Genomic DNA, 72,089 nt, shown 5'->3' on the forward strand with positions numbered 1-72,089 from the left:
TTCTATGTCTCAATTAATCGGTTTATTTAATTTAGCGGAATATCTCCCAAACACCAATAATTATACTGCTAATAGTTTTAATACTAAAAATACTAACGGATAATACCTATTCACCCCCTGCCAATAGGGCGTGTTTTGGATTCGCCCCCTAATAGATTTTTTTTAAAGATTCCCACCTTATCACTCTCAGATTCCAATTTCGTACAGCTTGTCGTAGAAGGGTCTCATGTGACCAAATTTTCTATAATTGTGACATTTGAGAATCTGATGTTTACCTCTGATGCAAGCTCCCTCATGGTTTCTAGGATGTTCCAACTTTTTTCCTGGCATTAATTTGATAGAATTTATCATGTTTTCAAGCTTAGATGTTAGTAGCAAAACTTTTTTCTGAAGGTCAGACACTTTGGTAAAATGTTCATTTTTTTCACCCAGTTTTTTTTATAGTCTTGCATCTTTCTGAAAAAGGCCTTGACATTCCTGGTAGATTCGTTTTCTAAATTCTCTTCTTACCAAGAGTCAAATATACCTTTTTGTTATTTCTTGAGGTAAGTTGGACATTTTGTTCTAATGTGTCCAAATCCTTTATGTTGCACCCCAAAATTTGCCCATCCTAATTTACATTTATCTGGCTTAGGCTTCGCATTTCATCTGCATACCTCTCCCCTAAGTCATCTAACACATCATGCATTTATTCATTAAAAATAATATTTGTTCATTAAATCAGTGATGATTGATTGAAGGCTTCAATTTGATCAGGGTTTGTTTTCACATCATTTAACCAAGAATATTTTTCTTATGGAGTTTGGATACAATTATGTGGAGCACTGCTAGAATTATTTTGTGGTACGATAATTGGTGAATTCATTTAGTTATTGGTACATGTTGATGAGAGAAGACTTTTTGAAATCTATTTGCAATGACTTTGTCAATCATGAGGTTGACTTTTGACTAAGGTCATATTGACCCCATATCTTTGGTTATCATTCTAAGTGAGTTTTCGTCATTCAAGATCGCATATTGAAAAAGGAAGTTTTGGATTTTTAAAGATAAAAAGAAGTTCAGATTGTTAATTACAAGTTCAAAGATAACACCACAGTGCCATTACAAACCAATATCCTTACATCTAGTACATCCCATATCAATTCGAAAACAGAGTTTGAAAAAAGAAAAAAATGCAGAGCTGCTGCCATATACCGTTCAGCCTACACAAATCAGCTCCACACTCAATATGACCCTGCTGCACCAGCCTTCAAGACTCACATCGGTTCCGAACCGGTTCGAGATCCTTCAACAAACCCGCGGCCACTTTCCTCATATCCATTTGTTAATACCCTGCAGCATACACACACACACACACATCAGCCCTGCAAAACCAGAAAAATGCAAACAAATCAAGTTCAGCCCCATACGCATTCTTTACCAAAACTGCCATAATATAAAGCCAACCATTAACAGAACTTTCAACTATTCCTAACAGCATAATAACAGAAACAGTTACATAACTACCCTGAAACATAATCGCAACTACCTAACCAACTTCAATCTACACCCTTCAATTCGTAACAGAATCCCTAGGATCTAAGGGCTCAGAGCTTATCACCTTCACCTATATATCTCAAGCTTCCCTCCATAATTGAGACTCTCCATCATTCTTCACACTCTTCAACCACCATTCTTCACTTTCTTCATCACTTCTCATTCCTCATCTTCCTCCTCCTTCCACTCTCTCTGAACCTCCTCCATAACCAAATCCACAAAAAGCTTCTTGAACCATCCTCTTCAGAGCATTGATCAAGCTCTGAAAGAGGTGAAGCATAGCCTCCTTCGACCTCCACCTTCTTCATCCACACTTCAGATTCAACTATTCTTCAAGCTCGCAACATCTTCATCATCAACACTTCAATCTTCACCGTGGCACAATCATCCTCATCTCTTCTCTGTAACAACATCACTGCAACAAAGAATTCGACATCATCATCACCTCCAACTGAGCAATAATGTTTGTGCAAATCGAAACAAGAAGAAGTAGAAGAAGATAGAACAACAATCCACAAAGTTAACAGAACTTCAGAAAAGAAGAATGAGCAGCAAGAAGAACAAGCAGTAAAGGAATTCGAAGCCGTACCTATTTGAAGCGCCGCTGGTATTTTCTTGTCCATTTGAGCGTCTTCAAGAATCGTCACCACCGGTAAGTTTTCCGATCGTTCGCTCTTGTGCATTATTTGCTTGATTCTTGACACCGCAATGCAAAGAACTTTGAATAGAAGAATAACCCTATCACTCTGAGTTACAATTCGTTGGTATCACTGTTTAATTTACGGCTATGGAGGTTAGGGTTCGTAGCGGTTCGATCAATTAGGGATGAATCAGTGAAAACAGAGGTTATATTAGGAGAGGAGAGATCGAGGGAGGTCGTTGGCAGTACGTTTTCGCGGCGGCGCTGCGAGTTTTGATCGGAAATGGCGAGGAAGCGTCGTCGCCGTTTCGTCCGCGCCGTCGTTCGCGAGCGTGCGACAGCTGGCGACTCTGCTGGGGATGTTGCTAGACCTATTGCGGGTCCATTCTTAGCGAGTCGATCCTAGCCTGCGTTTGTTTGTTTATTTACTGGGTGTTTACTTGTTTTATGTCTATACCTTGTATATATGTTTGCATGCTTATTCTTTGCCTGCATATCATGTTTATTTCTGTTTGCACATCATGCATATGGATTATATTTTGTGTTCCCTGGGGTCTTCTGTTCTGTTTTGCAGATGGGGGGTTTGTATGAGGTAAAAGGCCCACTACCCAGGCCAGTGACACACAGGATTAGCGTGGATGCTCATGTTGACTCCCGTAGCGCTTGCTATGATCGAGCTTGACATGGGGTACCACAACTGGGAGAGGTTCTTTCATGGAACATTGTGTCTGGCACGCTTGTTGCCTCAAACACTTTGTACCCCATGGGAACTGTAGACCCTAGTGACCATTAGGAACCACTTCTCTGTGTCTAGACTACATACCCGTGAGATTGGGATGGGACAGGAAACTTGACCTTCATCATACTCGGATTTCTGCTATTCAACAAAAGGCGTCGAACCTTTGATCCTGGGACATTTGACTTATACAGAAGTTCTGCATCAGTTATCTATCAGAATCAACGTCGAACCTCTGAATCTGGAAGGTTCGACCTTATTTGACTTATGCAAGGGTTATCTATCAGAATCAACGTCGAACCTCTGAATCTGGAGGGTTCGACCATCTTTGACTCATGCACAAGCTATTTATCCAGAAAGCAACGTCGAACCTCTGAATTTGGAGGATTCGACCATATCTTATTGACCATGAAAAGCTGTTATCCAAGAGGCCTTGATCCTTGATCCTTGATCCTGATTTATGATACATTTGCATCTTCATTAACATTTTTGCATTCATGCATGTGCATCCATGGTTACCAAGACTCTTACCACTCTTCCTCTCCATCAGATCAGTCAAGACGATTCCTCCACACCGATATCTGACAAAAGCTCACAGAAGAAGAATCATGGGGAATTACAAACAAAATCAAGCTACTATCTAAGGACCCCATGCCTCCTCATGAGGGTACCTTCCACCAAAGAAGCCTGAAGACTTTGTGTTTGTCAGAGAACATTTCATTTGCATCAGAATAAGGCCAATCTTGCCATTGTTTAGACTTCTCAAGCATTTTCAACTGTATTACTTTTGTTGTTATCAAGTACTTCTCAATGTAAGAAACTCATTCTGTTCGAATAAATAAAAATAATGCAATATACATGTTTTTCTCAAATCATTTCATCTTTGTCATTATGTTCATTGATACTTCACTCATTTGTCTTAAGCAACTAAAAAGGAGAATGATGAAAATCAAAAACACATGAATCACTAACTATATGCTTTTGGAACAAAAATCCTGCTGACGATGTACAGGCATTGTTTCAATTCCTAAACACCGGAGTTATAAGGGAGTGAAACCTTCGTTAACCCCTTTGAGCCTAAGGAGTAGTAGTTCTTTTCAAAAAATACAAAACCCTCAATCTTAACCAGGGGCAGGGTAGACTTCAGTTAGTGCGACCGAGCGCTCAACTTTCAGGTATTCCATCAGAGGATCAATCATATCTCAGATCTCACGACAAAAAAAGAAGAGCACAATCCACAATGGATGTCTCCCATTCACTGAGAAAAAGGCAGTCACAACCTTTTCATCAAGTCAATCACCAAAGTCATGCAACTTGTTCCCGAACGAGACAAAAAAAGAATGAAAAGAAAGTTATGAATCATGATCAAAAAAAAAAGAAAGAAACAATAGCCCGCTAAGTCAAAAGAAAAAAGAAAAGCTTTGAAGCAATTGACTTAGGCAAAAATTAGGGCATATCCCGCTGGACAACGAAAACCAAAATCAAAAAAAAAAAAAAACTTTCTGTCCAGGCAAAAGTTAGGGAAAGCAAAAGAAAATAACAAGAACAAAAATCCTCCAAGGGACAAGTTGTTATAATCATCAATGAAAGCACCGAAGGGTGACTGCCACCTCCATCAAAGCCATAAAAGATCCTCATCCATCACAATCCTTCCTGAAAGGCGAATGCTCGTGTCGAACTAGCTGAACGTAGGACTGGAGAACATCACGAAGAAGGGGTGGGTTAAGTAGAACTTGAGCCTTTATCCTTTGTTTCTTAAACCGTGAACCCGACCACGTTACAACCCTCGAAAGTCCTAATTGAAGTAGGGTTCGTTCCGAAAGCATACAAACTGTAAGATCATGTCAAATTGACTCCTTATGTTGCTGTGTCATTTGTGTTAGTATCAATACAACATTTTGACAAATAAAAACTTTTCTTTGAGAGTAACATGTGCATTGCATTTCTCATTATCTTTTCCAAAACAAAATTGTCTCCAATCTGAAAGCACGTACTTGATACCAAGGAATGTTCAACATTGAAATTCCATCGAGTAGTCTTACAAAGGCAAAGGTTGGTCATCTGCTGAGCAAATATCCAAAGAATCCATTAGGTGGAAGAGTTCCTTTCAATCTGGGGCATTCATTCCATGATCAACACTGGGGCAAACCATTGTAATCTCCATGATTCAAGCACGTCAAAGTTCTATCTCAAAGAGATCATGCAAGCTGGGGCAAGCTAGTAACAACTCCTTTTTTCATCTTCAATCGAGTGTCAGATATCGAAATAGGTGTTGAGGATTCAAACCAAACACCTTCACCAATTCCATCCCTCAAGCAATGACCTTTCCACAAAGGCAGACTCCATCCATCCCTTCATCCTGGAAATCATCATTCCATTCATCGTCATACATGCATCATGCATATCATTGCATTCTCATTATCATTTCTCCCACATTGATCTAATCATCAATAAACCAGGGGCATCCACCCCACCTTGATCCTCGAACAGAGTTTCAGAACTCCGCCTAATCTATTCCCCACAAAAGCAGAAACCCTGACCATCCCATCAGTACACTGCATATAGAATTCATTGCATTGCATCTCCAGAAGTGCACAAATAAATCAAACATTGCATGTGAAGCATAAGCCAAGTCACTCATCAGATGAGGTCCCTATAAGCAATCAGTTGATATTCCACTGGATCACTCAGAGTTACCATTCTGGTGTCATCTCCCAAAGTCAAGCATGTTCATCTTTCTTCAATCCAGAGTTGATGTTTTTGTGTTCAACCCAGAGTTGACTTTCCTTTCGTCTTTTAACCCCGAGTTAAGTATCCTTTCCCACTCAACCCAGAGTTGATGGTTATCTTTTATTCAACCCAGAGTTGATCCTTTCATTTCCCACTCAACCCAGAGTTGACGGTTATCTTTTATTCAACCCAGAGTTGATCCTTGTCTTTCTTTCCCACTCAACCCAGAGTTGACGGTTATCTTTTATTCAACCCAGAGTTGATCCTTATCTTTTTCCCACTCAACCCAGAGTTGACGGTTATCTTTTATTCAACCCAGAGTTGACGGTTATCTTTATTCAACCCAGAGTTGATCCTTCTCTTTTCCCGCTCGACCCAGAGTTGACGGTTATCTCTTGTCTTTTCCCTCTCAACCCAGAGTTGACGGATATTTCTTATCTTTTGTCTTTTCCCACTCACCCAGAGTTGACGATTATCTTTTGTCTTTTCCCACTCAACCCAGAGTTGACGGTTATTTTCTTCTTTCCCACTCAACCCAGAGTTGACGGTTGTCCCTTGTTCAATCCAGAATTGATTTCTCTTTCCCACTCAACCCAGAGTTGACGGTTATCTTTTCTTATTTTCCACTCAACCCAGAGTTGACGGTTATCTTTTACTCAACCCAGAGTTGATCTTTTTCCCACTCACCCAGAGTTGACGGTTATCTTTTGTCTTTTCCCACTCAACCCAGAGTTGACGGTTATTTTCTTCTTTCCCACTCAACCCAGAGTTGACGGTTGTCCCTTGTTCAATCCAGAATTGATTTCTCTTTCCCACTCAACCCAGAGTTGACGGTTATCTTTTCTTATTTTCCACTCAATCCAGAGTTGACGGTTATCTTTTATTCAATCCAGAATTGATTTCTTCTTTCCCCACTCAACCCAGAGTTGACGGTTATCTTTTATCCTTTTCCCACTCAACCCAGAGTTGACGGTTATCTTTTATCCAACCCAGAGTTGATTTTCCCTTTCATCTTTTAACCCCGAGTTAATTATATTTTCCCTCTCAACCCAGAGTTGACGGTTACTTTTGATTCAACCCAGAGTTGATGCCTATATCCCTTCCCTTTATTCTTCGACCCACAGTCGACCCAGTTTTATTCTTCAACCCAGAGTTGAGTTCTATTTCATTTCTAACCCAGAGTTAATTTGTTCAACCCAGAGTTGATACGATTTTCCTCAGTGGATTTGACACCATTCTTTTCTCCAGTGGATCCTATCTCATCAGGCAAATTTTCAGGTTCACTTAGTATTTAATCTTCTTCTACCTCGAATGCTCGAAAGGCTAGCGCCAATCTCACTTTCAGGTTTAAGACGATTAAATAGGGGCAGCTGTTGCACCCCAAAATTTTCCCATCCTAATTTACATTTATCTGGCTTAGGCTTCACATTTCATCTGCATACCTCTCCCCTAAGTCATCTAACACATCATGCATTTATTCATTAAAAATAATATTTGTTCATTAAATCAGTGATGATTGATTGAAGGCTTCAATTTGATCAGGGTTTGTTTTCACATCATTTAACCAAGAATATTTTTCTTATGGAGTTTGGATACAATTATGTGGAGCACTGCTAGAATTATTTTGTGGTACGATAATTGGTGAATTCATTTAGTTATTGGTACATGTTGATGAGAGAAGACTTTTTGAAATCTATTTGCAATGACTTTGTCAATCATGAGGTTGACTTTTGACTAAGGTCATATTGACCCCATATCTTTGGTTATCATTCTAAGTGAGTTTTCGTCATTCAAGATCGCATATTGAAAAAGGAAGTTTTGGATTTTTAAAGATAAAAAGAAGTTCAGATTGTTAATTACAAGTTCAAAGATAACACCACAGTGCCATTACAAACCAATATCCTTACATCTAGTACATCCCATATCAATTCGAAAACAGAGTTTGAAAAAAGAAAAAAATGCAGAGCTGCTGCCATATACCGTTCAGCCTACACAAATCAGCTCCACACTCAATATGACCCTGCTGCACCAGCCTTCAAGACTCACATCGGTTCCGAACCGGTTCGAGATCCTTCAACAAACCCGCGGCCACTTTCCTCATATCCATTTGTTAATACCCTGCAGCATACACACACACACACATCAGCCCTGCAAAACCAGAAAAATGCAAACAAATCAAGTTCAGCCCCATACACATTCTTTACCAAAACTGCCATAATATAAAGCCAACCATTAACAGAACTTTCAACTATTCCTAACAGCAAAATAACAGAAACAGTTACATAACTACCCTGAAACAGAATCGCAACTACCTAACCAACTTCAATCTACACCCTTCAATTCGTAACAGAATCCCTAGGATCTAAGGGCTCAGAGCTTATCACCTTCACCTATATATCTCAAGCTTCCCTCCATAATTGAGACTCTCCATCATTCTTCACACTCTTCAACCACCATTCTTCACTTTCTTCATCACTTCTCATTCCTCATCTTCCTCCTCCTTCCACTCTCTCTGAACCTCCTCCATAACCAAATCCACAAAAAGCTTCTTGAACCATCCTCTTCAGAGCATTGATCAAGCTCTGAAAGAGGTGAAGCATAGCCTCCTTCGACCTCCACCTTCTTCATCCACACTTCAGATTCAACTATTCTTCAAGCTCGCAACATCTTCATCATCAACACTTCAATCTTCACCGTGGCACAATCATCCTCATCTCTTCTCTGTAACAACATCACTGCAACAAAGAATTCGACATCATCATCACCTCCAACTGAGCAATAATGTTTGTGCAAATCGAAACAAGAAGAAGTAGAAGAAGATAGAACAACAATCCACAAAGTTAACAGAACTTCAGAAAAGAAGAATGAGCAGCAAGAAGAACAAGCAGTAAAGGAATTCGAAGCCGTACCTATTTGAAGCGCCGCTGGTATTTTCTTGTCCATTTGAGCGTCTTCAAGAATCGTCACCACCGGTAAGTTTTCCGATCGTTCGCTCTTGTGCATTATTTGCTTGATTCTTGACACCGCAATGCAAAGAACTTTGAATAGAAGAATAACCCTATCACTCTGAGTTACAATTCGTTGGTATCACTGTTTAATTTACGGCTATGGAGGTTAGGGTTCGTAGCGGTTCGATCAATTAGGGATGAATCAGTGAAAACAGAGGTTATATTAGGAGAGGAGAGATCGAGGGAGGTCGTTGGCAGTACGTTTTCGCGGCGGCGCTGCGAGTTTTGATCGGAAATGGCGAGGAAGCGCCGTCGCCGTTTCGTCCGCGCCGTCGTTCGCGAGCGTGCGACACTTTACATTCATTACATTGAGTTCTTTTGGTATTGTTATCATTTTTAGACTCATACTTGTTACCGATGTCAGATGAGATGTTTTTGACATCTGGTTTGCCTCTCATGCCTAATTTATTTAATACCTTATTGAATTGCTTTCCAAGTAGCACATGGTACTTGAAAGTCCCTCATTAGTATCCAGATTAGCTTGACCTTTTTCATCCTCAGTACGGGATATAAAAGTTATGCTCTTGTTATTTTTCACAAACTTGTTACTATTAGCCAATTAAAAAATTTGGAGATCCAACAAGTTCATCAACTCTCATAGTGCTGATGTTTTGAGCTTTTTCTATGATTGTCACCTTCATGTCAAATTTCCTAGGTAGAGGCCTAAGAATTTTTCTTACAAGTTTTTCTTATAACATCTTTTCTCCCAAGGCACTAGATGCATTTGCTATTTCAAAACCTTCATATGATATTGCTGGATAGTCTCATCATCATCCATCTTTAGATTCTCAAGTTTGGAAGTGAGAAGGTGAAGTCTAAACATCTTCACTTTGGATGTTTTTTCATGAGTTAGTGTGAGTATTTCTCAAGCAACCTTGGCTATAGTATATGTATTAATCAATCTGAAAACATTCTTGTCTACTCTATTAAATAGCGCATTCAAAGCTTTGGAGTTTCCAAAAGCTAGTCTATCATCCTCATCAGACCAATCTTCATCTGGCTTTAAGAACACATTCCCATCTTTATCCTTTACAATAGGATGATGCCATTCTTTCAGAATAGCCTTTCAAGCTTTGCTATCCATGGATCTCGAAAAGTCACCATTCTGACTTTCCACCAGTCATAATTCGAACCATCTAACAGACGTGGTATGTTGTTGTATCCTCCTTTTTTTATCTATAGTACCAGAAAATATTTCCCTAGAGCTCACCCAATAAACAGAACAGGGTGCCTGCTCTGATGCTAATTGAAATTCTGGCACCTACAAAACGAATGTCAAGACTAATGTCCTAACACCACACAATGTTAAGACAAATGTTATAACATCTGCTGACAGACAACACAAATATCAAAACTGAATTAAACTGCAGAATGATAAATATCACAATAAATTATTGACCTGGTTTTGTGCAACAACGCCTAATCTGGAGGCTACCAAGCCAGGAAGGAAATCCACTATAATAGTATTAGTTCAAATCCTAAACAATCTCAATTTATAACTTTTATCCTAATCACTACCCCTTGCAACTTCTACCCAAAAATCGACATTTAGATATGAGAAATCGATATCTCACTTCTAATCACCTCAGTGATAAAAACAGTCACACATCTTTTGCTTAAAAGCTTAAATAGTGAGAGCAACAGTCCACCTCAATGTATCAAAATATACATTAGTGACACACAGGTACGATACACGAAAACCTTAAAGGACTCCTAAAACATCAACCCTTATTTGCACTCACGATTTCTATTTGTGAATGCTTGCAAAAATAGGTCTAGCAAGTCCTTATTTATAGACTCTTGCAGTATGGGCTTGGACTCTGAAATAAATCCAATCTTCTTCTTTTTGAATCAGCTGCAAGATCTTCACAAAAATAGGAACAAATCAAATCTTAGTTTCCTAAAAACTCTCAAAGATCCTTTTTCTGGAAAAAAATATGTATTTGTTCTAAAAAATTCCTTGATTCATTGCGCCGGTATGAGTTTTGAATCTTCTAGAATCTCATATTTTTCAACCAAATATTCAAGGATTAAAATCCAATCTGAACTGTCATGATGTTCTGGTATAGGATGTCACAACATCTGGCAGAACATCTGTCAAAATAAATAATAACTGAACCTGTTATGATAGTTGGTCAAGATGTTTTAATATATTGCTCAACATCAGTTAAGAACTATGTTTTAGCAAAATTAATGGCAATCACAAAACCATGGAACTAACACATTTATTTTGTTTTTATTGGTGGAAATTTGATCTCATGGAAGAGTAAAAAGCAACATTTTATTGCTCGATCAATTACAAAAATGAGTATCGAGCCATGACTCATGCCACATGTGAGCTCTTCTAGTTAAAGCATTTACTACAAGAACTTCATTTTTTGGAAGTCGGCCCTATGTAACTTGTATTATATAACTAATTAGCTTTGCACCTCTCCTCCAATCCCATTTTTCATGATAGGACAAAATATATAGAAGTTAACCGTTACTTTCTTAGAGAAAAGATTGCCACCGAGACCATCATAACCTCCTTTGTCAATTTCATGGATCAATTTGGTTACCTCTTTATAAAATCTCTTCGAAAAGCTCAGATTACTTACATTTGTGACAAGATGGATGCATATGATTTATATTGAACATCTTAAGGGGGTGTTAAGACACTCTTTCATTATTAATATCTATTACTCTTTATTAGTAGTAGAAATTGGGATTTGCTTAAGATATTATTGTATCTAATCTTTTCTTTTTTAGTTTATCTTTTTCCTAATTAATGGGATTGATTAAAAGACATATATATATATATATATATATATATATATATATATATATATATATATATATATATATATATATATATATATATATATATATATATATATATATATATAGAGGAGGGATATTCTTACTCCAGGAGTAAGTTACTTACACTTACTCCAAATCTGGATCATTGATTCTTCTCAATCTAATGGTTAAAAATATTAAGTAATTAAATGTGGAGAGAGAAAATCATTACTTATTACTTTTAACCATTAGATTGAGAAGAATCAATGATCCAGATTTGGAGTAAGTGTTAATAACTTACTCCTGGAGTAAGAATATCCCTCCTCATATATATATATATATATATATATATATATATATATATATATATATATATATATATATATATATATATATATATATATATATATATAGAGGAGGGATCAAATTACACCCGAAAAGTTACACCACGAGTTACACTTGTTCAAAAACTACATCTCGAATTAATATTTTTTAAATTCAACCGTTGGATTGAAACATAATATCATATAGATCATACCTATAAAGTTTGAGCTTAATCTATAATGATTTACTATATCATCAAGATATCCAAAGATTAACGTTAAAATGAGCTTTCATATAACGTTAATTTTGATGCCCATACAATTTTCTTTTATAGTTGCCATCTGTCATCATTCAACCGGTAGGAAATGGTTGAGAATATAATTTTATTTGTTAAAATAAGCCTAGAAGCACATGCATTAGAATATATGTTGAATAATTTATCATTCAAGATTCCTTGTTATCACAAAGTATTTTATTAGACTTTAGAACCTGCATGGTTCTTAATTTTTTATATTGTTTCTAAAATAATATTTTAAAAAATATCATTGTAATAAGTTTCAATGAGAACAAACTAATTTTTTATTTTATTTTTAAATATTAAATTGCTTAATTTTCATGATATTCTTGAATTATAAGTCATATGAGAAGATGTGACATTATTCTTGCTTTATTTTCTTGACAGTGACATTTTCTTGCAGTAAACTTGGCTTTTATTATATGGATTTTGGGTGTAACCCACGAACAAAATAAAATATATGGCATGATAGTAAACCTAAGCAACTCAATTTTCTAATTTTCATTTAAAAAATAAGCATGATTCATGGAACAGCATCACCTTAGTATTTTATCATTGCATTAATTATTTTTGTTTTTATAATAAAATATTTCACAATACGTCGTTAGCTTTTAAAAATAATTTTATAAAAAAAAAAGTAATATTTTACGTTGAAAGAAAAAAAAAAGTGGTTACGTATGCACTATATAGTATATAGGGTTGGCTCAAAAAGATTCAACTGTTTTTTTTTATTTTTATAATAATGATTTTAATATGGGCTGCTGAGAAAGATTCCAACATGCAGTGATTATTTATTTAATAGGATACTAGTAGTTGTTAGAGCAATAATTGTAGTAAGGTAGTACCAAATGTAAACCACTAAATACTCCACATGTCCTAAGGGTCCTACCCATGTGACCTTAATAATTTAATTATATCTAGTTGTAGATAAAAAATGGTGTTAATTATGGATATTTCAATCCAAACATAGTGGATAGAATAGAAGTATGTTTATTATTGTAAGGGAGCCATCGTATTCATATCAGTGCTATTTTTTCCTAGAACTAGAACACTCCTCAAAAGTCATAAATAGGCTAATGAACGTTAGTCAATTGGTTGGAAATTTAAGGAAAAAATTCCATTATAGTTTTTTTCTTAGCTATATGTTTACGACGTGGCACATGCTAACTTGACAAGAAATAATATACATTTTTTTTATCAAACTCTAAATTATTATTCATATTTTTTTTTTCAAAAAGATGTCGACCTAATATACATTGATATCCACAAGTTAACAAATGCTAAGTCAGATGTGTGCTTCCAAGTCCCGGTCAACCAATTTGTTTGCTTCTCTCCTTATTTTTGTTGACCATATTTTTTTAAGACCACCATACTCTTACTCGTTTTGATTTGGATTCCCAACTATAGAGATGAAAACAGTTACTACAAATCTAGAAGATGAAACCATTAAAACACTCTACAATGCATCCTTAAACGATTCTGTAACAACCTTAAACACGCTCATCCAAAACAACCCTCTTATACTCCACAAAGTTTCACTCTCTCCCTATAATGAAACTCCATTACACATTTCCTCTCTTCTTGGACACTTAGAATTTTGTGAAGTTCTTCTAAAAAACAAACCAAGTTTTACCAATGAAGTTGACTCAAAAGGACGGTGTCCTCTTCATCTAGCTTCAGCTGAAGGACACACCCAAGTGGTGAAAGCTCTTTTACTGGCAAACCAAGATGTTTGTTTGGTTTCAGACAAAGATGAGATGATTCCTTTGCACTTTGCTGTTATAAGAGGACGGATGGGAGTAATTAAGGAGTTGATTAATGCTAGACCGGATTCTGTTCGAGTTTTGAATGACGATGGTTCTGTTTTGCACTTATGTGTTTTGTATAACCATTTGGAGTCATTGAAGTTCTTATTGGAATCAATTAGAGGAGATAAACAGTTGTTGCTTGCCAAAGACAGAGAGGGCAATACAATTCTGCATTTGGCAATTAGGCTCAAACAAATTAAGGTACTACTTAGATTTAGTTACACTTTTAATTTTTCTTTAGGCACGTTTGTTTTGGGTTTTTTATAAAAATAATTTTTACAGTGTTAGAAAATTGTGTAAAAATAATTTATAATGAAACTTTTCATAAAAGCTTCAAATTAAAATTTCGTTTAAATAGTTATTCATAAAATGTTATTTTAGGTATTTTATCTTTTTATTGAATTTTTTTTGGATATCAAAATTTCAAAAAATCACATAATTTTGAAGCTATTTCAAATAGATTTTCATAAAAAATCATTTTTAAAATACGACTTTTTGAAAAAAGTTTGATTTCGACTATGTTTTGGTCTTCAATAATGTTTATTTATGTTATCGGATATAAAAAATAATGTTTCTATTTAAAAAAACGAATATAAGAAAACTTGTATTATTGTGAAAAACGGTTTTGTAAAATCTATTTTAAAAAATACAAAGAAAAAATCCATTTTTTTTAAAGTTAAAAACTACTGGCCCGTAGAGAGAAGACCTGTAGACTAGATTTTATGGTAAATATAGTATATCAGATAGAGAGGAGTCAAGTAGCTAGAGTAGATCCGATTTTGATTTTCAATAACTTTGTTACTTTGTATGCAGACCATAAAATACTTACTTTTGCAACCTGAAATAAGAACAACAACAATTACTTTGAGCAGGTCAAGTTTTACAACTTTGGAGCTGTTAGAGCCTTGCCCAAGAGATTTTATTAACCTTAAAATTGAAGAAATGTTAACTGAAGTTGGGGTTCAAAGATCTAAGCAAATGGAGTCCACGCTGCAACATACACCATTACCAAGCATATCCAATCAAGAACTTCCAAATGGAAGAAGGAAAATGTGGGAAAACTTGTGGTTCAAGTATCTACAATTCCAAGGTAATTGGATAGAAGAAACAAGGGGAACATTGATGTTAGTGGCCACTGTTATTGCAACAATGACTTTTCAATCAACAATAAGTCCACCAGGTGGAGTTTGGCAAGAAGATACTCATACTGGTGGACGTAACTGTACTACTTATGGTGTGTGTGAAGCAGGCACTGCAGTTTTAGCATATGCTTGGCCAAATAAATTCATAAAGTTTATGGCATACAACACCACTTCTTTCTTTTCCTCTCTTGGTGTTGTACTACTACTTATTAGTGGATTTCCCCTTAAGAATAAGGTCATGATGTGGATCTTGACCATGGCTATGACCATCGCATATTATTCAACAGGGCTTGGCCACTCCTTATCATATTATTCAACAGGTTATCAGCATGGCTTACCCTCTTGATGTTGCTTGGGGCATATTACTTTTAGTTATTGGTTTGATTCACACACTCAGGTTGATTTTCTGGGCAAAAGAAAATGTACAAGTCAAGCGCATTTCTAAAAGGACAGGTTATCCAGATGTTTAGTCATGTAAGAGTTTGAAATGCTAGCAATACTCTTTTAAACACTTTATTAATTTGTTGAAACTTATGAGACACACAGAGATGGTGAAATAATGAGACTCGTGTAAAATAGTGTTCTAAAGGTGTTATTGGATTGTAATTTAGATTTAGTGTTAGTTTGATTATGTTGTAAGTATGCGGCTTGCAACACAAGTAAGTTGTTTGAATTTGGCAGTTTTGAAATCTAGTTCATTAATTCCAAGTCTTTTTTATCAAATTACATCTTGCACTCCTCTTAATTTTAACACCTTTTTTATGATTCATTAACGTATGAGTTAAGCAATCCCAATAAATCGGTATCTTCTCCAATTCGATCCAAGCTTCCATCAATGACAAATGAAAACACAACCTCTAATCATTTTCATACGAATCTACACGTGTTCAAAGAGGAACACTATGATAGATGGCGTGTGTAAATGAATGGCATGTTCATATTTTAAGATGCTCTTAAAATTGTTAGTGATAGCTTGCTTACATTGGAAGCCAATGCAACTGAGGCACAAAAGACAATTCATCATGAATTGAGCAAGAAAGATGGGAAATATCTATTATTGATCCATCAATGTGTGGATCTAAACATCTTTGGAAAGATCATAGAGGAAGAAATTACAAAGGGTGAATAATGGTGAGACACTTGCAAATTTCTTCTCAAGATTAATTTTGCTAACCAATCAGATGAAGTCATGTAGTGAGAAGATCACTCTAAATTGCAAAAGGTTGAGAAAGTCTTGAGAGCCTTAACTGCCAAATTCGACCACATTGTCGTGACAATTGAAACATCGAAAAATATGTTTGAGATGAAACTTGAAGAGTTTCAAGCATCCTTAGAGACTCATAAATTCAGGTTTAAACATAGGAATTGTGACAAGATCACACAAAAAGCTCTACAATCCAAGCTCTACAATCCTTAGAGGATCATTTTGGAATCATTTCACAAGAATATAAAAGTACTATTTTTTTACTTATCATGTAAAAAAGTAATCATTACCAATTTGAAATCATTGCAAAATTTGGTGATTCATCAAGTTTATCTCCAAATTCCAATTTGATTCTCCACAAAATAATATTTGAACTTGTAATTTGAGGAATGAGAAGTTTGTAGAATTGAAGTTTGTAATTAGACGCTCCTTGGATATGTCGAGTTACCGATCGTAACCATCTACACTTAGGGGTGGAAATAGGCTGGGCCGAGCTAGGCTTTGCCAAGCCTAGGCCTGGCCTGTTAAAAAAATCGAAGCCTAAGCCTGGCATGTGGTCTGTCGTAGGCTTATTTTTAGGCCTGAGCCTGGCCTTTTCGAAGGCCTGGTTAGCCTATTAGCCTACATAAAAGCCTATTTGTTTAGACATACTAACTAAAATAATGTTTAAATAGACTAACTAACTAAAATACCAAAAGAATACAAATTTATTTGCATTGACTTATTTTAACTTACCTATTAACATAAGGTCTGAGAGACTATTTGTTTAAGAGAACTTATGAGAACAATGTTCATCAGGTGTTTTCATCTTATTTTCAAAAGTTCTTTAAGATAACCGAGTTTTATTTATGTATTTTAATTCAAAGTACAACACATAACATAATGATAATAACAAAATTATTCATATTTATTTAAATAGGCCGGCCTGATAGGCTTAAAAGACTTTTTTTTGAGCCTGAGGCCTAGCCTTTTTAACTAAATAGGCTAATAAAAAAGCCTAGGCCTTTTCTATTTATAAAAAATGTGTGGCCTGGCCTAAGCCTTTATAGGCCAGCCTGTAGGCCCCTATTATCGGCCTGGCCTATTTCCACCCCTATCTACACTCTCTGCTTGCTTCATGAAGGGAAATTACTTCAACATGATTTGAAGAAGTTGCTACAAGTGTTTGCTTTTGCGATCTCCATGATATTGCAGTGTTACCATATGTAAATATATATTCAGTTTGTGATTTAGCATTATGTGGATCTGACAAATATCCTGCATCTGCATAACCAAGCAAAACTGGTTTTGTATTGTTAGAATAAAATAAACCAAGATCAGATGTACCTCGAAGATATCGAAATATATGCTTTATTCCTTTCCAATGTCTTTTTGTAGGGCATGAGCTGGATCTTGCTAGTAAATTCACTGCAAAAGCTAGATCGAGTCTTGTATAGTTAGCAAGGTACATGAGTGCTCCAATGGCACTAAGGTATGGCACTTCTGAGCCAAGATCTTCTTCATTACTTTCCTTAGGCCTAAAGGGATCATTTTCAATATTAAGTGTTCTACCCATCATTGGACTACTCAAAGGATTTGCCTTGTCCATATTGAACCTTTTTAATACCCTTTATGTATAATTTGATTGATGTATCAATATACCATTTTTAGTATACTCAATCTGTAAACCAAGGCAGAATCTAGTTTTTCCCAAATCTTTCATTTCAAATTCTTTCTTTAAATAATTTCTCGCTTCTCTGATTTCTTTATTAGTCCCAATGATATTTAAATCATCAACATAAACAACAATTATTACAAATCTGGATTTTTTTTCTTATAAAAACACAAGGACAAATAGGATTATTTTCATAGCCTTCTTTAAGTAAATATTCACTTAGTATATTGTACCACATGCGCCCTGATTGTTTTAACCCATACAATGACCTCTGCAACTTAATTGCATACATTTCTCTAGGTTTTGATGTCTCAGGCATTTTAAATCCTTCTGGGATTTTCATGTATATATTAGTATCAAGTGATCCATATAAATAAGCAGTAACAACATCCATAAGATACATATCAAGATTGTTAAATACAGATAAACCAATTAAATAACGAAAAGTAATAGCATCCATAACAGGAGAATATGTTGCCTCATAATCAATTCCTGATCGTTGGTAAAAACCTTGTGCAATGAGACGAGCTTTGTATTTGACAATCTCATTTTTCTCATTTCGTTTTCTTACAAAAACCCATTTATATCCGACCGGTTTCACATCTTTTGGTATAGCCATAATAGGGCCAAATACTTTTCGATCTTTAAGAGAATTCAACTCAATATCTATTACATCCTTCCAATTTTTCCTGTCATGTCTATTTTGACATTCACTCATACTTCTTGGCTCTGGATCATCATTTCCATTTATAATTTCACATGCAACGGAGAATGAAAATACTTCATCTATATTCATACCTTTTCGGTTCCACAAAATTCCTGTATCAACATAATTAATTGAAATCTCAAGATCATTCTTATTTTCAGTTTCATTATCAATGATCACATTTTCATCATCTTGTGCTTCTTCGAGAACACGTTTTTCAATTGTGGATTTATCATTATCTAGTATCTTTTCAAGATCACTTTCAATCAAATTCACCTTTTCTATTCCCTTTCTTTTTCGGGAATTTTTGTCTTAGGATCACATAGGCCGTCCACGTTTCAAGTGTGCCTTAGATGTACTTGCTACATTATTTTAATTTGAAACCTCAATTATAGCAGGAACATTTATAGATGGTACATGTGACTTTGTTACTCTTTTTAAATCAGTAAATGAATCTGGCAATTGATATGTTAAATCTTGTAAGTGGACTATTTTATTTACATTTCCTTCCCACGGTCTATTATATAGGTCCAAATGTAATAAATGAGGTACATACCATATTATGTCATTTTCTAGTTTCTTATCCTCTCCCCCTAAAGTTGGAAATACTGTTTCGTCAAAATGACAATCAGCAAATCTTGCCTAAAAAACATCACCTGTTAAAGGTTCAAGATATCTAATAATAGATGGTGATTCATACCCCACATATATACCTAACCTTCTTTGAGGTCCCATCTTTGTTATTTGTGGTGGTGATATTGGGACATATACTGCACAGCCTAATATCTTTAAATGAGAAATATTTGGTTCCTTACCAATTGCAAGTTAATAAGGGGTATGTTTATGATCAGCACTTGGCCTTAGACGGATAAGTGCTGCAGCATGTAAAATTGCATGACCCCAAACAGTAACTGGTAGTTTAGTTCTCATTATTAATGGTCTAGCAATATATTAAAGACGTTTGATTAATGACTCAGCTAAACCATTTCGGGAATGTACGTGAGGAACAGGATGTTCAACAGTAATACCAATTGACATGCAATAATTATTGAATGATTCAGATGTAAATTCACCAGCATTGTCAAGTCTAGTTTTCTTTATTTCAGTAAAATATTTCTTACTTTTGAGGATTGTGTGTGTAGTTCCACTGTCCGAAATGCAAATGTCTTTGACATGTTCCATGTCTAACCTTCTTAAAAATAAAAATAAGATTAAATACAGTAAATTAACAACATATTTAACATTATTATTTCATACAAACTTAAGATACACCTTAACAATATAGAAATTGTTAAGTAGATACATATTTCAAATATAAAAACAAGCACACCAAACATTATTCAAATACATATTTCAAAAAGTTACTTAATCTGTTTCATCTCCAACAAAGTCAGCAGTTTCAAAATAGTATTATCATTTCTGGATTCAATCTCATTAAAATTCACTTCTTTTCCCTTTTCTTCAACATATGCCATTTGTCTTTTACACAAATGTTCTGGTGTTCTACACACCTTAGACCAATGGCCTTTCTTTCCGCATTTGTAACATATATCCTCATAATTCCTTGAAGGACCTTCTTGGATATACTTACCCTTTCCTTTGCGATTCCAATTATTTTGGTCATATCTGGGGGATCTATAACTATTCACATGACCTCGTCCACGTCCTCTACCACAAAAATGGTTTCGACCGTGGAAAAGGTTTCGACCATGATATCCTCCTTGATTGTGACTATCAAAACGAGCATGACCATTATTACCATCAAAACGAACATGACCACCACGTCTCTTAAGACGATTAAATCCACCACGCCCACGATTAAAGGTCGTGGCATTAGTTTCATGATATGGCATTGTTCCTGTGGGTCGTGCCTGGTGGTTTTTTTATTAGGAGCTTGTTATTTTGTTCTGCCACTAGAAGGGCTGCAACTAAATCAGAATACTCAGTGTATTCCCTCATTCTATATTGTTGTTGCAATAATACCTGAGATGCATGGAAAGTCGAATAAGTTTTTTCTAACTTTTCTTTTTCAGTTATAATTTTGCCACAAAATTCTATATGTGATATAATTTGGTGCATAGCAGAATTATACGCAATGATAGTTTTATAATCCTGGAACCTTAACTTGTTCCACTGATCCACTAATAAGGGTAACATGACATTCTTCTGATGTCCAAATCTTGCTTTAATTTTGTCCCATAAAATCTTGGGATCTTTAGCATTTGAATATTTTGTTTGCAATCCATCATCAAGATGATGCTTGATTATTCTGTTTACTTTTGACTTTCTCTTTTCTATTTCATCTGGATCGTCTGTCGATCTTCCAGAATTATATCCTTCAAGAATTTTGTTAAGTCCCTCACATGTAAGGTACTCTATTAAATTGTTGTTATAGGTTATAAACTTGCCCCCAATTATGCTTAGAATTTTGAATTGATGCTTAATATTTGACATGGTTATATCTAGTATACTGGAAACTTCTGATAGAACGATCGTGCTGATAACGTGTTAAGAAAAACCGAATATTAGGGTCAAACTATAGAAGTAGAGATGTAGAAGAGATTGTGGTAGTAACTTGTTTCACTTGAATATATGTTGCATTTTACATTGAACTCATAATGTGCTATTTATAGCATTCTGATGGTAGATGAAATAGTTTAAATTACTATGCTAAGTTGACAATTTTGTAGATAAATTTTTTTCACTATTTACAATATATTTCAAAATAGTAATAATAATAATTACTTACTAGTACTTAGACCCGTGCGAGGCACGGGTTAAATATTTTTTAAGTAAAAAATTTCATTTTAAAAATTATTATAATTTACAAATTTTACTTATAGTTTGATTAATATTATATAGGTAAAATGTCATTGTTATTAATAATATACATAAAAAGTTTACTTAACTAATTTTTTTCAATTATAAAATAATTTGGACATTTTTAATTTATTAATAATTTGCGTAAGTTTTTTAAAAAAATAACTCGTTAAATAATTATATCAATAGTTGACTTTTTCCCGTTTAAAAAAATATTTGCAACTTAATCCCGTTTATAAAAATAATTGCATCATCAATTGACTTTTTTCCGTTTATAAAAATAATTGCATCATCAATTGACTTTTTTCCGTTTATAAAAATATTTATAATTTCTTACAGATTATAATAATAATAATAATTGTATCAGTAAATTTTTTCATGTTTATAAAAATATTTGTAACTTATTCCCGCTTATATAATTGAATTAATTATTTAATATTTTAAATGTCTCCCATATAATTAAATATGAGTATTATCAATTAAATAATATTAAAACTGTAATATAAATTTTTAAATTACATAAAAAATTTAATAGATATGTATCGATACTGGGAAAGCTTGCCGAAGAAGGAAAATCAAAAGATAAAGAAACATCAAATTTATTTGGAGGCCGGCGTGTCGCGCAACATTATTATAAATAGTAAATAACTATGTTAAAGTAATAATTAAAAAATATAGATAAAAAATATACTATTAAAAATAATAAATAAATGTAGAAAATTTACATAGATGTGAAGAATCGGAAAAAATGTAAAAAATTTAAAAACACCAGTAAAATTTAGATATTAATAAATATATGAATAAGTTTGACGGATTGTGTTTTTGGCCATGCATTTTTCGTAATCTATCCAACTGATGAAGAAACCAAAAAACTACACACATTTTGATTGATCAATCAACGGTTACGGCAACAAACGTCAACATTGTTATGGCTTATTCATAAACACCATATGGGATTAATTAAAATAAGCAATTCATTTAAGTTACATATGCATATGCTGCTTCCAAGTTAATCCTCAAAGTTTGAATAGTGCAAAATAGATGCAATAAGATCCAAATATATGCTGCTTCCAAATTAATACTGCTTCCGAATTAATACTCAAAGTTTTCATATGCTGCTTCCAATTCAAAAAGATACATTTGCAATAACAGATGAAGTTGAAAACAATTCAATTTCCATTCGCAATAACAGATACAATAACTTCAAGAACATTAGCTGAAGTTAAACCATTATAAATAAGTGTACTAAAAAATAGGTGTATAAAAAAAATTTAAAATACCTTAAGTAAAATAAGTAAATAATAATTAAAAATAAGTAAATAATAATTAACTAAATAATATTATTGAAAAATAATTTGTGTTTTTATAAATATAAAAAAGAAATTAAAATTAAGTTATAATTGATCCACCACTTTTGTATATTAATTTATTTTGTGAATGACTGGAAAATGTGAAGAGAGAAGGACAGACTTGTAAAATTTTATATTAAGCTTAACCCTCTCATCTTTCTTTGCAAGCATGAGAAGAAAAGAAAAAGCATAGGGCCCACGTTATTCTACTCTTTCTACTTTATCTCTCTGCTGTGCCAAACTGAAGAAATAAGGCATTTCTTCTATACTTCTTTCTTCGATCTCTCTCTCGCCTTTATTTCTCCTCAAACAAACAGACCGATCTCGCCTTTATTTCTCCTCAAACAAACAGACAGTAAGTATTTTGAGTTGGCCTAACTGATTCAATAACAATAACTAAACATCTAGCTATAGATTGTAGTGTAAAAAATGACAACTATAATAGAATTAGACTTGAACAAATACCTATAACCCAATATGCATCTGCCTCTGCTTATCCGATAATGAGTTATTTAACATTAAAAAAAAATTTAGATGAGCACACTAATTATTTATAACTAATTTAATTCCAACTCATAAAATTAGCTGATAAAAAAAACAATCCGATTTTAACTCATTTAATTCTTGATAAGTGACCTTTTTCACTTGTACACATAATCACATTTTTTAAGTATACTTTGATATTTGAAAAAGAAATCTAAAACTATTTATTCCAAACTTTATATCCCAGCTCTGAAGAATGATGTATTATGAGAACATATGTAGTAATCAATATGAACTTAGAAGGTGCAACCACATATTGACTCACATGAAACAATCGAGTACAACTAACAAAGAGAATGAATTTGCATTATGTATTTTGTAACTCAAAAGTTATTTGTGATTACAAAGTACTGTGTATTAATAGAGGGCGTATCTTAAGTGATTTGGATTTAGTTAGTTACACTTTGCAATTAGCTTCTTAAATTGAACACCAATTTTGTTGCACAGTGTGTGATAGAAAACCAAATCTATTATGCAAAGCATGAAAATAGTTGTAAGAACCTAAATTGTAATAAATATAGTCTTGTTTTCAAGCTTCAAATTCAATAGTTATTATGGAGATTGAAAAAAAATAATGGCAACAAAATTTCAAACCAAATGTCGGGAGGTATATTAGCTTCTTGTAGCATAATGAGTTATTAGCTTCCTGTCATGGGTTTATTAGCTTCCTGTAACAAATTTCAAACATACTGTCATGCACAATTTTGATATATATTTTCATGTTTTCATATAGAATTATCCACAACTTCAAGAGTTAAGACTATGCACAATTCTGTAAAACAACATCCTTAGTTTCACCGTTTCACCATTGCAATTCTCATATAAGCCAACAATTATTTCAATATACTTGAAATGAAATTCACCTTCTTGTGCTATATTTTAAACTTAGTGGCTAAAGAGATTGAGTAGCAATAACCAATGTGATCAAAAGACCTTTAAAAATTAGTGAAAAACTTGCATAAAAATGCTTTAAAATAAATTGTCTAATTTTGACAAATATTACAACCACTAAATGCTTGCAAATAGCATAAAAATGTAATCTAAAAAACTATATTCAAATACAATTAAGAACATGGGTGAAAGCTAAAAATGTAAATTAGAGATGAAAATATATATTGATATATTATTCATTGTCATAGAGAATCCATGTCATGGTTCATATACATAGATATATATGTGTTGAAACATAGATTCTTAATTTAAACCATGTTACATGAAAAAGTGTCACGCCATTCAAACCATTTACACCTTGTTACATTGGAATAATATTTTCCTCTAAGTTATAAAGTCGCCGACTTAAGATTGCTTCTTTGATAAATTCTATAGGCCAAACTATAATAAGCAAGAAGCTATGTACAAACCTGATGTGTCATCTACAAATTGTCCATTTATGATTGATGTGTATAATTTATTGGAACTTGTGGAATAATCAATTCCTTAACAACAGCATCGGTGCTACATTTGTTTGTGTTTCTCCACCCTTCATATTTTCTTCCTAATGTGAAACAAAACACAAAATTTAAAATCTTATTCCATCAACTAAAAAAAACATATCCATAAATAGTTATAGAAATAATGAAGATAATTTGTGAGTTGAAATGAACACCTAGTGGTGAGAGATGCAAATAAGCGGCAACTCCAGAAGAAGATATAGAGCTAGAGAGCACACGGGGAAGTGAGTGAGCTGCCATGATTAGAGCATGTGTTTGTTGTCCTTGATCTGATTATGATGACAAAAAATAAACAAAGCTACTCAAAATGGAAAATGGATGAATCCAACTTATCACACCATAGATTAATATTATTTAGCCTAGGTAATCAACATTAGATTAATGACATTACTTGTGCTTAAGAAAAAAATTAACTAATTGCAAGGATTTGAATAAAAATAAATTAGGAAAACAAAAAGTCAATTGTTTGTTTTGTGTTTAGTCTTAGACATCACTTTTTTTAAGAATATGGAGTATAACTTTTCAATCATTTCTGTCAATGTTTTACCACTACATAAACCAAATCTTCAACATCAGTAATAACAAAGAGATATATCATTACCATGTTCTCAACTTGATTTTCGGAGAATGATTCCTTAGCATCGTATTCGGGCTTGTCTTCATCGGCATCACTACACAAAACACCAAAAGAACAATAAGAGTTATATAAACAAAGAAACTCAGATTCATACTGATGGATTCAATTCTGATTCGAATTGGATTGCATCTTAAACCTAACACAATAATCTACTAAATTCTAAAATTAAAAAAAAAACGATCAAGGATTTAGGGTTTTAATTTAGGCATAAAGGGATCCATAAGATAGAGACATCAACCTCTGTAGCAACCTTTGATACAGATCTTTCTGTAACTTTATTCATATATATCATCGATGTAATTCCAATCATCTGCATCAATTAGTTTCTACCAATTTTTCAATATTTCAAATGTAAATCAATTATAAGGAGAGAGTATTTTTGAAATAAGGAATTATTGAAATTAAGCGAAATAGATGTAAAGGTAATTTAAGTACCTGAGTGACATATTCAGCGATGTTAACGGTGTTGAGTCCTTCTCTGGTGATAGAGTGAAGTGGCGGAGTGGAAGATGTAGTAGATATAGTGGCGGTGGTGACAATTGCTCGAGCATTTCCTGTACAAATTCATGGAAGAAAATCTCAACAGAAGAAACCCTAAGGTTAGATTCACTTCCGGAAAATCAAAGATGAAGAAGAATGGTTTTAAGTTGAACGGTGAAATGAAAGGTTTCAACGATTGCAGATGAAGAAGAAGAGTTTTGAGTTGAACGGTGAAATGAAGGGTTTCTCACTATTCCAAATAATTCACTTGTGTATTGATAAACCAAATTGGATGTGAAACGACTGGTTTTTTTTATGTTTTCAAAGCCCAAGTTAATCAATTATTATTAGTATTAATGAATAATAAATAATAAAAAATTAAAATATTAAAAATTTTATTAGATAATTATAGCAATATTAGTATTAATAGAAATTTTTAAAATAGTAAGCATTCTAATAAGATGACAAGTGGCAAACTTGCCAAAGAACTCATGTTGCTTTATTATATTTTATGATTATTATAACAAGCTTAACATTTTAAAAAAAAAAATTTCAAAGAAAACTTTTTAAAGAAGTTATTTTATTTACTTGAAAAAGAAGAGTGGGGTTCCTAAGAAGTGTGCAAAAGGTTCCATCTCCGAACCCTTAAGCGTGCGAAAAACTCCACCTTGTTCAATTTCTAAATCAACGATGGGTCAAGGAACTCCCGGCGGCATGAACCGTCAAGGTCATCCCGGTGATCGGAAACAAGACGGCAGCGACAAAAAGGAGAAGAAATTCGAGCCGGCAGCTCCACCGGCACGTGTAGGTCGTAAGCAACGGAAACAGAAGGGTCCAGATGCAGCATCTCGTTTACCGACAGTGACTCCGGTGTCGAAGTGCAAGCTGAGGTTGTTAAAGCTTGAGCGAGTTAAGGATTACCTGTTAATGGAGGAGGAGTTTGTTGCTTATCAAGAGAGGTTGAAACCGCAGGAAGAGAAAGCGGAGGAAGATAGATCTAAGGTTGATGATCTTCGAGGTTCGCCTATGAGTGTTGGGAATCTCGAAGAGCTTATCGATGAGAATCATGCGATTGTTTCGTCTTCGGTTGGACCAGAGTATTATGTTGGAATTTTGTCATTTGTTGATAAGGATCAGTTAGAACCTGGTTGTGCTATTTTGATGCATAATAAGGTATTTGTTGATAATTGTTGAAATTTGTTAACAGATTATTAGAATCATGACTCTAGGGTTTAGAGGATTTGAATTTTGAGCTTGGAAAGAAAATGAGAAAAGTTGTGGTTGAATTTTCATTGTTGATAGAATTAGGCATCTCTTGTTATTGTTTGTACAATTTGATTTAGAAGATATAATGATTATGATTGGTTTGGTTGTTTTCTATCAGGTTCTTTCCGTTGTTGGTCTACTACAAGATGAAGTTGATCCGATGGTCTCTGTTATGAAGGTTGAGAAGGCTCCTTTGGAATCTTATGCGGATATTGGTGGTTTAGATGCACAGATACAGGAAATTAAAGAGGCGGTTGAGCTACCCTTGACGCATCCTGAACTATATGAAGATATTGGTATAAAGCCTCCTAAGGGGGTTATATTGTATGGAGAACCGGGAACTGGAAAGACCTTGCTTGCAAAGGTGGGAACTTTTTCACCTTACTTAATTTGTTCAGTGATGAATCAATGCAGTATAGAATGTTTTCCTCTAATGTAGATGAACAGAATGGATCTCTGTGATTATTAAATGTGTAAAGTTTAGCAATGACTGTCTCTGCATTTTTTTTATAATGTTTAATCTCAGGGATTATAGTTATTTGCTATTTGTATATTGCTTATGGTTACTGGAAGGAATTTTTGTAAGAACGGGACATTTAAATTTTCATTTTTAGCTTTATAATAATCTGTGTGCAAAACGAAATGGTTTTTTTGATGTTAAGATGAAAGTCTCTCTATGTGTTATGGGGAGGGGGGTTGAATTCTTTAATGCACTATTATATTTTTTTTATTGCTTGTTGTGTATCATACAAACACACACATTATCAGTTAGGTCTAATTCATGCCTCTCATGCCTTCAGGCTGTGGCGAACTCAACATCAGCAACATTCTTGCGTGTAGTTGGTAGTGAATTGATACAAAAATACTTGGGAGATGGTCCAAAGCTTGTGAGGGAACTTTTTAGAGTTGCTGACGATCTTTCTCCGTCTATTGTTTTCATTGATGAAATTGATGCAGTCGGCACAAAGAGGTAATCTATTGAACTCGATCTAATGAATGCATTGTATCACTTCACGGACTCTTTTTGAGATTTTTTCCCTTGCATTCACGAGCTTAATTTTTAATATGCCTTACAGGTATGACGCTCACTCAGGTGGAGAACGTGAAATTCAAAGGACTATGTTAGAGTTGCTGAACCAGCTAGATGGTTTTGATTCAAGAGGAGATGTAAAAGTTATTCTGGCTACCAACAGAATTGAAAGTCTTGATCCAGCTTTGCTACGACCTGGTCGTATTGACAGGAAGATTGAATTTCCTCTTCCTGATATCAAAACAAGAAGACGCATTTTCCAGGTAGACATAACTAGTTTTGTGAATTATAATGCTGATTTTGTTGATTACCTGTGATATCGTAAATATGCATATCCTGTTTGGTCATGGACTGAACATGTCTTTATGCTTTGAAATTAAGATACACACATCAAGGATGACATTAGCTGATGATGTCAACTTGGAAGAATTCGTTATGACAAAGGATGAGTTCTCTGGAGCTGATATAAAGGCAATATGTACTGAGGCTGGCTTACTTGCTCTACGGGAACGCCGAATGAAGGTTTGAAATTTATTCATGTTTCTATTGTTCATATAACATAATAACACCGATTGTAACTATTAAGTTGCTAGTTTTGAGTTTCTCACTTTAAGACGACCCAAATATATTATGATAACTTAAAACTAGCAGACATTAATTTCTCTAAGTTAAAACATTCCAAGGTTTGGCAATTTCCTACACCATTGAAGGGCAAGGTAGGGTGAATTGGGTTATGATGCTAGAAAATTGTGTCGGAGCTGGAAAATAACATTTCCTTGACTATGTCTTTAGGAATTTTGAGATAAGAAAATATTAAAAATACTGACCTAGTTTCTTAACTTTATACAGTATATATTGGGCTGTCTATGTTGATGTATGAAATAGTTAGTCATATTAAGAAACCTAGAAAATTTGCATGACATCCTTAACACCTTAATACTAAAAGAAAACAACACATTTTATAAAAATAAAGTAATAAAATTTTGGTAGTTTTTTCCACCCACCCTTCCACTTCAAACAACCACAACATGATACTCCGTTCCTACTAAGTGTTATAGGGAAAGAAATCTGTTGGTTTCATCTTTTAATATTAGTGCTGAAATATGCTATCAAAAGTAGCAGACATTGATTAAATCAATTCAGCAAATTGTTTTAATATAAAAATAAATCATGGAAAGTCTTTATACTTTCCTCGCTAGGGTTGACCCAACTGGGAGGATTCCAGTGTCTGCATAACAAGTGGTGGTTTCATTCCAGTGAGTGGTGCTATGTTGATAGGTCATCTGAAGTATCAGGCTTGCTCAGCCTGAGGCGTGTCTTGACTTTAGAATGAGATAATAACATCTAGGTTGTCAATAGCACGCTATAGCGGCACTATAGCGGTGTAGCATAGCGGTTGAGGACCTCGTCGCGACGCTTTTTGGCTGCTAACCGCTATATGAAATAGCGGAAATACCGGCCGCGATTTGTGGAGGCGTAGCAGTGGAATAGCGGCGCAATAGCGGTTCTGTAGCGTTTTACAAACCACTATTGTGAAGATGAGGTCAATACTGTAGTTTTGATTTTTTTTAAGAGAAAATTTGTATTTTTCCCTTTTATTTCACTAATATAAAAGCTAAAAGTGAGACATTTGGTCATTTACATTCTTTCTCTTTCTTCACTTGAATTAGCAGTCGTTCTCGAAGATTGATGTGATTTAGTCATTTTGTTTACGTTTAGAATTTGATTTAGTCATTTTGAGTACATTCCTAATTTGGGTCATTATGTTTGGTTTATCTATGTTGCAACTTTTGGTTTATGTATGTTGCAACTTTTGGTTTTAAGTCATTATATATGTTGTAGGAACCTATTTTTAGTTTTTATGTATGTTGTTGGAACCTATTTTAGTATTTATGTTTTCATATTAAGTATTTACCCTGATTTTTAAAAGCTCCCAATAGCGGTCATCCCACTATCCGCTATGCCGCTATAGCATTTGGGAGGTCCGGCGCTACGCACTGCTATCTGAGATTAACGACCTAGAATAACATACACTCTCCTAAACTTTTTACTAACCATATAGTTACATTTCATAGCTAACTTGAGTATATATTTAGGTCCAGTTTTTACTTCATTCATTGAATGAGCTCCCATCTTTACCTATCAATCTTCTGGTTTTTTTACAAGCATTTGTCTTTATTAACTTTTGGTTTGTACAACTTTATTTTAAGTTTGATCCTCCAATCTATGATATCTTACTATTACTTTTATATCTTCTTCAGGTGACTCATCCCGACTTTAAAAAGGCTAAGGATAAAGTGATGTTTAAGAAGAAAGAAGGAGTTCCAGAAGGACTATATATGTGAAATATCATCATCTATTATCCCCAACCTTCTTTCTTTTTAATTTGGTCTTCTATGTTACAATTTTTCAAAATATTGGCAATACGTCTGTATTATGAAGTTGAACTTTATCCATATGCAGTTGCTCAGGTAAAGTCAGTTGTGGGGAAATTGAATGTAAACTATGATTTGTTTTAGTTCCACATATTTTCTTTCAAATTTCGGCCAATTTGGAATTTGTTTCTTATCCTATTATGATTGAGGTCTTTATGCTGCCGCTCTTGAATTTAGTTCATTCGTATGCTGCTTTTCATGAAAATTTGCACATTGCACTCCCTAACTATGCCTGGTTCTTAGGTCATGGTGCAAATGAATCTATATCTATACTGCTTGTTACTATCATGGGTGGTTTCTTGGATCGAAATATTAATGGAAGATGTGTACATGATAAACTCTAAGACAGAATAAGAGCCATAAACACCTTTCGAATACTAATTTACTCATAGGTTTCATTTATTCATCTGTGTATCTCATGAATTTCAACTAATAAAAGCGTTTGAAAGGGTTTTGCTGGCATTCAAATTCACAGGACTAAACAACTATGTATTTTTCACGAGTGGAAATGCGCTTGACTATTGCATTTTCTTTTTTGTCCTTACTTTTACCCAGAAAACCAACCTAAGGGTGTGAATCAAACCTATAACTAAAAGCAATATGCCCCAAGCAACCACAACAGGGTAAGCCATGCTGAAATCTTGCTGAATAATATGAGGAGTGACCAAACCCTCTGCAAACACACACGTGAGTGCCATGGATGTGACTGCGGAGTGACCAAACCCTCTTCAAACACACACGTGAGTGCCATGGATGTGACTGCGGCGGTCATAGCGATTGTCAAGACTCCCATCATGGCCTTATTCGTAAGTGGGAATCCACTAATAAGAAGCAGCACAACACCAAGAGAGAAAAAGAAAGAAGTGGTGTTGTATGTCATGAACTTTATGAATTCGTGTGGCCATGCATAAGCTAAAACTGCAGTGCCTGCTTCACACATACCATAAGTAGTACAATTACGTCCACCAGACTGTGTATCTTCTTGCCAAACTCCACCTGGTGGACTTATTGTTGATTGAAAAGTCATTGTTGCAATAACAGTGGCCACTAACATCAATGTTCCCCTTGTTTCTTCTACCCAGTTCCCTTGGTATCGCAGATACTTGGACCACAAATTTTCCCACATTTTCTTTTTTTCATCTGAAAGTTCTTGATTAAGTTGATCTGGTTGGTCTTGATTGGATATGATTGGTAATGATGCATGTTGCACTGCAGAATCCATATGCGGCGCATAATCCATTTGCATAGATCTTTGAACCCCGGCTTCAGTTAACATTTCTTCAATTTTAAGGCTAATAAAATCTCTTGGGCAGGGCTCTAACAGCTCCAAAGTTTTGATATTTGACCTGTTCAAAGTAATTGCTGATGTTCTTAATTCAGGCTGCAAAAGTAAGTATTTTATGGTCTGCAAACAAAGTAAAAATGTTATTGAAAAGCCAAACACTAATTTGTTTGAACTTTGAACCTAATTGCTAAGTGTAACTAATCAAAATCAAAATCAGAATTGGAAAGTGTAACTAAATCTAAGTAGTACCTTAATTTGTTTGAGCCTAATTGCCAAGTGCAGAATTGTATTGCCCTCTCTGTCTTTGGCAAGCAACAACTGTTTATCTCCTCTAACTGATTCCAATAAGAACTTCAATGACTCCAAATGATTATACAAAACACACAAGTGCAAAACAGAACCGTCTTCATTCACAATTCGAATCGAATCCGGTCTAGCATTAATCAACTCCTTAATTACTCCCATCCGCCCTCTTATTACAGCAAAGTGCAAAGGAATCATGTCATCTTTGTCAGAAACCAAACAAACATCTTAGTTTGCCAGTAAAAGAGCTTTCGCTACTTCGGTGTGTCCTTCAGCTGATGCTAGATGAAGAGGACACCGTCCTTTTGAGTCAACTTCACTGGTGAAACTTGGTTTGTTTTTTAGAAGAAGTTCACAAAATTCTAAGTGACCAAGGAGAGAGGAAATGTGTAAAGGAGTTTCGTTATAGAGAGAGTGAAACTTTGTGGAGTATAAGAGGGTTGTTTTGGAGGAGTGTGTTTAAGACAGTTACAGAACCGTTTAAGGATGCATTGTAGAGTGTTTTAATGGTTTCATCTTCTAGATTTGTAGTAATTGTTTTCATCTCCATAGTTGGACATGTAAATCAAACCAAGTAATAGTGTGGTGGTCTTAAATATCTAGATATTTATGGCTTGATTGTGAGTCAAAATGTTGGAAGTGTCGGGTACTGAATGTTCATAAATCTAAGAGTTCTCCTCACCACGCATTCATTCAAAATTTTGTTTGGATGAATCATTTTAATGAAGCAAAATAATTTTTTAAAAAAATTTAAAATAATTTGATTAAAATTTATTATTTGAATAGAAAAAAATGAAGAATTGTTAAAATGATAAAAATTTATAAAATGTTTTATTCAATTTAAATTTAATAAATTTTAAATGATATCAAAAAATAAAGAATTTGAGATTTCTTCTTAAGCTAATGTGTAATTATTTACTATTAATCTTTCAAATTTAGTTACTTGATCCTCGTATTTTTAAAATTTTTACATTCTTTTCAAATATTTTTGAAAAATTGCAAATAAGTTCCTGATTTTTTTTTTTTGAAAATTTAAAAATTGTAAACTGATCCATATTTTTTTAATTTTGATTTTGACTCAAAATCTTTAAAATTTGCAAAAATAACCTCAACATTTTAATTATGAATAATTTCGTATTTTATCTAATGGATTTCAATTAAATAAATTTAAATTATATAGAACTTTTAATTTTTTTAAATTTTTAATAACTTCATCTAAATTTATTATTGAGATATTAGAGATATTTATATAATTTTTTTTTTATTTCTAATCGATGTAAGACTTAACCGTTTATATTTGAATTTCATGAATGTGAAATGAAAGATTGAAGAAGGAGAGAAAGTGTCAGGATTACTAATTTTTTAAAAACTGAAAATAACATATTATATTTTTTCCTGTAGTGTTATTCTATTTATTTTATTACTGGAAACATAGATTACTGTAATGTTAAATTATTATAAAGTGATATAATATAACTATATACTCCTACTATTAATGAATAAGAACTTTGGAGTGTATTGTTATGACTCTTTAAAAAAACACGGTCAACAGCAATAAGAAGAGAGGCAAACAAATTGCTTGACCGGAGTTGGAACTTAGCATTTCTTAACTTGTGGATGTCAATGGTCATTTTGTTATACATTAGGTCAATATCTTTTTGAAAAGAAAACTATAAATAATTTAGAGTTTTATAAAAGAAAATAAATAAAAATTTATTTCTTGTAAGTTAGCATGTGCCATGCCGTAAAAATTATAGATAAGAGAAAAACTATAATGGATATTTTTTTTTTTTAATTTTAATTTTCAACTAATTTCAAGGTTTTTTCTTTAGCCACCTCTCTATTGGGGGTCACCCCCAACGAAAAACCCAAATTACTACTGCTTCGGAAATGAACTTCCGAAACACTTTTTTTTTTAAAAAATCTCCACAATTCGGAAGTGCATCTCCGAAAACACCTCATGGGGGTGTTTTCGGAGATGAACTTTCGAAAATACCTTTGTTCAGATTTTGGGGGGTTTCGGAAATGAACTTCCGAATTATGCAGAAACTTTGTTTTTTTATTATGTTTTTCTTAACAGTCTCGTATTTTTAATTAAAGGAAACCGGGAAATAAAATAAATGACATATAAACAGAAAAAACTAATATGATAAAAAAGTAATATATACAAGCCGATCCAAATCCAAAAAAAAAATAGTGTGCTAAAGATACAATCCGAAAACAAAAAATAAATAAACCCGACCACTACTGGGTGTGCCTAACCCTCTCACCCTGGGCCCTCCTCTGCCGCCTGTATGCCGCCGCACGGCCCGCATCAGTGACGATCATCTCCATCACGGCGACTGCCTCTGGACCGCCCTGATGAACGACACCTCGATCCAACGCGTCCCACCCAAGCATCTCTATCCGCTGGCAGATCGGCAGGAGATCAATGGCGTGGTCATCCTCGGCCTGCTGGTTCTCCAGGATCTCCTCGTGTGCTGGCCTAGGAGCGTCGGGAGCGTCGGGTGTCAGCAGAGGATGTGAAACTCGATAGAACCATGTGACGTACCCCTCCACACTGTGCCAGTCCTGGGTGACCCGCCGGCGACGATACTCCTCCGGTACCACATGATGCTCCCAATCCTCAAACATGGCAGTGAGCTGCACTCTGGTCACTGTGTCGGGAGCAGCCTCGAAGGGTGACCTGAGTATCATCTGCACGAATCCGAACTGCCGCATGCACCGCTCAGGGAGATACCGGACCATGATGGTAGTCCCGCATGCCAACCAGCCAGAATATAGAGATATGCCGTCAAAGGGGACAATCTGAGTGTAGTCGCTGAACGGCCTCCAGGTGACGTCGTCGTGCATCGTGTGGTCCAGGTACCCACGGTATGGTCCCACCGCATTGTTCCCCCTCTAGAGAACGTATCTGGCGGCTTTGGGGATGGCGTTAACGTACGCAGGATCGATGTGGAAGCCGTGGATACGGGAGAAGTAGGAGATAATCCAGCTCTGAAACATAAATAAATACGAAACATAAGTAAATACGAAACACAAATACGAAACATAAATAAATACGGAACAATTTAAATGAAACGTACCGTGAGTAGTGTGCAGGATCCGGTCAACTACCTCGTCCTCCAGTTGGAGGCCTCATTCAGCTTCTGGTATAGGTATGCCAGAGTAGCTGCCCCCCAGTTCCACTGGTGAACGGTGGTCAAGTCCATGAAGTAGCGGAGGTAGGTCATGTCGACGTACCTCGCACTCTTGTCGACAAAGATCGCAGCGCCTACCACATGCATGTACCAGCACCGGAGAGCACAACCACGGTGATAATGTGTAAATAGCTCGTCACCCTCAGTCTCAGCCTCGGCCGCCACCACTAGGTGGTGCTCGAAGTAGCGGCTCAGTGTGATGAACTGGATATGAGGCCCATATGTCGTGGCACACTCAAAGTTAGCAACTTCGGGTTCCATACCCAAATAAAGCACCATCCACTCAGTGGCTTCGACCCTCTGGATCTGGGAGTGGGTCAACAGTGGCCCCCTGATCGGCAGGTGGAGAAGACACAGCACATCATGCAAGGTGATCGTCATCTCCCCAACCGACAAGTGGAAAGAAGATGTCTCCTTGTGCCACCGCTCCACAAAACCCCCTGCATGCCGTGGCTGATGGTGGCGTACCCCGTCATGCAGAGCCCACTGAGCCCTGAACCTCTCACAGCGTCGTTAAACCACTCGGCAGTCGGTTTAAACAGACTGAAAATCTTTCGGGTATGGTTCACCATTTTCAACGGCGCTCTCTCCTGTAACAAAACAACAAATAAAAAAGTATGTTAAATAGACGGTTAATAAAATATCAAATAAACGTCTAAATTATAAACGGTTAAAATAAAAAAATACCTCTCCCTCCCAGATACGCCGAGCGACGTGGTCGCGGTAGGATATCAGCACAGAAGTGTCAATGGGCCCTCCCGGGTAGCTGTCCTCCTGCTCATCCTCCTCCCCAGGTGGAGGGTCAACATCCGGTACCCCCTCCGGCTCATGGTATGGCACTGCCACCTCCTCCTCCTCCTCTCGCTGGCGGGAAGAAGATACCCGAGCCAGCCGACTCCTAGATCCAGATGAAGAGGTACCCTCTCCCACGTCCACGGGAACTCGCACACGTTGTCCCCGGCCCTGCCCCCGTCCCTGGGTCGACGCCAGCTGCGCAGTCGCCCGCTCGCGTCTAGCCGACGCAGTCTGGGTCTCTCTACCCTGTCTGATGCGTGCTGGTTGGTTGCCTGACATGTTCCTGTAAACAATTGAAATCGATTAATATGCGAGACAAAAGAAAAAACAAAAAAATTGCACTTCTGATACAGTTCGGAAGTTCATTTCCGAAACTGGGAATGGAGGTGTTTTCGGAAATGAACTTCCGAAACACCCCTGCGCAGAAGTTCTCTGCAACCTCCAATGGCAGACCCCAAAATCCTAAATCAAAACTACTTTTATGCCTACTAAACAACCTAATATCAGTACCAACCTATCTTAATGTGATTTTTTCAATTTCTAAACACCCTAATAGAGTAATGAATAATGGATCTAAAAATTGAAATAAAATGATAAACTTACCAATTAGTGTTTGAGATTATTTGGGTTGAGATTGGAAGAAGACTTTGGCAATCTATTTGGTTTTACACTTGCTTGTTGCAGAAATTTTGAAAGAGGATGAGTTTGGAAGAAGATTAGGGTAAATGAATGGGGGAGGGGGCTGTTTTGCTTAATCTGCAAAACGCGCAGTATTTCGGAAATGAACTTCCGAAATGCTGTTTTCGGAAATGAACTTCCGAAATAAGACAATTTTTTCAAAAAAAAAAGGCGCTTTCGGAGATGCATCTCCGAAAACACCTTTTTCTTGCATTTCGGAGATGCATTTCCGAAGTCAGGGGTAGTTTGGGTTTTTCACCAGAGGTGGGCTAGAAAGTTGGGAGGTAGCCAAAGAAATTTCCAATTTCAATTAATATAATCATTTGTTTCTTAATCAATTCTTATATATACAACTTTTGACTAACGTTCATCAAATTATTTATGACTTTTGAGGAGTGTTCTAGTTCTTCCAAAAAATTAGTTGGTGATATGTTATCAAAGTCTCATGTTGATATAGAAAGGGTCGGTCCTCAAATTTTATAGGTCCATGAAAAATAAGAAAAATGGACCCTTAAAAAAAGTGAACAAGTAATAAAAGATTTAGTTATGTAATAAAATAAGGAGAAAGAAGATAAAAGAGAAGAGAAAAATGAGAACAATTCTGTATTATTTCATCAATGTATTTCTATAAGGAAATTGGTCCTATTTATAGGACAACATCCCGAAAATGTAATAAATACAAATGATTATTAATAAGGAATAAAATCATTGGGAAACAAATATACAATTATTTATAACACTCCCCCTTGGATGTTTGTTTTGGATATGTCTCGTTAAAACTTTTACTAGAAAAAACCTCGTGGAAAAAAATCTAGTGAAGGAAAAAGAGTACAATATCCTCTTAAAATAAATTTATTTCTCCCCCTCAACTGAACGTTCATTTCTTCAACGATGATGACCAAACTTTTGTACTTGTTGATTAAAAGTTCTACTTAGGAGTGACTTTGTGAAAAGGTCTGTAAGATTATCACATGAACAGATATGTTGGATGTTTATATCACCATTCTTCTGCATATAATGAGTGAAAAAGAACTTTGGAGAGATGTGTTTTATTCAATCTCCTTTAATGTAACGATTTTTCAATTGAGCGATGCATGGTGTATTATCTTCATATATGGTCGTTGTATTTGTTTTTCCAAAAGACATACCACAAGTATTTTGTATGTGTTGGATTAAGGATTTCAACCAAACTCATTCTCAACTTACCTCATGTAGTGATAAAAGTTCTACATGATTAGATGAAGTTGCTGCTATTGTTTGTTTCACCGATCTCCATGAAGTAGATGTACCACCACATGTAAATAAATAACCTGTTTGTGATATACCATTGTGAGGATCTGACAAGTAATCTGCATTTGCATAACCCGTTAATTCGAGTTTGGATATTTTGGTATAAATAGGCTCATGTCTATTATACCTCTAAGATAACAAAGTATATGTTTGACTCTGTTCCAATGTCTTTGTGTAGGTGAAGAATTGTATCTTGCTAATAAGTTGATCGCAAATGATATATCTGTTGTAAAAATTTGGCCACCACTATAACTCGATCACATCTTCTCACAATCACAAATGTTAATCCTGCAAAAAAAATAAGATGTTAACTAAACCTGAGGCGTGTATGAACACTGTCCTTAAGGATTTATCCGCCTCATAAGCGCAAATCCCCCAGGATTCAACAGGTTCTTCTCAGATTCTCATTATCAATCTGAGGTACCAGAACAACAAGAAATACTTTTCGGATGACCGGAAGATGTAACCAGAAAAATGAAGTATAAAGAGATTTTTCCAATTAACACGTTTTTATTTTTTCTACTATATCCAAAAGTAAAAGTGTAGGTATATATAAGAGAGGGAGAAAAATAGTGTTCAATGACTTGGACTAAATCAAGTCATCATTATAATAAATTCATTATTGAACACATTAATTTTAATACAAAAAATATTAATAATTTCCTTTGAAAATATATTTTCATATTTGTCACTTAAAATTTGAGACAAAAATTATTTAAAACTTTTGAAATATTATCAAAATTTACAACAATCCCCCACATATTTCAAAAGTTTAAAAGAAGTGTAAAGAAAAAAATTCTGGATTAACATCATGAATGTGATGCATCAAACTAGTGTAGCAAGCTATATGAACTAGTCCTAGAATGATAATACTTAACATACAGTGAAATTGGTGTAACAAGCTATATGAACCAAGATCACTTAGCGTATGTTAGAGGTCTATCACTCACATCACACCCCCACAATTCTTGTTGTTGACGCTGTGGTGCGCTAATAGGCCGTGCGCGTGCCTGGTTATTTCATGAGTGCTCTAGAGATTTTGCCAAGATCTCATACAAGCGGCCCCACTTGACACTCATATAGGTGATTTCATCAAGTGTATGCTGCAAATCATACACCTCCAATGAGGATATGAAATTCATTAAAAGCTACTTAAGCTTATCCTCTCAATAATGCAGTGTCTAGCACTTTCTCATATATACCATAGGAAAAGGACGCAAGCAAAAATTAATCAAATAATTTTTGGTGCTAGCAGAACTAACAAGTGACTTGTTCTTACCTGATCGTGAAATTATAGCAAGTGTACTATTTCCTCGATGTAGTAGTAAAGAAGGGTAAATACCTAGTATCGAACTCGCGGACTGCGTGTAAACTACAAGTTTCACAATGATTCAATTGAACAAAAATATCATGGGGGTTGTTTTGGTTTGTTTGATTAATTAGAATTACTAGAAATAAATAAAACACTAAATAAAAGATAGCTTGGTGCAAATATGAGCAGATATGCTAAGGTAGATGTATGAATCCTATGTAACTCCTTGAAACCACCGTGTTCATGAGATGATTTAATTATAACTGTGTATCAATTCTATAAATAGTTCTCCCTAATTCCTTAGTGAAGAACCCCTTAACACTAATTAGACAATCTCAATTCCTCAATAACTGAATTTAGTATTAGGTCTTTTATGCATTAGAGTCTAGAATGAATGATCACTAAAGTGCAATCCTTATTCCTAAGCGATTTGCCGGAAGTGTTTTGATTCACAAGCATTAGGGAGGTTTGTCACGCCAAACCCTAACCGTAGAACAATAAGATACTTTCCAATATAATAAAGCATTAAGAACAATGAATCAAAAACTCAATTTATAATTAAACATCAAATTCATCAACAACGGTTGTGACAATTCATCACATAAAAAGATTCAGGGACATCACCCCTAGCATAGTGTTGTTTAGCTACTCATAATGATAAAGAAAACAACAAGAGTAATTGAAGTCATTACAAGAAATTAGTGGTTGATATGATCTCCAATCGCCAGTGCTCTTGAAGATCTTCTTCCAAAACCCTTGACTCTTCTTTCTCTGTAATTCTCTATGCTCAATGATCCAAGATGCCTCTCTTCTATTCCTGTTAGGTTTTAGTAGTGTTGCTTCACTCACTCAGTATCCGGAATGACCGAAATACCCTTAATGAGGCCCAAGGTTTCCAAAATATCAAAATTAGAACATCTGCCCGCGCTCAACAACACGGGCCGTGTGCAGGAACACGGGTGCCCGTGTTGTCCATCTGGCCCTCACCTCAAAATTCACTTTCTGGGCACTTTTCCACACGGGCCGTGTGCAGGAACACGGGTGCCCGTGTAAAACCTCTGTTTTGCTCTCCAGAATCCACTTTCCAGGCAGCTTTTGACACGGCCGTGTGGGTGCACACGGGTGCCCGTGTTGGCCTCTTCTTTAGCTCTTTCAGCTCCTTTTTCTCGCCTCGGAGCGCCATCTTTCTCGGGATTAACCTGGCCAACAACATACTAACAACCAACGCATAAAATGGCATTTTTATGAAGCTTAAACACACTAATAATGCAACAACATCATACCATCGAGAAACAAGAAACTTACTTCAAAAACATATGACAATGCCACTTAGTATTACCAAGATTGTGAATTTCGGTCGGAAAAAGATGCGGAAACTTACTAGAAATGGTGACCGATCACAACCCCACACTTATCTCATTGCTTGTCCTCAAGTGATGTATAGAGGCAAAACAGAGGTCACCAACGAGATTCTTTTCTCCACAACACAACCAGGTTTTTCGCAAGATTCCTTCACTTAGCAATCGAGTTTCTGATTTCCTTTTTCAAACTATCAACTGCATTCTCACTTTCGAGCACGTTTTCACCTGCAAGCTTTTCACACTCTCACAAAATCTCTCCGGGTTAAAGTGTCTACACCCACAGTATCAAGGCATGCATATTACTTTCAACTTTGAATAAATTCTCAAATCACTACACACACAGATTACACACACTTCATGAGGTCTTAGGGCTGAAACGAGGCTTGGGTTTGGTGGGTAAACAAGAAACGGGATAACAAATGGTTTGGTGCTCGGCATTTATATTGGATTCACTTCTCTACTCAAACTGATTTGAATCGTAAAAGTGGGGTTTGGACCTTATTTTGTCTTTCTCAAAAGTAGGCAAAGGTAAAGATTTTTCTTGCTTTGAATTTTTAAAACCTCTTCTTTTTTTTTTTTTACAAGATCCATATTCATCTTCTCTCTTCTTTTTCTTCTTTTTTCTTTTGAGAAATCAATCAATTTTTTTTTTCTTTGCCCCTTTTCTTTTTTTTCTTTTTTGTTTACAACCCCACACTTAGATTCTTTAGTGTCCTTCTAATGATTACTATAAATGCCGAGCGATAATATGAATGATGGGAATGCGGGTGGAAAGAAAAATAACTAACAACAATGAACAAAATACACATTACGGCTCAAAAGGGGAACAAATGATATAATGCATATGGGATGGCTAGAAAGGCTCGGGGTTTACAAAAAAAAAAAAACTTGCCTCAGTGTGCGCTTTCGTAGTGTGCTTGTGTTATGAGAACGTACGCAAAATCAAAGTGAATAGTGCCCTACCTGACTGGACTCTCATATGGAGTTATGAATTTGGCTCTGACATCTCACCGGGTCGGTTAAGCTTGCATGCTTCAAGGTGCTCTAGGTGTCCTGCAATTTCCTTTCATCTAAAGTCTACCATACTCCTCTCTTGGTTCAGTGTCGGCTTCTTGCGTCCTACCTTCTTATCTTTGATTGTGTCAGCTTCCGTAGTGCCTGCAGAGATTAAGTGTGGAATGTGTTGTTCAACCACTACTGTTAGTTCGCTCCCTTCCGACTTGTATCCTTTATCTGGTAACACCATGGCGGCACTACAAACTCCCCCACACTTGAACTAAACATTGTCCTCAATGTTTTAGAACCAGCCTTGGAGCGGTTGCTTACAGAGGTATTGCATTCCAACGATCACTTCCTAGCTTCCACTAGAGATGCTCTCTTTTATTTCCTGAAAATAAAACAAACAAACAGAAAAATTAATTATTAAAACCGTGGGTTGCCTCCCACGAAGCGCTTCGTTTAACGTCGCATGGCTCGACGGTCCATTACCCTTTATTATGGAGGGTATTTCCTTTTCCAAACCTTGTTGCCTGCCACTTCCGCAACCGCGAACTCATGGAGATGAAAAGCCTGGATAACTTTTCTCTTCAATTTGCTTCCCACAATTTTCTCTACTTCTTTAGCTTTCTTAGGACTGTTGACAGCTACATAAGTTGGTTCCATCATAGAGGCTATGCTAGAAACTTTTTCTTGGAGATTTTTAAGATTTTTGTCTTCTTGTTCACCTTCCGTCATACCAGTTGAGGTTTTCTCATTCACATCTGACCTATGTTTCCTGACTCCTAACATCTTCAAGGTTACTTCTTCATCAAATGATTTCAGCGTTAGCGCCCCTTTTTCAATGTCAAAATTACAGCGGCCTGTTGACAAAAAGGGTCTCCCAAGAAGGATAGGAGTTTCTTCATCTTCCGGAATGTCCATGATGTGGAAGTCAACAGGGAAAACAAACTTATCAACTTCCACTAGTACATCTTCAGCTACCCCATAGGATTTCTTAACGGTGTGATCGGCGAACCTTAACTGTGTCTTACTTTCACTAATCTTTTCTAATTCAAGCTTTTTGAAAATGGATAAAGGCATTAAACTCACACTAGAGCCAGAATCGAGGAGTACCTTTTTAAATGCTATATTCTTGATAGTGCATGGTATCGCCACCGCCCCAGGGTCTTTCCTCTTAATTGGGATCTTTCTTGCTGAAGAGACTATACCACACTTCTCGATTACAATTTTTGGTTCTCCTCCTAGTGATCTCTTTTTCGCCAACACCTCCTTCATAAATTTCTTATACAAAGGCATGTGTTCAAGTGCTTCAAAAAAAAGTAGATTTACCTCTAACCTTTTGAACAATTTAGTGAACTTCTTAAAGTCTTTCTCTTTTGAATTCTTCTTTGTTACTCTTGAAGGGAAGGGTAGTTTAATTACCGGTTCAGCATCTTTTTTAATTTTTTCTTCAGCTGGTTTAACCGGTGGTATCACCACTTCTGGCTTTCTTGGGTTCTCTCTTATTTCCAAATCTACCTCTATCACCATAGGGTCATCTATCTCTTCTTTTTCTTTTTCCGATTCTAACACCTTTTTACTCCTTGTTGTAACAGCATTGATCTTCTCTAGATTTTTCTGATCTTTCACAGTTTCGTTCGGAAAGTTTCCTTGTGCCTGTAGAGTGAGATGTTGTGCTATTTGACCCATTTGAACTTCAAGATTTTTAATCGAAGCCGTGGTGTTCCTGAGGTTGGCTCTTGTCTCTTCTTGAAACTGAGAGTTTTGGGTTGCCACTTTTTCAAGAGCGATCTCCCAATCTTCTTTCTTTGGTACCTGTTGTTGAAATTGTTTAGGATGATGTTGGAATTGTTGTTGATATGGAGGTTGTTGGTATGGTTGTTGTTGCGGACGATATTGTTGCCCCTGTGGTTGGTATTGTTGAGTCTGAGGTTGATATGGTTGTTGTCCTTGAACCGGCTTCTGGATGTTTCCTTGCTGGTCTTTCCATGAAAAGTTCGGATGATTTTTCCACCCCGGATTATATGTGTTGGCATAAGGATTATTCTGCCTCAACATATGAATCTGCTCAACCTGTTCTTTCGTTGCCACACAATGCATAGCAAAGTGCGGTCCACCACATATTTCACAAAGAACCGCTTTAACTGGTTCCACCTGTGCTACGGTCTGAGTTCCAATATTCATCTTTTTTAACCTTCTCTCTACCTCTGCAGCAATCTGATCCTCCATCTTTACAACCTGTTCTGGCAACTTCAAATCAATTTTGCCCTCCGGTTGGCTCATGGTACGATCATACAACTCAAGATGCTCATTAGCAGCTATTGCCTCTATGATCCTTTTCATAACTGTGGCTGTAGCAAAATTTGTTGAACCACCAGCAGCGGTATCAATGAGCTGCTTTGTCTTAAGTCGCAACCCATTCACAAAATTCTGCATTTGCTCGGTAGCGTCCATGTTATGAGTAGGACATGCAGTCAAACACCTTTTGAACCTCTTGTATGCATCCCCTAATGATTCCCCCTCTTTTTGTTTGAAATTTACAATATCGTATCTTTTTCGGATAAACACCGACGCAGGAAAGTATTCGTTGAGGAATGCCGTTTCCATCTCTTGCCATGTCGTGATACTTGCAGCCGGAAGTGAGTAAAACCACTCCTCTGCGTCATCAGTAAGTGTAAACGGGAACATAACTAGTCTCTTAGCCTCCTCTGAATGACCTTCTATCTTCAACGAAGTTGTCGTAGTGAGAAATCTCTGAAGATGCTTATTTGCATCCTCGTTAATTCTTCCGGAGAACGGCTTGCTCTCTAACTGGCGAATGGTGGACGGATGCAATTGAAAATGTGCCACATTCACAGGTTGATTAACAATAGTCATCCGGTTGGGGTGAGCATTTGCCCCTCCATAGTCCCCCAACAATCTTTCTGCAGGAGGTTGATTTCCAGCCATGTTAACTGGTTCCTGAACTATCTCCCTGTCAAAGTCCGAGTCGCTGTGCTCCGAGTGCACAGACACTTCGTCGTCGCTTTCCTGATGTGGAACACTAAGACTTGCACTTGGTGCTGCCAGTCTTTCGAGTCTTGCCTTGCGGCGTCTCTCGTGCAGAGCTCTTTCTGGTTCTGTGTCAAAGGAAAATTTAGCTGAGGTCTGACCTCGCATAAACAGTTAGACAACAGTTAGAACAGATACAAGACTGCAACGAAATTAAAATAACAGATAAAAATAAAATTTTGGTCGCAGAGCAACAAAATTTCAATTGACTTAGAGTTCGGCTTATAGTTTGGCAGTCCCCGGCAACGGCGCCAAAAACTTGATCGTGAAATTATAGCAAGTGTACTATTTCCTCGATGTAGTAGTAAAGAAGGGTAAATACCTAGTATCGAACTCGCGGACTGCGTGTAAACTACAAGTTTCACAATGATTCAATTGAACAAAAATATCATGGGGGTTGTTTTGGTTTGTTTGATTAATTAGAATTACTAGAAATAAATAAAACACTAAATAAAAGATAGCTTGGTGCAAATATGAGCAGATATGCTAAGGTAGATGTATGAATCCTATGTAACTCCTTGAAACCACCGTGTTCATGAGATGATTTAATTATAACTGTGTATCAATTCTATAAATAGTTCTCCCTAATTCCTTAGTGAAGAACCCCTTAACACTAATTAGACAATCTCAATTCCTCAATAACTGAATTTAGTATTAGGTCTTTTATGCATTAGAGTCTAGAATGAATGATCACTAAAGTGCAATCCTTATTCCTAAGCGATTTGCCGGAAGTGTTTTGATTCACAAGCATTAGGGAGGTTTGTCACGCCAAACCCTAACCGTAGAACAATAAGATACTTTCCAATATAATAAAGCATTAAGAACAATGAATCAAAAACTCAATTTATAATTAAACATCAAATTCATCAACAACGGTTGTGACAATTCATCACATAAAAAGATTCAGGGACATCACCCCTAGCATAGTGTTGTTTAGCTACTCATAATGATAAAGAAAACAACAAGAGTAATTGAAGTCATTACAAGAAATTAGTGGTTGATATGATCTCCAATCGCCAGTGCTCTTGAAGATCTTCTTCCAAAACCCTTGACTCTTCTTTCTCTGTAATTCTCTATGCTCAATGATCCAAGATGCCTCTCTTCTATTCCTGTTAGGTTTTAGTAGTGTTGCTTCACTCACTCAGTATCCGGAATGACCGAAATACCCTTAATGAGGCCCAAGGTTTCCAAAATATCAAAATTAGAACATCTGCCCGCGCTCAACAACACGGGCCGTGTGCAGGAACACGGGTGCCCGTGTTGTCCATCTGGCCCTCACCTCAAAATTCACTTTCTGGGCACTTTTCCACACGGGCCGTGTGCAGGAACACGGGTGCCCGTGTAAAACCTCTGTTTTGCTCTCCAGAATCCACTTTCCAGGCAGCTTTTGACACGGCCGTGTGGGTGCACACGGGTGCCCGTGTTGGCCTCTTCTTTAGCTCTTTCAGCTCCTTTTTCTCGCCTCGGAGCGCCATCTTTCTCGGGATTAACCTGGCCAACAACATACTAACAACCAACGCATAAAATGGCATTTTTATGAAGCTTAAACACACTAATAATGCAACAACATCATACCATCGAGAAACAAGAAACTTACTTCAAAAACATATGACAATGCCACTTAGTATTACCAAGATTGTGAATTTCGGTCGGAAAAAGATGCGGAAACTTACTAGAAATGGTGACCGATCATTACCCATATGAACCTTTTTCATGGGACCTCCAATCACAAAGGTTGGGTTACCATCACTTGTTAATTTCAATTGGCTAAGTCCAATTCCCCTCGATGTGTCACCAATAAATTTCTTCCTAGGGATTTTGTCAGAGAATTAACTTAAATCATTTTGATTTAACTTCACATAAATTGACGATATTATCTCATCGTTTAGTAGCTACTTTTATACACAAATGAGGAAGTCACTATTTTCCTTCCTAAAAACTATTGACTAAGACGTCTCTAAGTCAATGAATCTCAAATATTATTCAAGTTTTAATATTAAACTTAGTCTCCGTGATTAAATTTACACAGGTCTGCTTATATGATTTATAAGCGACATCATTATTTCTCAATAAAATAAATATAAATATATTTAAGATTTTAGTATAAAGGTGTGTTTGAATGCTTTTCAAAAAAACAACACCCCCCACAGTGAGAAATAGTTTCACATTTAATTTTATTCTTATTTGAATCATATATTAACATCAATGTATTATTGTAACACATTGGATCATCCACTATAAATAATATCACAATTTAAATTATCACTTAAAATATTTCATGTGATTAAAATTCGCCATACAAATACTTTTCACAATACTCAATAATAAATAATTTTCAAATAATATGAAAATTTATTCTCACATTAAGAACACTATCATCTCAAATTTCTAAAATTATTATATTTTATAAATTTCCCAAAAACATATCAATAATAATAATCACATTTATAGTTCATTAGTTTTTCTCATTCATATTATATGTAAATATGTCGAATTGAATTCACATAATATCAATATTATATGACTCCCCAATAAAATATATTCTCAACAAATTAAAATCGATCATATCAATATATATTGCATATATACAAAAAAAATTTATAAGTAAAAGGATATCTCTTAATTCTACATTAGTTCTTAACTCAAATAATTATTGAGTAAATAATATTAAAATATATTCTAAACTTTTCAAAAATCGTTATAGTAATAACAATATATTATTCATACTCTATGATAATATTATAATATCATATTTTTTTAAACAATTCTAAAAAAATAATATTTTAATTTAATATAATAATTTTCTCAAATATCTCAACACAAAAATATTATATAATATTAACTTACATAATTACTACTGCATGCATAAAAAACATATTCTCGTGTCTACCGACACATTACACAATTTAATGATAGAATTTTAATAAGATAAAATACATCCATCACAAACAAGTGACAAACACTTTACTATTATAAAATAATACCTCAACTTAATATTATAATAAACATTTATAGGGTCAAGACATTTGACTATACCAATATAATAATTTACTTATGACCTATTTATAGGTCGCAGTTACTAACATATATTTATTTTACTAACATGACAATTATACTTTTTGTGTGATAATTGGTTTAATGGAAAATAAAGGAAAAGAAAACTGACAATCATAAAAACAATTATTTTATGCACTTAATCATATTAAATTATAATTACTATTTTTTTTAATACTCACTTAAATGGTCAATTCAGTTACAAAACAATCAAAAACTTATTCTAACGATTTTTTTCTTATAGAAGAACAAATATAATTAGTCTACACAAAGTTCTATGGAACAATTTATTCATCCTATAAAATATATATTTATTTTAAAAACAATTATATATTAGTACATGTAAGTTATCTTCTCTACAAATTTCTTTCCATTTTATAAAAGACATAAAAGGACAAAACAAATATATGCATCTAAAATACATATAATGTAAATTCAATTATTAAAATAATATTATTGGTTATCAGTTAAATTTTTCATAAAAGATAAAATGGTGTACCTTAATAATTGATCACAATTAGTGCTACGCCATAACAAGAGTATGATAGTTGCATATCGATAACATGATATCACTGCTCCAGATCATGATATAATGTTTATCTTTATAAATCTCTTTCCGTGGTCATCTTTGAAATCAGAGTTTGATTAATATAAAATAAATTCTTAAGATTGTTGTAAAAGTTTGGCCACCACTATAACTCGATCACATCTTCTCACAATCACAAATGTTAATCCTGCAAAAAAAAAGATGTTAACTAAACCTGAGGCGTGTATGAACACTGTCCTTAAGGATTTATCCGCCTCATAAGCGCAAATCCCCAAGGATTCAACAGGTTCTTCTCAGATTCTCATTATCAATCTGAGGTACCAGAACAACAAGAAATACTTTTTGGATGACTGGAAGATGTAACCAGAAAAATGAACGTTTTTATTTTTTCTACTATATCCAAAAGTAAAAGTGTAGGTATATAAGAGAGGGAGAAAAATAGTGTTCAATGACTTGGACTAAATCAAGTCATCATTATAATAAATTAATTATTGACCACATTAATTTTAATACAAAAAATATTAATAATTTCCTTTGAAAATATATTTTCATATTTGTCACTTAAAATTTGAGACAAAAATTATTTAAAACTTTTGAAATATTATCAAAATTTACAACAATATCATGCGTGTATAATTAGCAAGGTACATCAGTGTTCCGATTACACTGAGATATGGTACTTCAGGACTAAGCAATTCTTCATCATTTTCTCAAGGCCTGAAAGGATCTTTCTCTACATCTAATGATCTAACAACCATTGGAGTAGATAACAGGTGACATTTGTCCATATAGAAGCGTTTTAACACTTTTTCTATATAGCATTTCTGATGTACAAATATTCATTTGTCAAAATGCTCAATTTGTAAACCTAGACATAATTTTCTTTCCTAGATCCTTCATCTCAAACTCTTTCTTTAAACAATTCATAGCTTTTGAAAACTCTTCAGGAGTTTTAATAATATTCATGTCATCAACATAGACAACTATTATTGCAAATTCTTTTCCTTATCTTTTTATAAAAATACAGGGACAAATAAAGTTATTTGTATACCCCTCTCTAAGAAAATATTCACTAAGACGGTTATACCACACACGTCCAAATTGTTTCAACCAATAGACAAATTTGTTCGATTTTATGGAGTAGCTTTTTCGAGATTCGAAATTATGTGTCTTTGATATGTTAACCCTTTAGGGAGTTTCATGTAAATGTCACAATCAAGTGAGCCGTATAAATAAAATGTTACAACATACATCATGTTCATATTAAGCCATTCATGTACTATAAGGCTAATAAAATATCTAAAAATTAATTGAATCCACTACAGGTGGATATGTTTAATCAAAACCAATCTTAGGTCTTTGTGAAAATCATTGAGCAACAAATCAAACTTTATACCATTCTTATTTTGCTTTTTCACAAAAACTCATTTATATCCCATTGATTTCACACCTTGAGGTGTTCAGACTACAGGTCCAAAATCGAGTCACTTGTAAGGTGAGTTTAAATCTTATTCAATTGAATATATTCATTTTGGTCAATTCTCACTTAGTCTACAATCTTTAATAGACTTTGACTCATGATCCTCTTTGTCATTTATCATATTTAGCGCTATATTGTACAAAAAAACATCAATGTCGACTTCGTGCCGGTTCCATTGTATTCTATTTTGGACATAATTTATCGAGATCTCTTTATTTTCACGAGTTTCAGTTACCTGATCAATCTCTTTTGGAGATAAATGTTTATTATGTCTAAAGATTCTTTTAGATTTTCTATATCCTCACTTGGGTCATCTTTAATTTTAGCTTATTTGCTTGGTAGAGGATTATTAATATTGGAACCGACTTTCCTACCATGCATCATGCACGGTTTCAATTCATTTGCAAAATTAGATTGTCCAAAAGGAGAATCCACTTCAATTGTAGTATTAGCAACTGTAATTGGTTGTATAAAATTTACAAATGAATAATCTTTTGAACTTCTGGTTCATATTGGTTTGTACGAGGATCAAGATCTAAAATTGTTCATTTGAACTTCTTGTTCATGATTTCAGCTGCTTATTTCCTCCCCCTATTATTGATAAAATTAATTTATCAAGTGTTATCAGCCTATTGGGCTCCAATCAAGTATTTGATTATTTGCTCAAATTATATCCTCAAAATTGAGATTCATATTAATTATATTTTTCCAATAGTCTTTCACGACTCATCTTAATATATTATATTGGAGCAATTTGAATATACACAACACATCAAAAGACTCACTTAGATGAGAAGTATTAGAATAAATTAGGGAGGACTAAGATATAGTATCTTATTGACTTGATGCGAATAAATATTTTAATACCATATTTTGGGTGTTTCAAATGTATAATTTAGAATTGATGATCTCATAAGTATCAACCATATAATTACCTTTAGACGTCTAAAGAATCAGGTCCATTTTCCTTTTATGAATATATATTACATGATACTCAATATCAATTTTAATAATAAATGTGATACTTATATAGGAATTTCTATAAAAATTCAAAAAACAAGATCTTAGTCTAATTAGTTGAGAAAATAATTTCACAAACTTCTGGTTGTGAGTAGAGACGTATGCATGATCTTGTAGTCGATGCAACAATAATGTCCTAAAAACTCAATTTCTCAAATTTTTCTTTGAAAACAGACAAATTTATTGGATTGAAGGAACTTCTGGTTCTTCAAAATTAATTCTCGCATCATAATACATTCTAGATGAGCAAACCAATTTTGCCAATAATTCACTTAAGTGTGATTTATAAACTTCTAGTTTACATTAATACATATGATTATATTCTTCTAATATGTTTTAATCCATAATAAACAATAAAATTATTTATATAAACTATATTTTTAAAAATGGATGGCATATGATGTAATTACAATTTTGATATCTAAAGAAAAAAAATAAAAAATTTATAAATTTTGATAATAATCACGTAGTACTTAAATCATATTACTATATTTTCTTACGTTTTGTGTATATATATATATATATATATATATATATATATATATATATATATATATATATATATATATATATATATATATATATATATATATATATATATATATATATATATATATTGTAGAGTACAAAAATTATTCAACAAATATAAATAACTCTAAAGATTTTGTGCAAGAATTATAACTTAATAAACATCGGTCATTAAAAAATTAAACAAAAGAAAATATATGTATACTATAAAATGTATTATTTTTTAAGGAAATAATTTATTCAATCAAATCACCATTAAGAATTATCTTTACCATTTAAAAATTAAAAAAAAACTAACATACAGCAAAAATTCCTTTTGTATTTAGGCGATTTATTTTATTTATATTTTTATAAAACACCCTAATAACAATAACACAACCTAATAACAAATTGATAACCTTTAATCATCAAATAAATACTTGTCAATCTTAATAAAATAGTCACAAAACTATAACATTCAGTTATAAAATAAATATTAAATTAATCACATTAATTTTGTCAATCAATAGTTTATAACAAATTAATAACATTTAGTTATGAAATATATCTTTTTAAATATTAATAAATTTACAATCAAGAATGTTTTTTAGTAGTTATTTAGGATTTCAATCACAAATATTTTATTAATAAAAATAACAATATTTTCTTCTGGGATTTTTTTAATATTATTGATACAATCCTTCAGGGATTCTTTAATAATAATAATAATATTTTCGAAAAACTTTAGCATTATTAATTTAATCATTCTGGAATTCTTTAATATTATTGATACAATCCTTCTGGGATTGTTTAAGATGATTGATATAATTCTTATAGAATCCATGAAATAGTTATTTTTTATCAATTATTAAAGGATAATCATTCTTTAATCAATGCATAATAATGCATAAAATAAATTATTTTGAACAATCCTCTAGTGATTATTTATAATAAATTATAATATATATATATATATATATATATATATATATATATATATATATATATATATATATATATATATATATATATATATAAAATTTATTTTTACGAGAGCTAGATCATAGATGTGATATATACAATTTTTAACTAAATATCAATATAATCTTCTACATGTTCTTTATATTCATGATAAAAAAACATTATTCATTGTAAATATTTTAAAATACTCATGTAAACTAATGTATGGTAAATGCTTAGTTTCTTCAAGAACTCAACAATAATTTTTTTTTTGAGATTCTTCAAAAATTACAAATCTTATACGAATTCTTCAGAAACTCAATCACAAATCTTTTTATGCAGTTCTTCAGGAACTCAATCACAAATCTTTTTATTAATAAAAATAATAGTATTTGTAAATCTTTAGTTATTCAAAAACTATAAAACAAATTTATTATTTTTTGTATCATCGATTATTCAAGAACTATAAAACAAATTCATAATTTCAAATTCATCTATCCTTCAGGATAGATTATATGTTCTTCAGCAACTATATAAGAAATTTATTATTTTGCTATCCTTCATGGATGCTTTATATGTTCTTCATGAACTATATAAGAAATTCAATATATTTCGATCATTTAGGGATGTTTTATATGTTCTCCAGGAACAATATAAGAAATTCAATATTTTTGTTGTTGTGAAAAACGATACCAATAACAAAGTATAATAGGGAATTAGGGAAGAGAATAAGAACACAAGAATTGGTTATAACTGCTATTCTTTTACTTTCTCTTAAAACAAGATTACAAGCTTACAAGAATAACAAATAACCTCTCTCACCCTAAATTAGGATTTGCAGCTTAGCAATGATGAGAGACTAGTATGCTATTTATAATAAAACCTAACATACTAACTAATGGGCTTTTTCAGCAAGGCCCATTACACAAGCCAACTTAATAAACAAGCTAACTTAACAAATTAGGGTTTAAACACTAAAACCTAATTTAACATGCTAACAACCCTAGCATCTTCGACATCTGCATGCTAGACCCATCTTCGACTACAGCATGCACACTTCGACATCAGCATGTAAACAATCCTTCGACTTCATGCTTAACTCTGTCGAACTGTCGAACCAAGAAGCTACCCTTCGACAATACTAGAGTTCGATCCAATATCTCACAAATCTCCACCTTGGACCTAACTCTACAACGTCAAGGAACAGGCTAGCTTTCTTCATGCAGCTTTATCAACTGCATACAGTGGAAAAACTTGCAACTCGGCAATGTCTTGGTGATCATATCAGCAGCATTGTCTTCAGTCGAAACCTTCAGCACTTGGACTTCTCCACGCTCGATTACTCCTCTGACGAAATGCAGCCTCACATCAATGTGCTTAGTTCGCTCATGATAGGCTGAATTCTTCGACAGGTGTATTGCACTTTGACTATCACATTTAACAGTGATACCTCGACCTTGAAGTTTTAGCTCCTTCGCAAAACCTTCAAGCCACAATGCTTCTTTCACAGCTTCAGTTAGGGCAATATACTCTGCTTCAGTGGTTGATAGAGCAACAACCTTCTGAAGTGTTGCTTTCCAACTAATTGCAGTGCCAAACATAGTGAAAACATATCCAGAAATAGATTTTCTGGAATCCATACAACCTGCATAATCAGAGTCGACATATCCTTCTATTACTGCTTTACTATCTTCACCCAAGGCTCCACCATAAATTAGGACTCTATTTAGAGACCCATTTATGTACCTTAAAATCCACTTCAATGCTTGCCAGTGAGCCTTTCCAGGATTCGCCATGTACCTGCTTACAAGACTTACTGCGTATGCTATGTCGGGTCTAGTACAGACCATAGCATACATCAAAGAACCAACTATATTAGTATACGGAATGCTATTCATATAGGCTCTTTCGACACCAGTACTGGGACACTGATCAATATTCAGCTTGAATTGAGGGTTTGTTGGAGTCACAACTGGCTTCGAATTCGACATACCAAACTTTTCAAGAATCTTCCGTAGATATGCCTCTTGAGATAGACATAACTTCGACTTCTTTCTATCTCTTCGAATGTCAATTCCAAGAATCCTGGAAGCAGCTCCCAGATCCTTCATATCGAACTCCTTATTGAGTTCAGCCTTCACCCTCGTCACATCTTCAACATTGTTGCTTGCTATGAGAATATCATCCACATAAAGCAACAAAATAACAAATGAATTACCAGATCGAAATCTGAAGTAAACGCAGTGGTCGAACTGACTTCTAATGAAACTTATGCGTGCCATGAACTTGTCGAATCTCCTATTCCACTGTCGAGGAGATTGTTTCAGCCCATACAAGGATCTCTTTAACTCGCACACATAATCTTCCTTCCCCTTTTCGACATACCCTTCAGGTTGCCTCATCAGGATCGTTTCATCTAAATCACCATACAAGAACGCAGTCTTCACATCCATTTGTTCCAGTTCAAGATCGAACTGTGCCACCATGGCAAGCAACATTCGAATGGACCTATGCTTCACAACAGGAGAAAACACATCATTGAAGTCGACACCTTCTTTCTGAGTGAAACCCCTTGCAACTAACCTTGCCTTGTATCTTTTCGACGTCACTCCTTCAATTCCTTCCTTAACTTTGAAAATCCATTTACAGCTGACTAACCTTTCCCCAGCAGGTTTCTTGATCAGTTCCCAGGTATGATTATCATGAAGAGATTTTATCTCATCATCCATGGCCTTCAGCCATTCAGTCTTATTTCGACTCCTCATAACTTCCTTATAGTCTCTAGGTTCTTCGTCTAGAACCTCACTTGCAGAGATTAAGGCATAGGCTATAAGATCTGCATATCCAAGTCTTTGAGGTGGCTTGATGACTCTTCTCGACCTATCTCTCGACAATAGGTAGTCATCGTCAGTTTCCTCAACTTCAGCATCTTCTGCTTCTTCTTCGACTTCATCTGGGATATGCAATTCAGCATCAACATGCTCCACCTCAACAGGAATCTCTACCTGTTCCAGCTCTTCGTCCGATGTTTCTGTACTTCGACCAACATCATCAGTTTTCTTAAAAGCCATTTCAGCTTCATTGAAAACTACATCTCGACTGGTGATACACCTCCTGTGACCTGGTTCTAGGCACCATAGCCTATAAGCTTTGACTCCTTCAGGGTATCCCATGAACATGCATTTCATAGCTCTAGGTTCGACCTTGTCTTGCCTAATGTGAGCATAGGCTACGCAGCCAAATACTCTCAGTTTGTCGAGATCTGGTGGATGTCCCGACCAAACTTCTTCAGGTGTCTTCATATCTAACGCTGTCGAAGGACATCTGTTTATCAGATATGTTGCTGTCGAAACAGCCTCAGCCCAGAACACCTTTGTTAACCCCGCACTAGTCAACATGCATCTGACTCTCTCCAAAATAGTTCGATTAAACCTTTCAGCCAAACCATTTTGCTGTGGAGTACCTGCAGTAGTTCTATGCCTTGCAATACCAGAGGCAGCACAAAAACTGTCGAATGCCTCATTGCAAAATTCAAGGCCATTGTCGGTTCTCAACCTCTTGACCTTTCTGCCAGTCTGATTTCAACCAGAGTCTTCCAACTTTTGAAATTCTCAAAAGTTTCATCCTTAGTCTTCTAGATGAATACCCATAATTTTCTGGAATAATCATCTACTATGGATTGAAAATACCTTGCTCCTGAATGTGATGGACACCTTGCAGGCCCCCAAAGATCAGCATGGATGTAATCAAGGGATCCATGTGTTCTTTGTTTGCCTTTGTTGAACTTCACTCTGCAAGATTTTCCAAGTACACAGGGTTCACAAAACTTCAGCTTTTCGACTTTGTCTCCACCAAGCAGATTTTGTTTCCCTAATTCGACCAGACCCCTTTCACTGACATGGCCCAATCTCATGTGCCAGATTTCTGTTTTCGACAAAGGTTTCGTGGATGCAACATTTGTCGAACCACTTACAACTTCAGCCTCAAGGGTATACAAGCCTTGTTTCTTCACGCCTCTCAAGACTTCCTTCGAACCCTTCATGACTCTTAGGATACTTTTCTCTCCTTGGAAAACATATCCTTTCTTGTCGAATTCACCAAGAGAAAGCAGATTTCTCTTCAAATCAGGAACATACCTGACTTCAGTCAACAACCTTATTGACTCATCATGGAGCTTGAATCTCACAGATCCAACACCTGCAATCTTGCAAGCCTTGTTGTTTCCCAGCAATACTGATCCACCATCTTGATCATATAATTCCTCGAACAAGTCTTTGTTTGGAGTCATGTGCCAAGTGCAACCTGAATCCATAATCCACTCCTTCTTAGAGTCACTGCTTGAAACCACTAGAACATTAGATGATTCGAAATCATCTTGAACAATGGGAGCGTTGCCATTATCCTTACCTCCATGATATTTCAAGCGTTCAGGGCACACCTTTCTTGTGTGACCCTCCTTTTTACAATGGTAGCATCGAATGCCAGATGCTTCGCCACTGTAAGTCTTCGACTGGCTTTTGCCTTTCTTCTTGTCGAACTTACCATCCTTTCGTAAGAGTTTTCCTTTAACGGCCAAACCTTCGCCAACAGTCGAAGGTTTATGCTCCTTTCGTTCATTCAAGTCCTTAGAGTACAAGGCTGATTGAACTTCTTCAAACGTCAGGGACTCCCTTCCATACAAGAGAGTTTCTTTGAAGTGAGCATGTGATCGAGGCAAAGAACACAATAGTAACAGCGCTTGATCTTCATCATCGATCTTCACATCAATATTTTCAAGATCAAGAATCAGCTTGTTGAACATATCCAACTGCTCAGCCAATACTTTGTCTTCAATCATCTTGAATGAATACAAAGCTTGCTTCAGGTAGAGTCGATTTACCAGCGATTTGGTCATATACAAACTTTCAAGTTTCACCCATAACCCTGATGCCGTCGTCTCCTTTGATACCTGCCGGAGAACCTTATCACCAAGGCTCAACAAAATTGCGCTGTGTGCTTTCTCGATCATATTCGTCTTCTCCGCTGCCGTCAATTCTGCATTCATGGCTGCCTCTCCCTTCAACGCTTCCAAACAACCCTGCTGAACCAGTAGGGCTTTCATCTTCAAGCGCCACAGACCGAAATCATTCACTCCGGTGAACTTTTCAATCTCATACTTTGTTGAAGGCATCTTATCCACGCTCACCGCACCAATTTGTTGTGAAAAACGATACCAATAACAAAGTATAATAGGGAATTAGGGAAGAGAATAAGAACACAAGAATTGGTTATAACTGCTATTCTTTTACTTTCTCTTAAAACAAGATTACAAGCTTACAAGAATAACAAATAACCTCTCTCACCCTAAATTAGGATTTGCAGCTTAGCAATGATGAGAGACTAGTATGCTATTTATAATAAAACCTAACATACTAACTAATGGGCTTTTTCAGCAAGGCCCATTACACAAGCCAACTTAATAAACAAGCTAACTTAACAAATTAGGGTTTAAACACTAAAACCTAATTTAACATGCTAACAACCCTAGCATCTTCGACATCTGCATGCTAGACCCATCTTCGACTACAGCATGCACACTTCGACATCAGCATGTAAACAATCCTTCGACTTCATGCTTAACTCTGTCGAACTGTCGAACCAAGAAGCTACCCTTCGACAATACTAGAGTTCGATCCAATATCTCACATTTTTGATCATTTAGAATCTTCAGGAACTCTTTAACAAACTCATTACTATCCTTCAAGGATATTTGTTAAATTTTTCAGTAACTATAGAAATAATTTGTTTTCTATTCTTCATGGATGGTTAATAAGTTCTTCATGAACTATATAAATATTATTATTTTTTTTTGCTATCTCCAGGGATGCTTAATAAGTCTTCAGGAACTATATAAATAACTTGTGTTGCTATCCTTAGGAATGCTTCATAAGTTAATAAGATATAATATTATATCAAAATTCAAAACTGCTTCAGAAGTTAATAAGATATAATATTATATCAAAATTCAAAACTAATAAGATAAAAAACATAAAAGAAAGGATCAATATTACCTCTAGTTAAAACTTCAATGTTTTTTCTTTTCAAGTTTGGTAGAGTTTCGTGTTGATAACGTGTTATAAAATAAAGAGAAGAAAGATTAAAAAAAAGAGAAAGATGAGAATAATTCTGTATTATATTATGGTGTATTTTTACAAAGAGATTGGTCTTATTTATACGACAATATCCCGACAATGTAATAAATGCAAATGGTTATAAATAAGGACTAAAATTATTGGGAAATAAATATCCAATTAATCATAACGTTATAAATAATATTAATATTGTAAATTTTTAAGTATATTATTATAAAATAAATTTAATAATGTATCTATTTATAAAAAAACACCAATAATTTAAATTAAGTTTGTTTACCGCTTTTTTATTTTTTCGGTATTAGGAGAGTGAAAATTGTAAGTAGTATGAAAGAAGTTGAACTATTTAGAGATTTATAAACCTTATAAATATTGTGTTAGACTATAATAACTTAAATCAAGATGTTTTAAACTTATTAATTTAATTTATTATTCATATATTTATAAGAATTAATTAAAAATAATATTAATATCTAATTTTTTAAATACATTATTATAAAATATATTTTAACAATAAATTTTTATATAAGTAAGATCAAACTACTAATAATTTTTATAAAAGTCAAAATTCAATAAATATTTAACAGCTACGATTCACTGATAGTGTAAAATTGCTTTACACTGTCAGTGTATTTACATTAAATCCTTATATAATTATATAATAATAATATTTTTTATAATTTAATAATATAATAAACTTTTGAATATTTAATTAAAAAAATAAAAAATTATTTAAAATTTATATTAACGAAATAAAAAATAAACTTAATATTATATGTATAATAAAAAGTAGTAGTTTGGCATTTTAATAAAATAAGGTGAACACTCCGGTACCCTTGAGTTTAGTTGGGTACCATATCTTCAACCAATCAAATGATATAATTTCATGCCACATCACTTATTTATTTTAATTTAATTTAAAATTAATTAAAATTTTATAACAGCTTACATTAAAGGTACTGATACCCAATTTGAATTCATGGGTATCAAAGAATTTGCTATAAAATAAATAATTAAAAACACAAGCCTTCAACTTAAAGGCAAACTTGCATTACCAATGTACCACATAACGCATTGTTTTAAATTAAAAAATATATAATCATTTTCATCACACTTTATAAAATTCATACTTAAAAATTTAAGGGCCTTTTATTTTTGTGGTCCTAGGCCGTGGGCCTACTTGTCTAGGGCTCGGCCCTGCACACAGACAAGGCTATTTCGAGGTTATATGACTAAATTATCTGAACTACGAACTCTTTAAAGTTTTTATTTATAAGGAGTAAATTTGTTGTGAAAACGATGCTGAAATCATAAATTATAATAGATTTCTTTCGGTAAGAAATTCATAAGGGTAAGAAAAAGTAGGGGAACAATAAGAATAATAAAGTTGGTTATAACTGTTGTTCTTTACTTTCTCTTTCAATCAAGATTACAGGTGTTACAAGAATAACAAATAACCCTCTCACCCTAAATTTTCAAGGGTTAGAAAAAGTAGGGGAGCAATAAGAATAACAAGGATTGGTTGCCAAGACAAAAGTATAGGGTTTTACTGCCATCTCGTTGGTGCGATTGCGGAAAGTTTCAAGCCTTTCGTATGCTATGCTCTCATGTCATTGCCGCATGTGCGTATGCACATCAAGATGCATTATCGCTTCTATCTCATGCTTACAAGGCCGAGACTTTGCTCGGAGTATACAACGACTTTCCAGTGGTAGCAAAAGAGGATTATTGGCCTGTATATGAAGGGGAAATTGTTTGGAACAACGAGTAAATGTGAAGGAATAAAAAGGGTCGTCCCAAAAGCAAGCGTATTACAACTGAAATAGATGCGAGTGACAAACTAGAGAGAAAGTGTAGTGTATGTCGTCAAGTCAGACACAACCGAAAAAATTAACCAAATCGTGCTACGAGCTCAACAACATAAAAAAATGACGCACAATATATAATGTATTTTTAGATATGAACGAAACTTTTTTCATTAATTAACTTGGTTACAACAAATCAAAATCTTCTTAACATGAAATTAAAGTACATAACACAACATCATCAAATCTAAGAAATTACAACGGTCAAAACAATTTCATTATCTCCATGCATCATCACCATAAAGTCGGTGTCATTTTTGACCTCCTCCCGCCAACGTTGAGGTTTTCCAATCGCAAGAGAGGTGGTCGTTCGAAGTCTCTGAATCCTTCAAATGACTTCGCCATCTTGAATATTTTCGTCTAACCAACGCATAAAGGACCTTTTGAGATGGTCCATCGAATGGATGTTCCAAAATTTCATTTTAATCGGGGTTTTACAATGAAAAATAACTTGACCATCCCTTTTGAAAATTATTTTGGATGTCATGAGGAAAGAAATTTGAAAGAAGTTAGTAGAAAGATAGTAGATGTGTGAAGAATGGTGGAGAATAAGAGATTTATTTATAGAAAATGCATATAAACTCATGCGCCAAGTCATTTGGCTCATGCTCCTAAATTTTATTTGCATGCGCTAAATGAGATGGCGCCACATTATGTACTCCCAATTTTTACATGCATGTATCATCTGAGATGATGTATACTTGTGGGTCTTTTCTGAAATTTAATTATTTGTGTAATTTCTTCCGAAACATAATTATTGATGTCATTTTTTTCAAAACCTGGTTATTGAAAAAAAATTCTCTTTTGACACTAGTAAATTATTTTTCTCTAGTGGCGTTAAATGAGTTTCTACCCACCTTATTTAATAACTGAATACTTTTTAATGAAAAATTATGAGGGAAAGTTATGATTTTTCACAAATTTAATCCTGTCGGTATTTTTTTTATGGAAATTCTTTGTCGGTTGTGTATAAAATTCTCTCTTGAAATCTACTTGGATGTTATTTTTCCTTTAGAATAAATAATGTGTCTGACATATAAATATATATATATATATATATATATATATATATATATATATATATATATATATATATATATATATATATTTGGTTTCATGTACTATTGTAGATTGTTCCCTGATATGATATCAACTGATACACTTAAACTACACACATTACACACCTATTCCCGTTTTTTTTTACAACAAGAAACTAAACCATTTCATTAATAATAAGATTGTAAATACAAGTAGGTACATCGTTAAAAACATGAAAACTAGCAAGAGATGGAGCCGCCTTAGCCAAAGCATGAGCAACTTCATTAGCTTGTCTTCTAATGAACTTAACCTGGAAGTTCCTAGTAGAGTGAGTCAGGACCTGGTAACAAACTCGAGTAATGGCACCAAAATCTGAATCATTTGGCTTAGGAATAGTCACACTATCCCCTACACTTTTATAGTCCGACTCGAATACCACATTATCATAGCCAAGGTCCAAAACCCAATTAATAGCAGCTAAAAGTCCAAGAGCTTCGTCGGTATCAACATCAGTAATACGAGAAAACCATTCTGTCCGAGCTGTAATAAAAATACCCTCATCATTTTTTATACAGGCACCTATACCAACCTTGTTGCTAGAAAAAGATGCATCAATGTTGCATTTTAGCCAACCGGTGGGTGGCTTACACCACTTAGGATCGGTTACCGATTGATCTATAGGAGAAGCTATGTTCCTGGCCTGTTGAGCGTCTCCCCTTTGTTACTACCATTCTTGTATTTTCTTAACGGATAGTCAATGACTTTAATATCATGAATCATGATATAGTGACTTTAATTTGTTTTATTCTTTGGTCTATTTTATTTGGGGGATGAATCTTTATTTATTTAAAATTTTTCTTTTATATATATATATATATATATATATATATATTATCAATCTATTAAAAATGAAGTATCTGAAAATTTCAAGTATAACTTTTGATAAAATATTATAATTTTTTAATTTCAGAAATAAAAGAGACTAATCAATACTATATTGTTACCACGTTCATTTGGCAATTAATGTGTCATCCCATAACAATTTATTACAATTTTTTTTTTAATCATGGATTTTCTTTAATGGTCAAACTAGAATTGCTCCACTAATGCAAAATTTAATTTAATTCCCTCACTTATTCATTACTCTACTATGAGATTCATCCATATATTAGGAATTACAATAGACAATTTTGATATGCACATAATCACAACTTTTCATATTCATTTTTATTCTTCCAATAAAAAAAATCACATCTTTCTCTTTCATTCATTAGTATTAAATATGACGCTCTTTCTCGATCCTCCACAATATATTGAATCACTCGAACTCTTTCTCTTCCATAGTTTTTTTGCAGGGTAATTTTTTTCCAAAGCAAGCACACTCTTTCATCTTCCGTCGCGAATATTGGAACAAGCACTATCGTTGTCGGTAGTAACATGAGAAACGTGATCGTCCTCGCACCAGTGCTCAGTACTCATAAAGTGCTCCGTAGTTTGAAATTCATGAGTAGTAAATCCAACGACGTTGATGCGTGGAATGAAGTTCAGAATAATTTCGATAAACTTTGTAAAGACGAACTTCTTCATCAAAACAATTTCGGTCAATGCATAGGTCAATTTCTTTTTTTTAAATCTCTATTTATAATTTTGCATTGTTCTTTTAAACCGTTTAATTTCTCTCTCTGTTTCAATGCATTTTAGTTAAGTCAATTTGCTCTAGAACACTTTGATGTTTTGAAAAGATAAACAGGAAGAACTATTCGGGTTCAGTAAGCAGATTACTAATCAATGTTTTTAATTGGGTTAAATGCAATTCCCCCTGCCATTAGGGCGTGTTTCAGAATTGCCCCCCTGAATGTTTTTTTAAAGATCACACCCTTATAAAAATGAAAACCCAGTTTCACCACACCCTTTTACTACCAGTGCTGACTGGGCATTTGACCATTGGATGACGTGGCATTGGAACAACTCTGACTGTGTTTTCTTCCTCGTCCATTTCTAGGGTAATCTTCCTCCCCCAATTCGTACGAGATTCATTTCCATCCCTTTGCTTACTCTGTTCTTCCTCGTCCGTTCAATTCGTTCATCGCAGAGCCATGGTTGGAAGCAATTCACGCACGAGCACGGTTGGGTCAGTATCATCGCATGATTTGCCCAGATGTGGGTGTGGTAAAACGATGAAGATGTGGAGAGCCAACACAGTGCAAAACCCCAATCGAAAATTCTGGAAATGTCGAAGCGCTGGGGTGAGTATGTTTATGTCATCATCTAATATTGGGTTGTTTTTTATATGCTAACTCAGACACCATCTCCTTTTGTGTAGACTGGGAATAGCTGTGAACTTTTTCTATGGGATGATGAAATACTCCATTTCAACAAAGGAGAAACTGTCACTTCACCATTTTGTAAGAAGTGTGATATACTACAAATGAAACTGGAATCAGTGTCAAACAAATTGGAGAAAACGAAGATGAAGGTTGAAGTTCAGAAAAGGAAAAACATGCAGCTTAGGATAGCACTTGTTGTGTGTTGTATGATTGTTGGTTGTATTTACAATTTCATGTAATCTGTCTAATTTAGTTAGGGTTGAATGATGTAGTTTTCAATGATGTGTAATATAATTGGAAACATGTTTTTAATGGAAGGAGCTTGTTGATTTTTTTAACAGTTTAATTTGGTATCAATTTGCTGAGGCACACTACTGCATAATTCTGTAATAACCAAAAGCACATATGTGCATAATTCAAATCATATACAAATAACAGAGTTGCATAATTGAGTTGATACCAAAAGCACCAAATGTGCATAATTCAGTTTACATGCAAAAGCACCAAATGTGCATAATACAGTTTACATCAAAAGCACCAATGCCCATAATTCTGTTTACATGAAAAGCACCAAATGTGCATAATCCAGAAAACACCTAATGCACAAATGTGCAATTCAGTCAATACAAAAAAGCACATATGTAAACAGACATAGTGCATAATTAGTTCATTACAAAAGGCACCAAAATGTGCAACAGACATAGTAAATAAACATAGTAAACTACAAGTCATTGATATACTTCTTTTTTGGGGTCTTCTTCAAATTCTTCTTAGGAGTAGTCTTCCTCTTCCTGTGAAAGGTTTTGGTTTTTTAAACCAATTTTCCTTAATTCTCTCATTGACCCTCTTTCTAACTGGTTTCACTTGAGCTTTTCCCTTGTTTTTGGCACTGACTTCAGGTGGAGTTGGTTTGACTTGTGCCTTTCCTTTGTTTTTGCCACTGACTTCAGCTGGAGTTGGTTTGACTTGACTGATTTTGACTACTCTTGGCCTGCCTTCACTTGGATTGACTACTCCTGCATTGCCTTCACTTGGATTGCCCTCACCTGCACTGCCCTCAGTTGGATTGGCTGCATTGACCTCATTTGGATTGGCTGCATTGACCTCAGATGGATTGGCTGCATTGACCTTATTGACCTCATTTGTGTTGACTGCACTAGCACTTGGAGTGTCTACACTTGCATTAGTAGCAGTCCTCAATTGTCCTTTTTTCTGCAACATAATTACACTATCAGCAGTAGAATTTAAAGCATAAAGCAATATCAATATCCATTAAGATCATACCTTTCTTTTCAAGGCACTTGGATCTTGCACCTTGCTCTTGCATGACTTAATATTATGCCCAATCTTGTCACATCTAGTGCACCTGTAAGACACACCAGGTAGCCTCCTCCTAGCACCTTCCTCTCCAGTTTCCCTAATCCTCAATTTCCTTGGTCTACCAGGACCCTTTTTATAGTCAGGAGGCAAGAGATCTTCACTTTCAACAATAGGCCACATGTCCTGTCCATTTATAGGACTAATAGGAAAACCATAGCACAAAGCATATTTCTCCCTACTATAACATTCATGAACAAACAACTCTGGATTTTGCTGTCTAAATCCTAGGGCAGCAACAACATGCCTACAGGGTATACCAACTAGCTGCCAAAAATTACATGAGCATGACCTTTTAGCTATGTCAACTATAAATTCTTGGCTGTTATAAACATGTGTGACTTGAAATTTTTCCCCCATTGCCCATGTTGGTAACCACTGACCACTCATAGCTACCTCAGCATCTAGTCTCCTCCTAGGGATTAGCATGATTTTGTGTGGCCATTTATCAAGTTTCAAAGTAGATTGGCTACACCTTCTAGGGATCTACAACCTTTAATGCAGTCATCTTCTGCAAGAATGCTTGATGGTATATGGCCTTGGCTGCTCCCATCATTAGATCTCTTATAAGTGCTCCTCCACCAAACTTTTTCTTGAAATTTGCATACAAATGCCCCAAGCAAAGCCTGTGCTCAATTCTCTCAAACATTTCCTCAAATACAACCACCAAACCCTGCAACAATGATAAATAACACTGTATCACATATTTAGTTTAAAAACAAAACTAAAAGTATATAATCAAATGTTGGAGGCAGTACCTTTTGCTGGTCTGAGATAAATACATATCTCTTCTCTATTCCAATATCTTCCATCAACAGCTGTATAAACCACTTCCACGATTCTTTTGTTTCTGTTTCAACAACCCCAAAGGCCAATGGAAAATATTGATCATTGGGGTCCCTTCCCACTGCTATCAACAACTGACCTCCATACTTAGTCTTCAAATGACAGCCATCCACCCCAATAAAAGGTCTACAACCATGTATGAACCCTTGTTTACATCCCTCAAAACAGAAATAGAAAGAACCAAACCTTGGTTGGATGGAAGGTGATGGTCTCTCAATGTTGATCTTTACAGTGTTTCCAGCACTCACCCTATGCAATTCAGCTGCATACCTCCACAAATTTGAATATTGCTTGTCTGCATCCCCTTCTATCATTTGTCTTGCTATCATTTTTTCTTTCCATGCCCTGCCAACAATGATCCCCACTCCATAATTCTGCCTCATATCTTGAATAATATCACTGATCCTCAAGTTGTCACAGGTCTGCATTTTCTTTACAACTGCCTTGGCCACCCACTTTGAATTTGTAGTTTTGTTATCCAAAACCCTAGCACATGTGTGGGTGTCCTTTATAGTCTTTATTGCATAAGTGTGCTTGTGGCCCACTTTGGAACAAAGCATTAAAAAACCACACTTGGCTTTACATTCAACTCTCACCATATACCCCTCATTTTTTACAAATGTTATTTCCCTACCATTTAAAACTGTCCACTCACGTATAGCCTCCCTAAAGTCATCTAGGGAAGTGAACTCCATACCCCACTTAAACTTAAAATCCTTTGTAAGTTGTTCTTTCTTGAACTTTTCAAACTTAGGCTTTTTGTCATCTTCTGAGTTATCAGGGTCAGAACTATTAAGCTCTTCACTAAGGTATTCCTCCTCCTCATCATCATCATATTTCTTCTTCTTTGGACATGGTAACAAGCCTGCAATGACTGGACCCTCCCTAATTGGTACAGTTACATCAATACCATCAAGATCATCAAACCCATCAACAATAGCAGTTGCCCTTTCATCCTCACTATCATTAAAACCTTCAACAACCTCTTCATTACTAACCTCTAAATCAGACACAAGCTTGGGGGTGACACCAACTACACTTGGATCATGTTCCACAAAAATTTCACCATCCACTTGCATCGCACAAGCATATGCAGCAAAATCATAGGCACCCCCATCATTTCTAATCTGAAAGTAATTAGGGTCTATGTCAACTATCTTGGTCCACAGCCTAAAAGAACCTTCTAAGTACCCCCACCCAGTTACTAAGTTAAGAACATGTGACATTGTCCACTCCTCTATATGTTCCCCAGAAATCAGAGTAGAAACACCACCCCTATAAATCGTTTCACCATTATTATCAATAAACTCTCCTCCATGTCGAAACACAGCATTAAAAAGTACATTGGGCTGAAATGTAAAACGTAATGTAAGAAAAAAGTTTGCAAACCATGATACAAGCAACTTACAGACATCGATTAATGGAACTAACCTCTGAACATTCGCCCTTGCCGTCCATTGATTCGTCTTCCTCCACTTCCTTATGCTTTTGAGTCGTCTTCTCCAACAGACAATGAACCCTAGAATTTCTATTTCACGGGGGGTAAACATAAAGGTTCACGAATTTTTTTTTTTAAAAATTGGTTCCAATGCCACGTCATCCCATGGTCAAATGCCCAGTCAACACTGGTAGTAAAAGGGTGTGGTGAAACTGGGTTTTCATTTTTATAAGGGTGTGATCTTTAAAAAAAACATTCTGTCGTGGGCGAAAAATCGTTTATCCTTTTTTTTTTCGGGATGAGACACCTGATGCCTTCTTTGGGCTCGAGTGCTCATAAAAATATGATTTTTCTTTTGTTCCGACCAAACTTTTTATTATTTCCAAAGGAGGAAAAGGAAAAAAGCTGCAATAACCTAAAAAGTGGGGGAGAGATCTTGGGTAAGAGGATTGGTTATACGAAGGGAAGGTATTAGCACCCAACGTATCTATAGTACTCTATAGGATTCTTTATTGTTTTTCATTCTATGTTATGGTGGAGGTTCTGTTGTGAAATAGGTGGGACCTAAGGTGTTTGTTTGATTATGCTCGCAAAGATCATCGCGATCCTCTGCATACATATCCCCTAGAGGGAATCAGAGCATCTGTAGCTCGGGGTCTAAGGGTGCTAAGGTTTGAGTGGTTTGAGGGAGAAGTTTTGCTCGCCAAGGATACGACCTTGTGCCTACGTATTCTCAAAGGGATGTTGAGAAAGTCAGAGCAATCGTAGTTCCCACTTATGCTAGTGGAAGCAAAGGATAAGAGACAAATGTCATCTAAATGTTCGATGTATCTAATCTATATCATCACATACATCTGTTTGTTTTTGTTTGAAAATCTTTTCATTATAAGCCCTGGGCCATGCCACTTATGGTGCTTAGAAGGATAAAGATGTTTTTTAGCCAGCCTTGTGGCAAAAACTTTCAATGAAGTCAGCCTTGTGACAAAAAGTTTTGATTAATCAGCCAGCCTTGTGGCAAAAGTTTCAATGAAGTCAGCCTTGTGACAAAAACTTTGATTAATCAGCCAGTATGATGGCAAAAAAGGTTTGATTGATTAGCCAGCCTTGTGGCAAAAAAAGTTTGATAAATTGATTGATTGATTGATTGTTTGTGATGATATAGATGAGATACTCCTATCATAGAGATGAAAAATGTCTAATCTCCTAGGGTTTTTTGATTTGGATATTGGGGATGCTTATAAGAAGCCCGTGGGTCCTTGTACGAAGCCCAAGAGGAGGCTATCCGAGGGTCCTTGCATTGTAAGCCCAAGAGGAGGCTATGGGAGGGACAATCCAGAGTCCTTGCATTGTAAGCCCAAGAGGAGGCTATGGGAGGGTCACTCGTTTGTACAAAGCCCAAGGGGAGGCATGGTATAGTTGGTTTGAGCTCTTAGAGCGATTTCACCGGGAAACCATACTCTATGTCCTAACGTAAACTAGTGGAGATTCTTTGCACGAAGCCTAATAGGAGGCTATGGGGAACCTAGTGTTGTACTAAGTTGAACAAGCATATATATCACACATATGAACAAACATGAACAAATATGAACAAGTACATGAACAAATATGAACAGTTATACATATATATGACAAAGTGTGTGTATATAATGGAGTTTATGAAGGAAATATACCTGTAAGCATGATCCATTTCTATACATGGGGGCTCGGGACTCATACTCGGGGAGAGGCCCACTTGAGTTTATTCAAAAGCTATGTAAACAGGTATTTACGAAAGGGCTTGGGACTTATACCTACATGGAGGCCCATGGTATTTTTGGGAAGATTTAAAGAAAACCTTCATTTTTGATTTGTTATTCAAAGTTAAATATAAACTGATCGAGGTATGTACAAAAAGGTGAATGTACAATGAAATATCTAATTTCATGTACGGGAATGGGACTTATACCTATGTGGAGGCCCCTGTTTTATTTTATAAAACATGGTTGATTGTTTTGTTAACAGAACGCGAGATTTCGCTTTTGAAAAACTGTTTGAAGATTTGTTTTAAAAAAAGTTTATTTGTTTTGGACAAAAAAGACTGTATAAAAAGAAAAAGGAGTGGGTCTTATACTCTCTAATATTCGAGAGGCCCCACATCATTTTGAAAATCAATTGATCAATCAAAAGATTTAATCAATAGTTTCTTTCGAAATCAAAAAGAAATGGTTTATCGTTTTGAAAAGAAATGTGATTGCTTGTTTTAAAACGGTTTTGAATTTGAAAGAAATCAAATTAATTAAGATAAACACAAAGATTACACTTAATTAACACCTAAATGATTAGGGTTTGATCACAAAATATTTATAAGTGATTAAGTTTGAAAAATCAAGTGAAAAACAATATTTAAAAGTATTAAAAACACTTAAAATATGTCATTTTATACTTAATTAAAAAATGTATTAAATAAATATTTTTTTGTGATTTTTTTTGATATTCATAAAATACATATATAAATTAAGAAGTGTGTAAAAGATGAATAAAAAATGAGTTAATTTGATAGGTTAATTAATTGAGTGAAGTTGTAAAGAAAAATAAGAAAAATAGGGTTAAAAAATATGGTTTTGTCTACACAAGGACTTGAACCCACGCACTCAAGGTTACCAACCAAAACAAAAGCCAGCTGAGCCACGCTTGTGGCTTGTAAGTAACATGCGCTTGATAAAATATATTTTCCAACCAAAATTCAAAACTTATGAACCAAAAAACGCGCCAAGAACACAATCCCAATTTGAATTTGAATTTCTTTGAAACTGGATTGTTTTGAGCAAGTAGATAGTCTATCTTGCTCGATTTTTCACAAGGAACATGATGGTACCATTTAATTTCATTTATTTTCACTCTAGGGCTATTGATTCTCTGATGAACATGAAGAACCCTAATTCGATGATTCATTCTGAAATCGTGTATGTGCAAGTTATGATGCAATTGATTGAGGGTTAATGATCCTCATGTGTGCAGAAACAAGATGGTAAATCAGTTTTTCATTTATGATGCATGTATGATAGAGTTTGAAGTTCAAATGTACTTACCTCAAAAACGGCCAAACTGAGAATTGAATTTTGATCTGGAGGTGTTACAGATGCTTTGTAACAATCTGGACAGCTTCAATGATGATCATGGAAGGTGTCTGGATGCCTGGAACAATTTGAATTCACCTGTGCTAAGCTATGGAACCCGATCTGCAGAGCCTTGGAGTGTGAATCGAATTTGAAGATTATGAGGTTACAGGTCATATGTGAGTGTTTGGATCATTCATATGAAGTATATGGATGGTGTTAGAAGTGATAGTTTGGGCAGATATGGCTTGATGTGAGAATTGGCATGTTAAGGTTCACTTTATGCAAACATGGAGGTGAGATGATGATTCTGAGTTTTAGGTGTTTTTGGGGTGTGTGGATGGATCAAACACATCACATATGATGTTTAGAAGTTGTTAGAACCCTCACTTTGCTTAGAAATTGCAAGAGATGGAAATTGCAATTCTCCCTCTTTGAAACTCATGAAACTTGTAACTTAAGAAAGAAGAGAGAAAACCTATGATTATGAGGTTTTGGTGTGATTTTGGAGGTGATTTGAACCTCTATTTATAGGCCAAGCTTTCTGAATACAAAGCCCTTGCAAGTTGATTCAAGAATGATGATTTGGCTTAAGAGATAAAATGGAATCTTTCACATTAAATGCAAATGGTTAAAAGTGACTAAACCATGGTTAAATCTCAAGCTTCTTATCCTCTTCTATTCTGATCTCAAACCAGAAAAATATCTTCCAATTATTGCATTGGTGTGTCATCACTTGGATTATAGGTCATGTAGTGTAAGAACTTTGTGAAAATGGCTTGAAATTTCATGCATAATGACCTCTAATGACAAAATTCAAAACCATGGCTACACTCCATATTTTTTCATGCTCTTGGACATTTTGGAAAGCTCATGTTATGTACTTCAAAACCCTAGTTGAAAGTTTCTTCAAGACCTTTAAGGAAATGGGTGAAAAAGATCCATGAACTTTGAAGAAAATGAGATTTTAAGTGAAATTTTCAAAAGGTACCAACTTTGAAGCTCCATATCTCTTAAATGGTTGATCTTATGGAAAAAAATTATATGTAACAAAGTTGTTCATTGGATCAAAATCTACAACTTTCATGTTATAAGTTTTTTTCAGTTTGTAGGTGAAATTTTGAGTTATTCCCTTCCAAAGTTTGGAAAAAACCATTGAAAAACACTTAGAAATTTTTCTAAGTATGAAAGTCAAACTTTTGACTTTTTGATTCTTGATTGATTTTCTTGATTTTTCTTGATCAAATGACTTCATATATCATATATTGATGATTTGAAACTTCAAAAGTCATGGTTGACCAAAATTCCAAAAAGTCAATGGTGATCTTGTACAGTTGACTTTTTCAGACGGATCGCGTTTCTGGAGATTTCAAATGAACCAGGCTCTTCTTACCAAATGAATGGTATGAATGGATAATATTGAGTTATTGGAGGACCTTAAGCCATGGTTTAAGTTGTGGCACCATGTTCTGATTAAAAAGTCAGTTGTTCAGTGAATCAGGTCAAAAACCCTAATTGTCGACCTGATGAAATTGATGACTGTGGATCTTGAATTGAG

The 72,089-nt window shown here is 34.7% G+C and overlaps 2 protein-coding genes and 1 pseudogene across 2 annotated transcripts; 2 read left to right on the top strand and 1 right to left on the bottom strand.

Moving 5' to 3' along the window:
* The first annotated feature begins 13,222 nt into the window (after positions 1-13,222).
* LOC131619567 (ankyrin repeat-containing protein BDA1-like) lies at positions 13,223-15,700 on the top strand. The gene is made up of 2 exons (XM_058890658.1): positions 13,223-14,056; positions 14,669-15,700. Exons 1-2 carry the CDS (start codon positions 13,457-13,459, stop codon positions 15,341-15,343), a joined length of 1,275 nt encoding a protein of 424 aa, XP_058746641.1. The 5' UTR covers positions 13,223-13,456; the 3' UTR covers positions 15,344-15,700.
* Positions 15,701-26,425: 10,725 nt separating this feature from the next.
* LOC131644524 (26S proteasome regulatory subunit 4 homolog A-like) lies at positions 26,426-30,677 on the top strand. The gene is made up of 6 exons (XM_058915044.1): positions 26,426-27,014; positions 27,226-27,471; positions 27,908-28,077; positions 28,184-28,400; positions 28,519-28,659; positions 30,399-30,677. Exons 1-6 carry the CDS (start codon positions 26,532-26,534, stop codon positions 30,480-30,482), a joined length of 1,341 nt encoding a protein of 446 aa, XP_058771027.1. The 5' UTR covers positions 26,426-26,531; the 3' UTR covers positions 30,483-30,677.
* Positions 30,678-30,940: 263 nt separating this feature from the next.
* Positions 30,941-32,802, bottom strand: LOC131644523 (ankyrin repeat-containing protein BDA1-like; annotated as a pseudogene).
* Between the last annotated feature and the right edge of the window lie 39,287 nt (positions 32,803-72,089).

The sequence above is a fragment of the Vicia villosa genome, linkage group LG1 (assembly GCF_029867415.1).
Source record: "Vicia villosa cultivar HV-30 ecotype Madison, WI linkage group LG1, Vvil1.0, whole genome shotgun sequence".
NCBI lineage: Eukaryota > Viridiplantae > Streptophyta > Magnoliopsida > Fabales > Fabaceae > Vicia > Vicia villosa.

Excerpts from the sequence above, each read along its gene's own strand:
- LOC131619567 (XM_058890658.1), top strand. The coding sequence starts at position 13,457 with ATGAAAACAGTTACTACAAATCTAGAAGATGAAACCATTAAAACACTC. Across the intron at positions 14,057-14,668 it reads TTAGGCTCAAACAAATTAAG|ACCATAAAATACTTACTTTT; the intron begins GTACTACTTAGA and ends CTTTGTATGCAG.
- LOC131644524 (XM_058915044.1), top strand. The coding sequence starts at position 26,532 with ATGGGTCAAGGAACTCCCGGCGGCATGAACCGTCAAGGTCATCCCGGT. Across the intron at positions 27,472-27,907 it reads GAAAGACCTTGCTTGCAAAG|GCTGTGGCGAACTCAACATC; the intron begins GTGGGAACTTTT and ends TCATGCCTTCAG. Across the intron at positions 28,401-28,518 it reads CAAGAAGACGCATTTTCCAG|ATACACACATCAAGGATGAC; the intron begins GTAGACATAACT and ends TTTGAAATTAAG.